The sequence below is a fragment of the Melitaea cinxia genome, chromosome 11, assembly GCF_905220565.1.
Source record: "Melitaea cinxia chromosome 11, ilMelCinx1.1, whole genome shotgun sequence".
NCBI lineage: Eukaryota > Metazoa > Arthropoda > Insecta > Lepidoptera > Nymphalidae > Melitaea > Melitaea cinxia.
The window spans coordinates 6,453,323-6,525,411 of record NC_059404.1 but is presented as its reverse complement, the minus strand read 5'-3'; the positions used below and the strand labels follow the sequence as shown (position 1 = coordinate 6,525,411).

General features: G+C 32.3%; 1 protein-coding gene across 1 annotated transcript; it reads left to right on the top strand.

Moving 5' to 3' along the window:
- The first annotated feature begins 16,238 nt into the window (after positions 1 to 16,238).
- Positions 16,239 to 58,117, top strand: LOC123657777 (homeobox protein abdominal-A homolog). Its single transcript, XM_045593291.1, has 3 exons — positions 16,239 to 16,836; positions 22,770 to 22,802; positions 57,720 to 58,117. The coding sequence occupies exons 1-3, from the start codon at positions 16,239 to 16,241 to the stop codon at positions 58,115 to 58,117; spliced, it is 1,029 nt and encodes a 342-aa protein (XP_045449247.1).
- Positions 58,118 to 72,089: the final 13,972 nt, after the last annotated feature.

The window sequence follows — 72,089 nt, the reverse complement described above, 5'->3', positions numbered from 1 at the left end:
GAAGTGATGTTTCTATAAAATCATAGATGGCGCTAGTGACCTAGTACAAAACGTTGGATAGATAAAATCTAAAAAAGCGTTGTATTCAGTATACAGCACTTTAAATAAGATGTAAAATTGTCCTTTTTTATTTATATTTGTTATGTATTTAGAAAATGCTGCTGAAATTTCCAAGGTTAAAAATTTATTAGACCTCATCGAGCTATATTTATTATATTTTGCTCGACAACTAAAGCTCCTACACAAATAATAATTGAATAAAAAGAAAAAATAGTTTATAAAATTTCTTTTCAATATTTTTGTATTTGCTCGCAAACGAAAAAAATGCCGACTTCAATTACATCGACAAGTAATTAGCTTATTTCTCAATATTCTCTCTAACTCCTCTTCCTTTAATACTGATTCTTTTACTGTTCAAGCTTCTCGACTTTGGAATTCTTTACCCTTGCATATTAGACGTGTACAATCATTTTTTCTTTTTAAAAAGGCTGTCAGGAAGCATTTTCTTAATATTCAACGTGAACAAAATTATATATATGTATGTATGCATGTATCTATTTATGTGTATATGTCTTTAAGTAAATATATTGACACTTTTACATCACAATTTGTACACTTACGTCGACACAATACCATCATCTCTGCCCCTAGGTTGCCTGGAAGAAAACGCTTTTCAGCGATGAGGCCGACCTTTGTACATTATGGTTTACTTTATCAAAATCAATTTGATATGTATTACCTATTTCTGTTTTGGTGTACAATAAAGTATATTGTTATTTTCATCATTCCATCATCATTCCAACCTATTACAGTCCACTGCTGGACATAGGCCTCCACAAGCTCGCGCCAAAAATGCGTGAACTCATGTGTGTTGCCCATAGTCACCACGCCGGGCAGGCGGGTTGGTGACCGCAGGACTGGTTTTGTCGCACCAAAGATGCTGCTGTCCGTCTTCGGCCTGTTTATTTCAAAGCCAGCGGTTAGATGGTTATCCCGCCATTGGTCGGCTTCTTATGTTCCAAGGTGGTAGTGGAACCTTGCTATCCCTTAGTCGCCTCTTACGACACCCACGGGAAGAGAAGGGGTGGCTATATTCTTTAGTGCCGTAGCCACACAGCACGTTGTTACGTTATGTTAATGCAATATAGGTAAACAAAAAAAATGTCAAGTAAATACGCCTTATCAAAGATTACTCGAAAAGTAGTGATCAGATCTTGATCAAATTTAAATAGGACCACAAGACAAGCATTCGGTTAAAACAAGAATCACCAAGATTGGGACACCCAGTGAAAAGTTATGCGGTATAATACAACGTAGGTCGACGAAAAATTTTCAAGTAAATACGCATTATTAGATAAAACTCGAAAAGTACTTGTCAGATATCAATTAAATTTAAATGAAACGCCGCGCCATCACACGAACCACCTTTCGATTAAAAAAAATTCGTCGAAACCGGTCCACAATTTTAGTAAAAGTTAAGCATTTTACTACTTCCTTATATAATTACTATTTTTTCAGTTGCTCACACAAAAAGACGAACGATCAAAGTAAAATAACAGAAAGTGTTATTAGTAATACATACGTATTCCCAATTACCAAACAGTCGTTATTCACGTCCCTCACGAATAAACGTTTACGTCAAAAATTCATACATTTATCTATTTTTACTCTCTTGTTTACCCTCAGCATTCTAGCTGTATGAAGTGAGTGGCCAAACTATTTATAGTCCTTCGATATTAGTTGTATTACAAATTTGAAATTACCTAAGAATTTGTTCACTATAAATAGTCTTATAAGGTAACAATTGTATTTCTTTGTCTAATTGTACTGTAATTTAACGTAGATTTTGCTTTTAAAAAAGTAATATTTGTTGAGATAACATATATATATGCCTTATATACATTAATATATATGTATATCTATGACTTCCCATGAAACATCAAAGATACGATGTAACATTTTTTTTTAACTGAAAAACGTCTCATTGATTACAAGAAAAAAGGGTGCTGGTTACTAAGGAGAATGATTGAAACTCATTCTAGCTCACAATTACACTAGCCCTTAGCCGATATGGACTCAAAACCCAAAACCTTTTAATTTGACCACTTTTTTCTACGTAAATATTGACTGAGTCATCTCGTGGGAGAATAACGATCAAAAATCTATAAGGTAAATATTTTGAATAGGTTTAAAAAACAATAATATTTTTTTAACTAGCGTGAAATACCTGTCACAATCGACACGATAAGTAAAAATACATATAAGTATATCACATCCTTATGTTTTAAATTAATAATCTTAATCACAGTTAACCATCGAGGAGCGACGTGATCTACACAATTAAGCCTACCTATTGAGACAAACTTCACCCTCTAAACGTTCTTATCGCGAACGCTAAAATATAATCACAAAAGACTGGTATTATTGTTTCTACTAACGATTATGTAATTAATAAGTTAAGTAAATTAGATTATTGGCTAAACTCAGATCCTATACTTACCCAATTATTAAAATATTTGAAAGATATTCTAATAACAAAATAAAGCAATAAAAAATCAAATAATGAGTGTAATATCCATTAATTTTATGTCAATTGTATTAAAAACAACTCTAATAATCTATAAACGTTATCTTTATGTCCTCGTATATTTAATTAAATTATTGAATTTTATAAAATCATTAAAAATTATACTGATTTCATATATTAAATTTTTTTCATCAATGTTCCTTCTAAGTAATATTAGATTTAACAAATATTGCCGATTTATGCCGATTTTACGTATTGTCTGTATGAAAGGTATTGTATGAAATTTTTTCGCTTTATTAATATCTTCTTAGGTCTTACTCATATTCTGGCTTATTAATATATAAGTACAAATATATATAAAAATCTATAAATAAAATCATAACAAAGTCATTTTAGTGTATATACTTAATTTATTTAAATTTTACTGCTGTAGTATTTAATAACAATGCAGAGAATAAATTCGGTAAAATTTCTGCTTTCCGCTATGCACGCTCAACAAAACAACCTCAAAAATTTTTTTATTAATAATTACAACAATATTAAAGATCTACTTATATACAGCTTAAATTTCTTCAACTTTTTACATTTTTCGAAGCGCAGATCGAACCACCAATAAAACTCTGCACCAGTAAACAGGATCAACGGCCAGTCATGATGCTTGCCACTAAGACGCATATATTTCAAATTATTATGTACTTATTTCTAACTACTATAAGCAATAAGAAAAAAGCGCAAATTAATCGCTTATACAAATAATAAATTTGCAAAAAGTTCATACAAAGATCAAATGAAAGATAATAAGGTAAAATGTAAATAATGGATATGAAAGAAAAGAAGTTATAAAATATTTTTTAACTATAGACAAAGGTACTTAAATTCTAATACATGTTTCATATTGATAGATTTAACCTTTAGAAGAAAAATATAAATATTACTCATATTCCTAATTCCAAATTTCACGCTTACCAAGAAGCAGGCAAAAGTTGCTCGCTAAATAAGAAATACCATCTTGATTGTCGTATTTCATACTATTACTACATTGTACAAAAATGACATAAGGTGCCGTTACGTTCACGCATCCATCGTGTACTACATTCTTTCTCGGAATATCGGAGAGAAAAATGATGAGCTCATCGATATATACAGAAAATTGAATAAGTAATGTCTGTACGTCACACAATCAATTTAAAAAATATTTTCGTTAAAAAACGACAAATAAAACATAGCAAAATGTGAACTAAGTATAATAAGAGAAATGACAATATAAATTTACACATAATCATATGATTAAAAATGTGTTATAATAAAAACTAAAATGAAAAACCACCAGAAGCAGGGTCATTTCTCTAGTGTAGCATATACCTTCTAAATGTCGCGTAAAAGTATCGAGAGCGAAAAGTCGCTAAATTTGAGGCGTTCTTGGAGGCTTTTGAGGAAAGCCCGAAGCTAGTGTTATAGGCAATGAGAGGGCCGGGAGGGAAGGCTCTATCGGCACTTTACACGCTCTACCGGAGCTAACCTCCGCCCAAATGTAATAACACGCCGCCTGCTCTCTGTTTCAATTTGGGAACAAATTGAAATTGTTTTTATTTGAATAATATTACTACATCAGACTATGTGGATTGTGAAATGATAGTTATTGTATTGCTTACCGCCACGGAATTATATTATTGTTTCTGTCCGTCGTCACGGCTGGGCGTCTGTACTATAGATTTTATTACTACTACTTTACACGTTATACTGGATAAATCTGATCAATTATTAGTTTAATACATGATTAAATACTGTTTAATAATGTTTAGTTCGCGTATTTTTAACATACAAGTTTTGTCGTTATAAAAATTTTTTTTGCTTAAAGTGTGATCCCATCATCAACTTTTTTTAATAACACGGTTTTTTTAACTTTTTACAAAAATATAAAATTTATACCTATTTAAGAATGACTAGCGAGAAACAAGGTATTTAGACATTTTGTACTCGTTGTTTCGTTGGTTGTAACAAAAACTGTTCCTTAATGAAAACATAGCGACGTGGACCTGTACTTTACTAAGTGTATAAGACTTAAATAACGCACCAGATATATATATTGTATATAAAAATAATAATACATAGTTTCCTCCTGATAGTAAAACTTTTGTTGCCCAAAATGCATAATAAAACATGTGTATCTACGTATTAGCGAAGTTTTAAGATGAATTAATAATCGCCGCAATTTGTATTCGAATTTTTTATAGGTTAAGAGGGATAAATTGTTTAGCGACAATATATTGGCAGAAACTTAGAAAATTTTAGGGGCAAAAAACTCTTAATTACCGTGATGAATGTAAAAGAATATGATAAATAACTGCGCTGTGTCATTTGACTTTTACTACACCATGGTATAACACTGTAAAAAGGGTCTAGCTACTGCTAGGCAAAGATGTATTTTTTAGTAAAAAAAAAAGCATTAAAATAATTATGGTTTATTAAACAGCTAAACATAAATATTAGATGAAAAAATAAAACGTAGCAAAGCATACCTTTTACCTACATACCATTATGACAAGACATGGTTTCCTCTCGATGTCATCTTTCAACGCTGAAAGTAAAATAAATATTTAACTAAATAGACTTAGTATGCCAGTGCAGTTTTTAGCTTAAACATATGTGATACTGAATTATCGCTATGATCAATAACTACTGAAATTTATAACAATTAAAGTGGAATAGAATATGATTCTGTATTTACGGACAACCTTTATTGATTAAGTGAGTACCCCTTAACAATCATTACTCTTGATAGAAACATTTTCTTTAAGCCTACAGAAAACAGCATTATACGTTAAAAAAAACTTGAAGAAAATGAGGAAGAAGTTTCAAGCCAGCAGTGGTATATAAAGCTTAGATTAAGATTATAACAGTGGGCAGTAATAAAGCATTTTAGTTCAGATTTATCCAGATTTTTCTCAATTTAGATGTACTTATTAATAAACTATTAATGATAACCATTGTATATTTATATTAACTAGTATCATTTATACGTAATTCCAGTGGAGGGAAGATCACTGCATCCTTTATCAAGGGGAGAGGGGTGTTGGAAAAATTGCACATAAATATTGAAGCTGCCACTTACACGTGCGCCCACTGGTTCACTATGGCTTAGAGTGGATATACCGATACATGTATAATATTTATATTAAAACTGCGATATTTTTTTGATAAAAAAAAAACTTGTGATAACCCATGTCGTTATAAGTTTTAACTTTACTTTGTAAATATCAAATATTGTTGTACAATTCTTTTATTAAACGCTTATAAGTAACTTTTTTTTTCAATTTATTGGCCAATACATAACAAATACATTAAACTTTGCAATTTAAGTACCACGAAAATCTCTTGGGTTTATCTGGGTATAGAGAGTCACTCAGTTAATTCAGTTTGTTTTTGTAAAAAATATTTTTTTAAACTAAGATGAGAATCATTTTGGATTTTAAAAGATCAAGTCAACGTAGTAAATAAGTGTCACACCTATAATTCGTTCAATTAATACTGTAGCTACTTTTATTTAGAGATTAATAGAGGTTAGAAATTAGAGTAAAAAGCTGAAAATAGATTTTCTTCATCATAGTTTTCATCTCTCATTGACTGCTTTAGTTCGATCTGTAGTAGCTACATTATTCGGTACGTTGGTCTAGTTAAGCCAAACAAACACAAATTGCATTAAGCTATCAATACCTAGACCCTACCATATAATATTTAAATACTTCCGTTTTATTGCACAATTATTTGTTTTAGTGACGTCATGTTACCTAAAATAAATAAATGAATTTCTACGTACCTATTTTCCTTGATCAATATATATCACTTTAACTGACCCTCTGGACGGTGATGCGTGTATTTGTAAGATCTTTAGTTAGCTATAAATTTGATAGAGTCATCTAGCCTTGACACATATAATAATATTTTAAGTGAAACATAATATTATTACTTAATACAAACATTTTTCATAATATATTATTTCTATAATAACTCAATTTTTATTTAAAAAAAAAGTAAGAATATTTACTAGAAAGCATGTCCATGTAATGCAACGGTCTGGCGCGATGCGAGCCCTCCTTCTTTTTCTTGTAGCAAATTTCGCAACAATCTCACTTATTATGCCACACAAATATCCGTGCCCCCGGCCGCCTCTAGACGTGAAATTAAAATTTCCTACTTACCCCCGCTTGTATACGACGGTAATAGCTTAATAAATATTGTTTCCTACCTAAATAGGAATTTATAATCTAAAATATACCTACTTGTACGTGTCATCGATGTAAATAAAACTCATAATATTATCGATGACATAATTATTCCTGTAATTTTGTTTAAATATTTACCAATAATAATATTTTTTCTTCACAATTACACATTTGAAATCTATTTTTTACCACAAATACCTAAAGGCACCTATAAAAAACCTTAAGAGTTTCATAGATTATGCACGCTTATTTCTTGAGTCAACGTTATTTTAAAAGCAGTATAGCAATTAGAAATAAGAAATGGGTATCTACATCAATCAGTCTAACGATGAAGCTCAATCAAGTAGATATAACTAAGATTTGATCAGATTGTCTACTTAGAAAACATTACTATTAAATACAATTATTATTAAAAAAATACAATTACTATTAAATATTTTACTTTACTATCTGTAAATATCGTAGGTGTCTTCTGCTATTAAAATGTCACATACTCTCTTATTAGCAGATAGATTCTTTTATTTCATCAGCAGCCGCTCGGTGTAGTGTTGCTAGTAGTCGCTTAAAACACCGACGGTTTGCAGGTTCGATTCCTGCCTGGAGTTGATATTTGATTTTACAAATATTTCTTTCGGGTTATGATGTCTGTCCTTCTTCTGGGTCTCCCACCGTGCCCCGGAGAGCACGTTAAGTCGTCGGCCCCAGTTTTTATCATAAATAGATAGCGATCGATACTCATAGTAGAGATCTCATCTGCCAACTCGCAGTGAAGCTCCATGGTGGATTAAGCTCAAATCTTCTCCTACATCGAGAAAGAGGCCTATGCCCAGCAGATGTTGGGATGTTGAATTCGTATCTACGATTTTATTTTTGTGTTACCCACACATTTTTTGAATTCGTATGTTTGTTGCCAAATACAAACATGCCAAATGTTTGTGTATATAAAAGGTTTAAGTACACCAAATAACACATTAGAAATTTAACCATTGTTTTAGAATTTTTATAATCATCTGCCTGAGTAGTACCTACTTACAACCTAACTGAAAATTAAATATTAATTGTAAGTAATTAAAATTCGTCTATTTTTTTGTTGCAGGTGACAATATCAGTTCACACAGTAATGGAAAATGTAAGTAGTTTTGTTTAACAAAAAAAAAAGTTTTGTTACGTCAGTAAAATCAAATAAGACACTTCAAACTCTTTCGTAGCCGAGGCATTCAAAACGCCGATATATCAAATCGGATACATCTCTTCGAACGCAAATTTAAAACAATTTAAGACTATAACACGAGCAAATTCAAAATTGAAGAAATCTTAAGGACTCTAATTTTTCACTTTGACGAGCAATCGTAAGTGACAAAACGCGTTTACATCGATTTTGAAAGCGTCTGTTCTATAAACTGATCGTTAAATCTCGCTGGCGATCGTTGTAAATATTGTGAGGAATTGAGAACTTTTACGATTGACATGCGCCCCTCCCACCTGGGACTTTGAACATGTGGCCATACATCGATCCTCTATAAAAGCAACGATCGTTGTCGGCGATTCTTTCCTTGAAGCGAAATTTTACACGAAATAAAGTCTTAAACAATCTTAAGTCAATTATTCGTTGCCAGCACTTTTACTTCTTAACTATATAATCGAGTGCGATTCACATTTTATAGGTTTCTGAAAGTTGTTACATAAAACACTCATAAATAAATACAGAGAACAAAGTAAGTGAATGCGTAAATTGGTGTTTTGAGATTTGCGAAACTTTCGAGTAGGTACTTATTTTATACAATATTTGAACACAAAAGATAATTTATAAATAAATGTTTATGTTAACGAGTAATTATTAGTGACGATAGTGTTAGTAAAATAGCTATGAGCTCTTCAATCATAGCACGTAACATGTGCCATTACTGTGGCTATAAAAATCATGATTCAAAGTTCCCGATAGCATGTGTATGCGAATCTTAATAACCTTTAAGTATTACTAACGTTATGTATTCTTGTAATTTTACATGATTACAAACACTAAATTTATTTTATTACAATGTTTACAGCAATGAAATAATTTTATTGTGGAACTAGCTGTGGCCGCGACTTCGTCCGCGTGAAATTTAACAAAAAAGTTAATGTTCAGTTCGCAGAGTTACACAATAAATATATTTCAAAAATAAAAGCCTAAGTTACTCCTTACCACATCAGCTATCTGCCAGTGAAAGTCCCGTCAAAATCGGTCTAGCCGTTTCAGTTTCAGAGATTAGCTGGAACAAACAGACAGACAACAATTATAAAAAAAATGTTATTTTGGTATATGTACCGTCTATCATCATTACAACCTATACAGTCCACTGCTGGACATAGGCCTCCACAAGTTTACGCCAAAAATAACGTGAACTCATGTGTTTTGCCCATAGTCACCACGCTGGGCAGGCGGGTTGGTGACCACAGTACTCTGGCTTTGTCGCACCGAAGACGCTGCTGCCTGTCTTCGGCCTGTGTATTTCAAAGCCAGCAGTTAGGTGGTTATCCCGCCATCGGTCGGCTTCTTAAGTTCCAGGGTGGTTGTGGAACCTTGTTATCCCTTAGTCGCCTCTTACGACACCCACGGGAAGAGAGGGGGTGGCTAAATTCTTTAGTGCCGTAGCCACACAGTACCGTGTATACATACATACGAATTTAGTTACAAGCGGTTATTTTAATATTACAAACAGACACTCCAATTTTATTTTTTGTGGAAAACCCTTGCTTTTTAACAGACTTCGAAAAAAAGAGGAGGATCTCAATTAGACTGTATTTTTTTTTGTACCTGACTAGAAAAAAGGTCAGACTCAACCAGATCATGTATCTGGACCGGATCAGGGTAGAATGAGGCATGCCAGATCCGGCAAGCTCTATCAGGACCAGGTCTGGTCCAGACAAGGATAGCCTGATGTAAAATATAATCAAGTATGTAAGGCATACTGGATCAGGACCCCGGTCTGGTCCAGACAAGGATAGCCTGATGTAAAATATAATCAAGTATGGTAAGACATACTGGATCAGGACCCGGTCCGGTCCAGATCAGGATAGCCTGAAAGTAATTAGGCGAACTGAGCCTGAATCGCGCTATTAATGTTTTTAAGCGCACTTAGTATATATACAGTTATCAGGACAGCTACATACACACACACACACACACACACAGGTCTAGCATGGAGTCCATTTCTACACAGTGGAGCAGTCGTAAGTAATAGGAAATAGTTAATTAGTAGTTGTTTATTAGAAGTTAATAAATAAAATTTAATTATAATAATGATTATTTATAACATAAAAATAAATAATATTTAAAGTAAAAACATAAATAAATAATACATTGGAAAAAATAAACGGAAATAAATATCATAATAATTACGTTAAGTAACATATTTATAATAGCGATTCGCTTTTTTTTTGATTCGTGTTTTTTAAAAGGATCGGAGCGAACCGGTTGATCAGGATGAGATGAGATTTCCTGATCTGGACCCGATCAGGAAATCTTATCTCATCCTGATCAGGTCCAGACCAATCTTCTGCGTTACATGCCTTATCTAGTCCTGATCAGGCATGCCTGGTCCGGTCCTTCTAAGGAAGACGAAAAAATTTCTACTCGGGTATGTACCTCTGAACTTTTGACTGGGTGGACCGATTCCGGTGTTTTTTTTTTAAATCGAAAGCTTGGGTTTGACATGTGGCCTCATTTAAATTGTATCAAGATCTGATGAGTACTTTTTAAGTTATCTCTGATGATTCGTATTTACTTGACGATTTTTCGCTTACCTACGTGAATACTACTACAGTCGATGTAATTGAAGTCGTTTTTTTTTTCATTTATGAGCAAACACAATTTTGTACTAAAGTATATACAATACTTAACACATGAATATACTTTAGAAAGGTAAATTGAGAATAGTACCAATGCATAGACGAGCTATTTATTACCCGCGACTCCCTTCGCATGGAAATTTCTGTGTTATCCCATTACTATGATATTCAATCCCATAGGAATCGAGCATTTTGTAAGTGCGGAATACGTAACGTTAATATTAAAAAATAAGGGTTTGTAATTAAGAGCATAATTAGGTTACTAATTAGGTAGTAACGTAGTTCTCATTTACTTAAATTATAAAAAAAAAATACAAACTGTAACGGAGGGTATTCAAAATATCCACACTTTATTAATTCAAATTAAAATTACAATAATTCTTCTTACAAACTTCCATGCTCTAGTTCTCTCTCCTTTAGTGAATAAATTTAGAAAAAAATCTTGCTTGAAATGACCCAGTATAAGATCAATATCCATTCGAAATTTGAAACTTTTGTCATAAGTTGCTTGGGCTGAACATTGATAAGTCATTCGGGATATTGCGCTTCCAAAATTAATGATTTATTTTTAAATAACTCTTATATTCCCATTGTTAATAATAATATTATTAACTTGTACTTTTTGTGTGTGTTATAACTTAAGATAAATAGTAAAATAATACATACAACCTCATTAAGATTAATATGAATGTTAAGATTTAAATATATAAATATATATGTAGGTACATAATTTTGATCGCTCACAAACGAAAAAACCGACTTTAATTAGGTACATCGACAAATCCAAACTATTCGCACTTAAGTGAAAGAGTTTATATTGGAATCCCTTTTTTGTTGTAAAAAGACTGTGTAATATGTACCTACATTTGTTGAAAAAAATATTATGTGAAAAAGAGTGGTGTAAAACTTTACCATACAGCGTAGGTCGACGAAAAAATAGTCAAATAATCCGCATAACGCAATATTAGATATAACTCGAAAAGTAGGTAGGTACATGTCAGATCTTAATTAAATTTGAATGGAACCACATGACAAGCACCACCATTTGATTAAAAAAACGTGTGTGCTTAAGACCACACGACTGGAGTAAAACTTCTTTAGCTCAATCTAATTTATATCTCCCTCTGGATTTCCGTTCGCCTCGTCCGATCACATTCAAAATCAAAATCAAAATCGAAATCAGCTTTATTCAAATAGGCCCCATGAGCACTTTCGAATTGTCATTTTACAAATTGAAACTTTAAAAATAAATTATAATTTTTGTAAAAGTAAAGCCACATTCACCAGCTTACTCCCTAAGTGTGCGTAACGAAGTTTTTACTTTAAAAACAATCATCGAAAACGGTCCACCCATTGAAAGTTCTGAGGTAACACACATTTAAAAAAACGGGTGTGCTTTAGACAACACGGCTGAAATAAAGCTTCTTAGCAAAGGGCCTGCACAATAGGCCTGCACTGTGTCTTAGATATTTGGGGATGTGTGAGGATCAGGGTATGAAGTCAGTCATCCCCCATTGAAAAGGGAGAGTCCTCCGACCAGACGGATGTTATGTCTGCTGCTCCAACTGTTTTGTAGGGTTCTTGTATGTTAAGTCTTCGGGTAACTTTGATATCGCGGTGTAGGATACTTCAGTTTTCTCTAGTTTTGTAGTTCGTATGTTGAGCGATAGATGTCGCCACAGATATATAAAACGTAATTGACTATGAGAGAAAGAACATGTGCATAGCCTCTCTCTCTTGCTCCGTACGCCTAACCCGATCACACTTTTTGTAACGCTCTCGTCATGCATTCACCAGCATACTCCCCTAGCCAAGCGCGCGTAAAGAAGTTTTAATTCAATAATTGTGTTTGCAGACAAACGAAAAAAAAACCGACTTCAATTACATCGACAAGTAATACAACGTAGATCCACGACAAAATAGTCAAGTAACTACGCGTTATCAAAGATTACTCAAAAAGTAGTTATCAGGTCTCGATAAAATTTAAATGTGACCACATGATGAACATCAGCTTTTCATTAAGTTAAAAATTATCAAAATCGCTACACCCAGTAAAAAGTTATTGCGAATTTTTGAGACTTCCCTCGATTTCTCTGGGACCCCATCATCAGATCCTGGTTTCCTTATCATGGTACTAAACTAGGGATATCCCTTTTCTAACAAAAAAAGAATTATTCAAATCGGTGTATCCAGTAGAAAGTTATGCGGTATAATACAACGTAGGTCGACGATAAAAGCGTCAAGTAAAAACGCATTATTAGATATAACTCAAAAAGTAGTTGTTAGATCTCGAATAAATTTAAATGGGACCAATTGGCCCACACCACCTTTCGATTAAAACAAAATTTGTCGAAATCGGTCCACCCGGTCAAAAGTTCTGATGTAACATACATAAAAAAAAAATACAGTCGAATTGAGAACCTCCTCCTTTTTTGGAAGTCGGTTAAAAATACTGATGAATTGTGATCGTCCTTCTTTTTTGAAATCGGTTAAAATATAGTTAAGTAAATCAGATTTAATTCATTGAAAATTAACTTAATAGCAATTATTTTTCTTTAATGTCATGTAAAAATATTAAACATTGTTTTGGTAAAGCTGATTACTTATCTGTCTAATTTGTAGTTTGTCTATTACGACTACTCAACAGATAACACTTACTAGCTCGCTCATTAGTCATATTTTTAAATTTAGTTAAGTTGATTAAAATTACATGTTGATTATAAAGTATTTGTAACATTATTTATCTAAATAAACATAATAAAGCTCTCAAAATTCTTCATTTGGTGAATAAATGTGTATTATATAAAGTAATAAAACAAATTATTACTAAATAGTAAAAACTATATTCTCTATTTTATAGAGATCTAACCATTTGGCGAAAAGTGACGAACATAACCGATACCATCCGAACATCCACGAAAGCAGTGATCGGATGGCCAACTAGTTGGCCTACTAGTTGACCGACTGGTTGGTCGACTGGTTGGACTCTATAAAACTAAATATTCAGGCACTTTACTATTCGACCAATTTCATCTTTGCGTATTTCATTCTTAGTTTATCTGTAGTAAATATATCTTCTCGGGTATTATCTTTAAATAAGTAGAAATTTTAATTCATCATCATCATCATTGCAGCCTATCACAGTGCACTGCTGGACATAGGCCTCCACAACTCGTGTGTTCACGCTGGGCAGGCGGGTTGGTGACCGCAGGGCTGGCCTTGTCGCACCGAAGACGCTTTATTATTATTTAATTAGTTATAATTACTTATTATTGTTTGTGAATCTATTTTCGAAAATGAAAATCTATGAAGTACCTACATTTTAAAATATATTATTGCAAAAATTGTCATGATAGTGTAATTTAAAATAGACTTAATGAAGTACCTAAGTTATAAAAATATATAAATAGCTACAGGAAAACATTATTTTTTTATATAAGTATGTATATTTTTTTATATATATTATATTTTATACATATTTTTTATACTTTTTACGTCATAAAAGTGACTCATTCTTATAAAGAGCACCTTTTATATAATAACTTGCCCTCGTATAAAAAATAATAAAATGTAAAATTAAATGCTCCTATCTTTTTTTATGAAACGATTTTAAGGAAGCGGATATAAGCACAACTAAATTAAAATCATATATTTATTTATTTTGTTGGCTTTGGTTACAAGATGAGAAGTAAATCGTTTTAAACTAAGCAAATAAAAACCAATTAAATTGATAAGTTTATTTTAATTTATTTAGTAGTTTTCAAAGCTTTTATAACTTTAATATTATAGATTAAAATAAATTCTAATAAGAAAAATAAATTTAAAAGGTTAATATTCAGAACATTAAAAACTCATCGAAACCTCAACATTTCACTATTAGGTACTAACTAAAGATTGTTAAAATTACCATTTTTCCATTACCGTTCATTTTCTATGCCTTCATCTATTTTTCTCAATACCTTATAATAAATGTCATTACCTTCACAGCCAGTTTTAATTAATCTTTCCTCTCCGCTCAGATATTCTATTGATTTTTCATAAACGTATAGAATTCTTTACTTAGTCAAGTGCCTACAAATTAGAAAATTATTCTAATTTTAACCTATATTTTGACCTAATATGGTCTGGTAATTAAACTCGAAGAGGCTAATACAATTTTTTTTTTTGTAGCCGTATCAGCATGAAATTCATTTACAATTTTATTGAATCAACAATTACCATTCACGAGATAATAATTATATCTTAAACGGAATAGGTAAATAAAAATATCGATAAGTGTACGATTATCGTTTGTCAATTAATAAAACGTAAGTGTATTGCGTTTTTTGTATAAAAAATCAATCGTCGAGCAATAAAAAAATATGATCAAACCGTAAAACAAATGACCTAAACTGTCCATATCGAGCTCTATATACATTTACGGCATAAACATCACAATAACAACATAAAACCTATACTTATGCAATGTTCTACTGCCACACCGTCGTACCGCCGACCTGATAAAGCTGAAAAGGCAAGTTAAGCCTATAAAAACCATGCACTAAACACCGACTGACGATCAAAAGTGTAATAAATAAATAAACATCTCACGCAATAAACGGTTTTATTTAAATAGTCGTAAAGATTGTTATTGCTCACGTGCTCGATGTCGTTACGACTTGTGAGTATGAATGAAATGTGAGAGCGAGATGGAGCGACGGTAGGAAAGAGATGGATGTTAGCACGTGGTCGGCGTAACACCGCTCGGTGCAATTCTAGTTGGATTTTATTTATTAATAAAATTTTATTGTTATGTATGAAATTCTTATTGGTTTTTGATCATAAGTATTGACTAAGATCTAAAATTGTATGAATAAATGCTCATACACAAATTCATACGATAATAAGAAACAAAAATTATGTACATGTGAATTGTGGTAACAATTACTTAATTTTTTTATATAGTAAGATACTAATTATAATCATTACTAAAAACACTTATTTATATAAATACATTAAGGTAAGTTTCAATTATTTAAATTAATATATTTATAGCTTTATGGTGTGTATTTTATAAAATATTTATTTATTCGTTTTACTACTTTTAAAATTATCACTAACCAGTGATATAATACCAAAAAATAAATTTTATAAGTGAATATGAAAAGACAAAGCATAGAATAATCAAAACGCTTGGCGCTATACTGTTTAAAACCGTTCATTTTGACAGATAGAAGTGCCGGAATGGTTTGTGATTGGCGGTGAATGTTCTGCACCGAAATACTATTGGTTTAGAAGAGGAGTACGCGGAGGTGCGCGGGGCCCGGCGCCATTACGAACAATGGCCGGCTGAATGGTCGTTAGCGAAAAGCTTTTATCTCTTTCTAATATAAGACACGCAGGTAGGAATTAATGAGACGGCGATGTTTCCGGCGCGTCGCCCCTCGCGCTCGGTGCGTCCCGCTCGCACGCACGTGCCCCGGTTCGCCGTCTCACGTTCGGCGCGCGGCAGCGGTAACGCTCGCCACGACGGGAATTCAGAGTCGTAGAGCCTCATACGCGGGTCATAAACGATCCGCGGCCATAGTAGAGGTGCACGCGCGAGAATCGATCCGAATCGCCGGCGATAAACGCATCTCCCGCGAGGCGATCGTCGCGCGCCGCGTCGCCGCCGAGCGATGAGTTCCAAGTTCATCATCGATAGCATGCTCCCGAAGTACCACCAGCAGTTCCATCACCAGAACTTGTTCGCGGGTGCGGGAGCGTCGCCCATCGAGGCGTCGTTGTCATCGTCGCTGTCGTCGTCGCTGTCGACGTCGCTGTCGTCGTCGCTGTCCGGCGGGCTAGGCGCGGCAGCGCTGGGGGCTGGCTCGCCCGGGGCCGGGAGCCCGCAGCGCTCCTCTTCATCGTCGTCGGCGTCGCCGGGAGCGCCGGCGAGGATGTATCCATACGTGTCGCACCACCAGCAGTTCGGTGGCTCGGTGCCATTTCCTACTGGCGGGGGTCTGTCAGCGGATGACAAGAGTTGCCGATATCCGACTGCAGTGGGAGCGGATCCGATGGTGAACTACGCGCTGGGTCAGCACAACAGCGGGGCGGCGGTGTCGGCCGCGTCGGCTAGTATGGCAGCGGCGGCTCAGTTCTACCACCAGGCCGCGGCCTCAGCGGCCTCGGCGGCCTCCGCGGCCTCGGTGGACGCCATGGGCGCCGCTTGCGCTCAGCCCTCCGCCCAGCCCCTGCCCGACATACCGCGCTACCCATGGATGTCGATCACCGGTAAATGTTTCACTCCTTCACTGCATGACTTGACTTTTCAATAGATCTTGAGCTTAGTTCTGCAACGCATTGAAACGATACGTTTTAATTAATTTCATAATGATCTTGCTAAAATCAGCTTATTCAAAATACAGTACAGTTCATGTTTTGCTTTGTTTTCGTTTCGTTCCATCTTTTACTCTCTTTTTTGTAACTAAACGTAACTCTATTTGTTTACTTTCAAAGCTTATTCAATTTTTTTTCTTTAAATATTGTCATACAGTTATAGTTAGTCAACGCACATTCAAATATAGTTATTCAGAAGAATAAATAGGTACATTTAATTACACATTTTAATTGTTATCTAACCCATTCGTGACCATTCTTTATCACAAACTACAATAAAAAGTTAAATATATTTTCTATTTTTATTGCTATGCAATATAATAAAAACGGCAATTAAATGCAATTAAATTTTTAATGTCTAATGATTATTTTAATTAATATGCAACGAAGAAGTTTAAATAAACAGAGTTGCCATTATATTTATAATGAAGTCTCAAGAAGCAACAAAAAATCAATTCTAAATAACAATAATAAACTTATATAGGTAAATATTAACTTCATAACTAAATCAATTTAATTAAAATTCAATAAAGCATTTTATTTCAGCACAAAAATAATTTTCAAATTATAATTTTACACATTAGGTAGGTATTTTTAGCATTCGGGTAATGAACAAAAAATTCCGACGGAACGCAACTCATACCGAACTACATACCGAACGTATATAGGTACAATTAGGTATGCCGTAGAAAACCCATTCGACATTACGTATCTACTGTTTTTGAACACGATTAAATACATAAAAATATATCTAGTTATTTATATTTACTCTAATAATATTACGCTTCCGATTTAGTTTACCTGGCTAACCTAACCTAACAATCCTAACTCAAACATAATATCCTATGATAAAACTATCATAATACAATTATTATTTTCACTTCTTCCGTTCAATATATACATACATATAATAATATATACTTATATGATAAAATAATTTAGTAAACATTAATATTAATATCATTTTTTTAAAGACATTACCTGTACCTAATGTTAAAATAAGAAACGCCTTCAAATTTGGAACTCATATCTAGTATTGATAAGTACCTAATAGTAATTATGTTTATATAGGTAGGTATATACTATTTCACATATAAACTCAACTGAAGTACAAAAGCACATAATTACCTGCATGTTTACTCGTATCATTATAATAAAAGCTTAATGTGAATGTATTTCAGGTTAATTATTATACGATAATAAAAATTATTATATTTATACATTTATTTTTATGTAAATTGCTATATAATGAAAAATATATCATAGGTATCAATCCTATGTACCTACCTAATGAAATTCTAATAAAAATGAATTCTAATAAGAATTGTATAATAATATACATAGCTACATTATACATCTGTAGCCTATTTTATATAAGTATATAGATATAAAGGTGTATAACCCGATGTTATATATAAATAATATGTAGGTATATGTATATAAATATCTTTAACTTTTCGTACAAAAAAATACCTATTAGGAAACGACGCTAGAGTCTAGACTAAAAACAAAACAGAACTAACCTAGGTCATTAAATAGATTCTAGACCGTACGCCGTCAGAGAATATTTCGCTAAAGCATGTGAGGTCCACTTTGTACTCGAAAACGTCAAACCATTAAGTCTTAACAACAGCTACGTTTTGAATACAATAGTGCAATTATATTTATTCGCGTTTTTATGTCTCTACGTACTATTTCGACTCTACGTTTTATAACTTAACATCGTACCTAATGTCATTCGCGCTAATAACGTAAGATATGAGTATGAATATATTTAATTAAAATAATTATGAATGAATCTTTAACGTTTTAAATTACTTGTAAAAAAATTGCTTATTATTTTAGTATAAATTTAAAAAAATAATAATTTAATTGTTAACAAAATTTGAATTAAATTAATTTGAGCGATTTATGCGTTAATTTAATTAAGTTAAAAAAAAGTATAGGTAACATGTTGAGTTAATGTATGTTTATGTATATTGTTTTTTTTTTTTTTTTTTTTTTTTATAAAACACAAATCTAAATAATTTATTTTTAAACACAAAAGATAAAATAATTGATATAATTGTTACGTTGATTTAACTCGTATCAAAAATTAAATATAGGTAAGTACCTATTTTTATTTTAAACAGTAGTTTTGTTACACAAGAATGTCTATTTTAAAGAAATTTAAAATTATAATGAATCTTTTTAAATCTCTCATAATTAAATACGAAAAATAAAACATCAAATGAAAATTTATTTATTACTAAGAATTCTTGTAGGAAATAGACTAATGTACTGTTCGGTCGAATAACTTTGAAGTCGACTACGAGAAATGTGTGAATCATAAAGATTTTTACATGCGAAGCGTAGCGTCCTTCCTCGCAGATGACGCCCATCAATAACGTAGAAATGTAAAAGAGGTCATAATCAAAGCCGATATGCCAGAATAACTGCTTGTAGCTCACTAAAATGATACAAGATGGCCTATAATCGGCTTGTTTAAATGTGATCATTTACTTAATTTATCGGCAATGCTAGATTACAAGTATTGCCGAGCGACAGAGGCGTGTGGTGCTCTTCTTTCATACAATATATCTGTTGATATATTTTTCTCGCAACACGTGCTTCAAAAATTAAACTGGCTAACTTGTCACGAGTTGACGTTTATTCCCAATAATGCTATAGTCATCATCTATTCGACAATCACAATAATTACATTTTCTGACATTCTTGCGTCATAACATTGTGAGAAAATCATTTAACTTCTCAATTATTATTATCGCCACGTAGATATTGTTTAACTTTATAGATGGTGCTATTTAAAAATACTTACAGTTATGATTATTTATAAATATAATTATTATTAAAGTTCCGAAATTAGCTAGTTAAATTTAAAGTAAGTACAATATATATATAAAATATGTTTTGAATTTATGATAATTAAATTAATAATAACTAATTTGTAATTACTATTATCATAAATAATTCCCTGGCTTGAGGATTAAAAATAAAACTCTTCTTCTTTTTCTTTTTTAAATTTAATTAATTAAAAAACATAAAATGAAAAAAAAAACGAGTTAGTTACACATCCCGCTTGTATCTCGGCGTGATATATCGTTAGAGATGAGCCAGTCACATGTGTGCGCGCGGGTAGAGCGCATGCGCAACAAATATAGCCGACTTCACTGACCAATCAGAGGGCGCCGTTCAGTAGCTCACATGATAGCTAGCTCTTAATGCTATTGATTGCTATTTGTAGCACATTGTTAATTACCAGTTCCTTTGTTATTTCTGAAGACATCACTAAGATTCACAAAAAGTTACCTATGTAAAGTAAAAAATTAAATGCGTTTAAAATGAAGATAAATAATTAAATTTGCAAAAGTAAGAAATTTTTGAATATAAATGTTTTGAAACATCTTCTTTGTTATATTTGTAGTTTTGAAATATACATACATTCTTTAATAATAATACATTAAATATACCATAATACGATAATAAAAATTACCCTTAGTATTGTTCGGTTATTACATCTTAAATGTAATGTCAAAATTTACCATTAACCTTAAAATATTTTTATGCAAACTTTGAGTTGCTTAAGCATAGTTCTACTTATTGTTATAATACCTGCTTAAAGTTATTAAAATTTTAATAGTAATTAAGTATTAATGAATAGTGCAATACTAAAATATTTAAATAAATAATTGTAGGTATTAAATTACATTCTAAGAATTTAAGTGTTTTAAAATTTCTGACAAACTACAGATTTCGTTGTAAAAAAGTCTGAGCTAAATTATTTCATTTAATATGGTACATTCCGCATGCACTAGATAATGATTTCATTTAAGCATTTCTATTATATTTCAAGAAACCAAAGTAAAAACTAGAATTCCTCTATACGCAGACGTATAAGGTACACTTTTTGTATGTACTATAATTAAATATGTGATTAAAATTTTAAGCTAAATATGCATACGAAACAGTTACGAGTGAAATGATAACAAAGAATAAAATAACGACGTATAAAATTTCAATTAAATACGCCATTTTAGGGACAACTGATAAAGTACTCGCCTGATCAAATTTACGAGGTAACACATATGAAAAAGTACAGTGGAATCAAGAACTTCCTAGTTTTTGAATTGGCTAATTAAACGTATGATAATTGACTATTAAATTTAGTAAAAATATTTATTACACCGACCGAACTTTCTCGACTCTACAGTCTCTACAATTCAAAGAAATCGTGTCACTTCGAAAATGTTATATATTTTATTTGATACATTGCGATTTCGATACATCGGAGTAATCAAATTGTTCGAGTACTTTAAGCCATTAAAGATTATCCGATGAATGTATTTAATGTTTCCGATTGACGCGACAAGCTAAATTTAAGACCACTAAAGAACCGGAGTGCGGTTTTAAATCGTCGATAAGAATACACCTAAATTAGATTCTGGGTTGTTTGTACATAAATTATCATCGATATCAGTCTCTTAGTATTGTGCACTCGACGTTTATTATATGCACTAATTAACTATATATTTTACCTACATAGCTATCTATATAACTACACAAAAATGATAAATTTGTATACCTATTATATATATATATCCTGTAATATCGAATATTCTTTAATATATTTATTATTATTTTTAAAAGGTATAGGTAGCTACTACTACAAAGAAAACCTATCTACTTATAAGATTTTAGCAAACTTATGAAAAAAGAATGAGAATATTTTAAACACAAATCAAGTAATTACTACTAAACGCATAGTAATATTAATTTATATTATTTCATAAAAAACAAATATGAATTAAAATATTAGACAACCCTGAGTACATTACATACATAGGTACTCGTAAAAGAACAGTCTTAACTAAGCTTCTAAAACAGAATAATGTATAATTGATCTAAAACAATAAAAAAATATTCCTTATCATCTAATACAAACAAGTTAATTATAAAACCATAAAATTGCAATAGAAAAGCAAAACAAAGACATTTACCGATAAAACTGTTACACGGTAAGCTGTGATGATAAAAAAAAATAGGAATAATCTTCTTGTGTTCATATTGTTTATGTGAAATCATCCATATAGATATTGCATGTGTACTGCTTTTTTTTTTATTTATTGTGTTTCATCAGTGGAGTTTAACAGCCACAAAAAATATTTTGTTAATATCTGAAGTATTCTCCACTGAATAAACACCCATTATTAATACTCACACACAAACACACACACACACACACACACACACACATATATATAAAATAAAATAAAAATTATAAAATGAATAAAGTAAAAATTAAATATAAACTTTCCGTCTTTATATCCAAGTTTTTATTCGTAACGATAAAAACAGTTACCTCAAGCTATCCCTTTATCTCAAAGGAGTTGCAAAGTATTACTGAATTCAATAAAAACTTACATTCCATAATAATTGAACATGAAACCTTAGAAGTTCTTTGAATACTAGAATTTCGAAGAATACTCAAAATAATAACACTTTTATTTTATTTTTTGTAACAAATTAGGTAAACTTCTTTTATATTGATACAACTGGCATTTTAAAGATTTTTGTTGCGCTTTTAGTGTAATTATTTTAATTATTTTGGTATTGTTCGTATAATTCAGCACGATATTTTTTACAAATTTTTATTGCAGTTTATTTATTTTATCAGCAATTTATGATGTCGTAAAAACACTAAAAAATAATTCTTATAATTATTTTTTGTAATTAGTTTGTACTTTAATATTATTTTTAATAATTATTCGCATGTGTTATATGGGAATAAGAACATTCATTACGATTGATAATAGATTTTCCATTTCCAGATTGGATGAGCCCCTTCGACCGCGTGGTCTGCGGTGAGTTCAATGGTATTTATCGTTTCAATTTTTATTTTCTTTTTAGTTTTAAGTAATTATATTAATTAGATATTTAAGAGCGGCTGTACACGTGTGGACAATGTTTAGTTTTATTAGTGTAATTGTTTCAATTTACTGTCTACATTGTCACGCTCGTGTATGCGAGCTCTTTAGAACATGCCTTCCGTAACGTTTTGTTGCAATTATTCATTTGACATGGCTTCATTGAATTATTGCCATTGATTCTACTACGTTTTTATACATCAGCGCGGATATATTCGTTGTAAGCAATCAACTGATATTTGTTCTGAGAAATTAAAATAAAATCAATGATAACTCAATTGTGTCCGGTTAGATTGATTCAAAATAAGCTTATAAATCATGAGTCATTTTTATAGCCAAAATATTTTATTGGATTCACCATGTTTCTAAATTATCTTTAACACTGGGATCATCTCAATACCATTTCTTTGTGTTTGTTGTTTATTTCAAAGTGAATAGCTATTTTACGACCGTGACTAATAAACAGTGTTGACTTTGCAAAAAAGTGACGGAAAGGGTTAAAAGATTCGCAATGAATAGAAACTTTCTCCGGAGACAATAGATCAATGGCATAGCGGTATCGCACTGACCGAAGAAATTAAGGTACAAACTTTTGAGTAAAAAACTATGGACTTTTTTAGTGGTTCAGTACTTTTGAAACTGAGAAGTGACTAACATTTTTTTAACAACCTTTATACTATTATATATATATATAATCTTATATTTTTTTACAGTTTTTTTTTGTTGTTGTAAATATCAATTAAAGTAAATAAAAACTACAATTCAATCGGCGAAATCAAATTTTTAATCTTAGACCATTTAAGATTTAATTGTTAAGTAAATCATCTTTAGATGTTTCTCTGAATTTTTTTTTTAGCATAATGAATGTAATTTGAAAACTTATTCGTCTAAGCAGCGGAAGCGTTAAGCTTAAACCTTTAGGTATGATTTATTTACTTATTGACAAATTAATTTAACTGAAATTCATATAACGGTTAGAAAGCTTTGAACCCTAAATTGAGTAAATATGCCGTCCATAATTCTGTCCATCTTATAAAAAACGACCAACAAAAGATTCACGGCAATAGGGTTGTGCAATTTCTCTTTTTGTTAAAAATAGCAATCCTTTGTGCCCACGAGATGTTTACAAATAAGGTATACGTCAAAGGGTTTTAAATCACGGTGTCGAAAGCTTTTAAAACAAGCTTAGAACAGGGGCCATTGTTTTGTTGGCACGCTCACAAATTGCTTTATTACTCGACGCTCCGCGCCGTTCTGCGAAAGTCGATATCCCCAAAATCGCAGTCAAAACAAACGTACACTATCATACGACTGTATGATTAATCTCAAACACTAGGTAAACTACATATAAATACCTATCTTAATAAAACAGTCATATCTGACGTTGATGTAGCATCGCATAATACCGTTAAATGCACTTAAAATGTTTTATAATCGTATTATTACGGCAGGTGGCCAAAAAACGTATTAATTTTTTGGTGTTTATAAAAGTAGTTTTATAGCGCTATAACAATTAATAGCTAATCACTGTCAATCGTAATTCTACTGCTGTAAAACGATTGGCGCTAGTACTGTGAAAAAAAGTCGGTCCGCGAACAATAATGTTTGAGAATTGACCATAAACCGACGACCTTGCGGCTATAAAAATTTAACGAGAGGCAAGCCCGTAGAGTAGTATAGTATAAACATACGGCCAGATTTGTGAACGTGACTGTCATAGAAACAGCTGGTTCGACATCTGTGTAGCGCCTCAACGACAGTGACCAACTTTTCGACGTTTCGATCGTAAAAATTATAGAGTTAAAACAAGCAACAAAGCTTTATTCATTAGACGAACGCATAAAAAATTGTTTTATGTCATGTTTAAAATTATCTCTTACCTGCATTTATAACAATGTTATGATTCCAATATTCATAAAATGTTTATAACATATTTTTTGTTGAACTATAAAATCGTCGGACTGTGACGGATATTACCGAAAATTAATTTATAAATATCTACAAATATGATAAGAGGCATAAATGATTATTATCGATGTGGCTTTTCGCGAATACGTAAAAAGCCTGTCTTGTCTTAATTTTTATTTTTTTATTTTTTGTGTGAATGAGACTAGTCAGATAAACAGCGTCAGGCCGTGAAATTGTATGATATCTTATTTTCTAGAGCTCACGAACAAGCGAGAGCGCAACAAATTCTTAAAATTAAATGTCAATGTCAGATACGCGCCGTAGTATTCGCGTGCGCGTGGATACATACAGTATGCGCCAAGATTAACTACATATCAGAATAAAAATATTACGTAGAGTTTTAATTTTCCGGACATACTGGAAAAGTCAAGATATTAATTTTATAGAATGATTTTTTACTCAATGATTTTTTCATACAACCCTCCACTCCAAATCCACTTTTAGACGTCGCTGTTTTTTATTTTAATTGTTTGATTTTCTTCAAATAAAGTTTACACTATGGTAGAATTTAGAATTATAGTTAAATGAATTGATGAATGAAACATTTGCTTAAAACCAAATATATCTCGCTTGTTAATAATTTAAAAAATCGTAAATAGTGTAAGAATTTTTTCTTTCACGACTATTCTAAACGCGGTAGGTATGCATTGTACCTACATCGGATAACTTTCCAACACGCGCAGGCGGCACTATTCTATTCATACATTTGCCTACATTTGTCGTTCAAGGCTATTGTTGTTGCCATTACATGTATTACGCAATACTCTATTTTTAGTTTCGTTGAAAAATGCATACGGGTTGATGAACTCTGAGAATTTATATGTTACGCAGTGCATGAATTTCGCGCCGATGATACATATATGTATGAGTGTACATGCGACGTATTTTATATTTTAAATGTGCTAGTATAAAACTTTGTCAACATAAACGATTCCGCCTTTATTTAATGACTAGTTGCGTGTAGAATCTTTTACGATTTGAAGACATTTGACAGACGATATTCAGTTTTATGTTGAATGAATCCAGACGTTTTGAGTTGGGTTTCGAAATGATAGATAACATGCGAAGCGTTCAAGTACCGCAGTGTAAGACTACAAGTCGGTCGATAGATTTACGCATTGTGTACTTTTATACGCCTGTTACGTGAAGTTAAGTCTTAAATTGATTTATAGATAAATATTTGCCGTATCTGTTTGAATCAATACGTTAATGTACTCAACAAACTTGTTATTCAGCTTCACATCTACGAGCGATGTTCAACTTTCGATCGAGTTTCGGCACACTTGATTCCTAATCGTAAGTCTTACCTCCGATAATTCTAATACCAATAGAATATCTCAAGCTCAGCTCAAGTGCTCATAAATAGAAAGTAATGTTATATAGTATCAGCTCGCCATTTCCGCCGTGCAATTTACTCAGGCGATTGCTGTTTCGCAAGGGTCAAAAGGTCTCTATCAAATATGAGTTTTGGTCAGTAAATTTGAAATAGGTATTACCGGACCCGAACCTTTGCTGAATAATATGTACAATTTTATTAAATCCTTAACAGTTTTTTTTTCCCTTAGATATGTACGAGTCTATTTATCAATGTTTTACGTGTTTAATCTCATTTGTTTTCAATGTACCACAATTTAATTTACGCAATATGTTTTTTTCTAAATTATAAAATAATTTTATCACATGTCAACCTTAAAGGTTGATAAAACCTGCTGTTGTGTGAGAAATTTATGAGATTTCCGAAAACATGATACTGAATGATAAAGTGTCTGCATCAAATTACCTTGGACAAAAAAGATTTAAATCAAATAAGACGTATAATATGTAATTAACACATATTTTTTTATATAGCATCTAGCATTTAAATTTATTTATTTTATAAAACCATCTACACCAACAATATATATAATGATACAAAAAGTTAAAAATATTTATGCTTAGGTGTTAACTAACACATAATCCCACTTTCCGCCAACCCCCAGTAGAGCAGCGTAGTGGATTAAGCTCCTTCCGTTCTCCTACATGTCGAAAGAGACATGTGCCCAGCAGTGGGCTATTGGTATAGGGCGGACATAGCGGAATTGTTTTTTTTTTAATTCAAATTTTGATGAAATTAAATAAAATAAAATAATTACAATATAAAACCATATGTCATACTACACTCGAATTATTAAGAATATTATAGATAGGTAGAGTGACACAGCTACATACATGACGCCAGTATGATTTATTAGATAGAGTGAGGTAGCTTCTATGTACCTAAATCAATGATCATTCATTTCATTGCAGTTCCGATACATTAAGATTGAAACATACGTGCGTTCAACTAACTGATACACTGTACTCTGATAGATACATATGTTAGCTGATTTAATAAATTGATATAATACCTGACATAAAGGAAGTTACCTAGATACATAATTATATTAATGATGTGTAATTATTAATTATTTATTTCCAAAAGTAGAGTTATAATTAAATTGCAATCAAAAGCGAATTCATTTTAATAGTATATTTTATTTGGTAAAGGAAAATAGTTTGACAGTAGTAGTAGTTGGTTGAGATTGACAGAAGAACAGCTCAAAGATTTATCATCTTGTAGTCGCCACTCCACAGTAGAACAGCGTATATGCGGATATGTTCCCTACTATGAGTAGCGAACGCTATCAGGTATTTATGATAATAACCGGGACCAACGTTAACGTGCTCTCCGAGGCACGGTGGACACCCACAAGGACAGACATCCAAACCGTAAAGAAATATTTGCACAAATACAAATATCGGGAATCGAACCCGCAAACCGTCGGTATTTTTGTCTATTGCTCGCACCACTACAGTAGAGCGTTATGAAAGCAAGGTTAGTTGTTACAAAGTTACCTAATTTTTTGGCGATATTGTTCAATACAATCAGTTACATTTGCCTTATAATACATGTCCCTATAAAATGCGTCGTTCACATACATAAAAATCAATTCAAGATGATTTCCCGCGTATATTTTGGCACGTATGTAATCTTACCCTCTGATTTATGCGAGGAAGTCAGCGCGTGTGTGACTAGCAATCAAATTAATAACGCTTCTAATGTATCTGATGTAGTGGTATTGATCCGTGAGTCATGACTTGAGTCCGATTCTTGTATTTAGAAAACGATTCGTTTTGTTCACAATTTCAAGTTTCGAACATATCGTTTTCAAAATTGCAGCTTAATTATTAGTAAAATATTGTTTTTTTTTTCTTCTGAATATATAAATCCTACGTTAATAATAATCATCTGCTTGTTAAATAATAAAGAAATTTAATCTACAAATTACGTCAACTTTTTTTATTAATTTACATCAGTATAAGTAGTAAAAGTTATTAGATGACAAAAAATATACACAAATAAATAGTCAATTAAAGAGATTGTAATTTTTGCAATAATTTAAAAGAGAAACAATTCAAAGTCTGCGCCGAGCCTATGTTTATTTACAATGTTGGTAATGTATTTTTATTTTATTCCTAGCGATTAATTTGTAAGACTTAGCTTTGTTAATTAAACATTTAAATTAATTGTTCCAATTATATACCACTTGACAGAATGTTGGTTAACATTCGATATATTAAACACGTTGATATTGTTTTTGAACCTTCATTAATTTCTAATTTATATATTATTTTTAAAACTCGTTACTATAGCGACTACACCCAATTTAGTCTCAGTCAATTTAAAATTCCTGTCTTTTATTATTACAGATCAGTCCACAGGATTTTCGATTGTTTCATAATTTAAAAGGGCCTTAACTGAAAGATGAAATTCTAAAACAGAGCTGGAATATTTCAGGACAGATCAATTTCGGATCGGATTCCTATATCTCCAATTATTGAAAATTTAATTTTGTACCTCTTTATTACATTTATCTCGTTACTAAAAATTAATTAACATCGCCAATATTTACTAATAAAATTTTTTTTGGGAGAAATAAAGCAAGGTGTCTATTTATCTACAATTTACGCCCGAAAATATATATCATTATCTATCAATATAGAAATTTTTAAGCAAGTCGAACGAATAGTATCTTCTTATAAAATTGTGCAAATAACGACACGTCAATTTGTATGAACGATATTGACGTGTCGTTTCAACTACTGCATTCTGATTTTTTTTTAAAGTTTAGATATAGTTGTTAGGTAACAATAAGGTATGATGACATATCAATAGGCATATATTTTAAAATAACTATAACAATTGTAATTGCTTAATATATTTATATTACAATTAAAATGATATAATAATAACTAACGTGTAACTGTATTAAGCCCTTTGAACCCTGACTAACTAGAAAGTTTTCGCAGTCTGCTTTTAATTTTATAATTTGACCCGCATATTTTTTTTAGCAAACATCCTTGTTTGACTCACAAAATTTTATGTCTAAACCAAATTTCATGTCAGTTGGTCCAATAGCGTTCACAATGATACGGGCTACTTTTATCATATAATTATGTTTGCTAGCAAACGAAAAAAACCGACTTCAATTACATCGACAAGTAATACAACGTAAGTACTTAGACGGAAAAAGTTAATAAACGCACTAGTCGTCACTACGATTTTCGAGGGTTCCCCTCGATGTCTCTGATATTCCATCATCAGATCCTGGTTTCCTTATCATAATACCACACGAGATATCTCCATCGAAAAAAAAAAGAATGATCAAAATCGGTTCATAAACGACGAAGTTATCCCCGAACATATAGGTACATAAAAAATATATACGGTCTTTTTTGAAGTCGGTTAAAAATAGATAATAATTTCAATACACGATGTCGTTAGACTATTAGATAATTAATTATTATTGCTTAGTAACGTCGCTAAGTAGCTTGCTTTATGCAGTTGATGCAACTTGGTAAACATGCTGTAACTTGTAATTGAAAACATATGAAGTTTCGCAATTATAATTCATATCCTGCTAACATAAATGTACTATTTTATAATCATAGCTCAGACGTGATGGAGTTTACATACATATATTAAATATACATATAATTTTATCTACATCGTTGCAGCGGATGTAATGTACAATAGTCGAATGTAAAATTAAATTATTTCAAATTCACGACTTTTAAATTAGCTACTCAAATTGTAAATACATAAATAAACTTTACTGAGTATATAAAGGTTCTGTGTGTAAAAAAATATTTATAGTATAAACTTAAATTTTGATCTATTTCTGAGTTTCTAACTAGACCAAATTTCTCTAAACACTATCTTGGAGAAAGAGACTACAAGATCGCCTTTTCTCAAATTCGCGAGAACGGTCGCTCAAATGGCTGCCAGAGCAAATGGTTCGGTCGCTGCACTGTCTGCCGTCCATACAACACAGCCCACATTACAGAATGCAGCAGTTGCACAATCCAGCATTCCAAAAAATCCAATTGCGAGGTCACTGCAGGCTGTCCCTAAACTGCTGCGGAGACTTCTTGGGAGGGCAAAAACACCGACAACGTCTCAACACACCACCCTATACGCCACGTTTGAAGAGCTAATTAGAGAAAGAGGAGAACGTGGCGACCCAAGTATAAGGACGCGGGGTGTAGCCCTTTTCATGAGTGACACCGCAGAAAAAATAGGTATCAGTTTCTGTCGCTCGGAGAGTTCGGATCGAGTGACGGTGTCGCCGGGACTCGCCCTGCTCTTAAAAGGGAGTACCGCAAAAACGAGCATTAAGCGTGACAAGATTGATGCTCTGGACTTGCGGATGGTGAGTGGCTCGGACTATCGATGCGTACAGCTGCAAGAAAAGGTTATCGTACTGTTCGAATGGGGCGAGGAGACCCCATTCGCGCGGGCATGCACAATACTCTCAAAACTCTGCGGAGAAGGCCAAGACAGTGGCCCGCGAAAAATTAGTGTGGATGCCATGAGGACCGGCTTCTTTAAAGGGGACATAACAAATTACTATGGATGCCTAATAGCATCAGAAAGGCACGAAATCATAGTATATGAAGACAGGGGGGAAGATCTGAATTTCCTGAAAGCAGAAATTAAGCCATCGTCCCCAGTTGAGGGGCCGGTTCTCAGTGAGCCACCACTGAGTGAATCCGAAAGCCTACAACTGAAAATAGCAGCACAGAGATCACACACCACTTCCATGACCAATAACAGTGAGCGGACTTCCGATACCCGCTTGGTGGCACTGCAGAATTCCATCCACAGATTGGTCTCTCCAATAAAGACGACGTTTAATTCGTCTCGCCGCGCGCCTCGACCTTCAACATCGACGGACTGACAGGCTATGGCTCTAAGGGAGTTTCTGAGGGCTGACCATCTAGGAAAACCGGTTAAGCCGAAAACTCACCGAACTAGGGCCGATAAGGGACAAGTAACCCCGCCCAGGCTAAGACCGGCATCGAGCCCGCTAGACCATGCTGTAAACGCAATGGTTGAATTCCTAGCCATAGTAAAAGCCAATCGAGAAGTCAACTTGGCCACATGCAAAAAGATCTTGGAGGCCCATCAGCGAGGCAGCGAAGGTCTGCTAATGGTGCTGCTCGATGAGGCAGGGGCAGCCATATATAATAACGACACGTCCCAGGTTATCAAAGGACACATGTCAGGAAAATATATGGCAGCCTATAGCGGCACGGGTGGTTTTGTGGGCACGGCCGAGGCTGCGGGGCGGGAAAACACGTCACCAAAATTTTTAACACCTCCGAGGGACCCGGTTTTGGTGGTTGCCAAGTGCACGAGAGTAATGCTGGATGACAGGATGCTTGAGATGGCAAAATCCATTTCAGTTGATCTTGATGTCGACGCGGGCCTCGTGGGCTGGCAATTGCCAAAGCTGGAGTGGATAAACGGGGTACCTGGGTGCGGAAAAACGACACACATAGTTAGGAACTTCGATGAGAATGTGGAAATAGTAGTTACCACGACGGTCGAAGCTGCCAAAGATCTTAAAGAGAAACTAGCCCGCCGCTTTGGTGACAAAATCAGGTCTAGGGTACGTACTATGGCCTCCATTTTAACAAATGGATTCAAAAGGGGCACGAAATGTAACCGTTTAACGGTGGACGAAGCCCTTATGAACCATTTTGGAGCTATAGTAATGGCGGCTCGACTTTCGGGGGCAAGCGAAGTTGTTCTCATCGGAGATGTCAACCAGTTGCCTTATATAGACAGAGAAAATCTGTTCGAAATAAGGTACTGTAGACCTTACCTGACAATCAACATCTCACGTGAGTTGTCCTGCACATACCGGAGTCCCATGGACGTTGTATATGCCATCTGCGAGGTATATATAAACATGTACTCGGCAAATCCCACCATCCACTCCCTCAGAATGAATGGATACACTGGCGCGCCAATACCAAAACTTCAAAAGGCCACCCTATACTTGGTCTATACGCAGGAAGAGAAAAAATTCCTGATGGACCAGGGATACGGTGCTGGAGAGGGATCGCGCGTCATGACCATTCATGAAGCACAAGGGCAAACCTACAGCGAGGTCATCATCGTCCAGACAAAGACCGAGAGGCTACAAATCCACGATAGTGTGCCTCATGCGGTAGTAGCGTTAACAAGACACACTAACACCTGTGTCTACTACACTGACGACGGTGATGACGCAATCGGCAGGTTCGTTAGCCGAGCGCTGGGTGCCTCGACAAAAACAATCTTGGAGCACAACCTGAAAAGAACCATCCACAAGCGGGATATGTCGTTGGCAAGGGCTCTGCTCAAGATGCTGGGATCAGGCGTGGCTCATGATATAGTAATAAGAAAGTAGATATATAAATATATAAATTCTTATATCCTTTTGGTTTATCAAATAGTTACAAATAGCAGTTATTTTGCATGTTGATATATTTATTTTAATTTTAGTTAAGCTAAGTTTGATTATTAATATTATCTCAACTTTACACTTTATTAAATTATGAAATTTAAGTAAATAACAGAAATAGATAACTTATACATAGATAAACAAATAATAACTATATAAAAAAATAATATATATATAAGAAAAAAAAAAAAAAAAAAAAAAAAAAAAAACCTTACTAACAGTAACATAGGTTAAGTGTACATTGTAAGTAGAACATAAGTGTACATATATGGTAACTAGGAAATAAGTGTACATATATGATAACTAGGCAAATAAGTGTAAATATAGACATAGATAAGAAAGATAATAATGTTAGAAATTAGAAAGCAATTATGTGTATACTTCTGCATAAACAGCATTTAGTAAGGAAAAAAAAAAAAAAAAAAAAAAAAAAAAAAAAAAAAAAAAAACCGTCGGCGTCGGACCACGTCCTAGTTTTACTAGGCAGTCACAGGACTGTCGATCTGTAGTATAAAAAGTAGAAAAATCGCCTGTAGTATTATAATGCATGCATGATAAACAAAGGCACGGGCATTTTGAGCCCGTGGATCAAAATTTATAAATAAAAAAAAAAAAAAAAAAAAAAAAAAAAAAAAAATATTTATAGTATAAACTTAAATTTTGATCTATTTCTGAGTTTCATTGCTTATATGAATGTAAATATATGAAATGTTTTAAATTAAGTTTATTTTTTCATTCACTAGAAAAGATTGTTTTTACTTTGACAACGCTAATTACAAAAAGTTTTATATTTACAAGTTTATAAGATCAAATGAAATAAAAATATGAAATATAGTTCATCTTTTTTATTCATTTGAAAAAAAATTTTCGAACTTTGATAACCATAACACAGTACAGGGTTTTAAATTAACAATTTTAAATTTATGAAAAAAAAATAGTAAGTCATAATGGCGTAATTTCAACCAGACCATGTTTAGTAATTATGTTCCAAATATTACTTGTACAAGGTTATTGTTTACAAAGATAAAGGACACGTCGAAATTTGATACTTTGAAATAAATTTACGACTAGTTATTACCAAAACATATTGTGTATATAAATTTATATCTTCAAAACAAATATTAAATTATCTATCAATATTAATCTATCAATTTTAAGGTGTGATTATATAACTTAATTTATGTTTGGAATAAAAAAAAAATAGCTACGAATTAGTACAGACACATTCAAAGAGAATGATTGTTAAAAAGGCCTTAAGTAAAATATCAAATCTTCAACAGCGTTTTCTGGTATATTTTCTACATATTTCAACGTTTAATTAACGTAAATATCACTTATCTCGATCAATTTTATTTTAAAAAAGAATTTACAAAATGTTTATAATAAAGATTGTACAATATCGTCTGCATGAATGACTGCGTGTATGTATGTGTTGTGTAAGGTAGCTTTTTAGTACCTACATATGTCAGTATTCCTCACGATGCATTCGTCTCATTCTATGAATAAAGCAATATTTTAATCGACTCGACATTTCATTTGCATATTGTTTAGTAAATCACGTCATTTATTTTCTTATATACATATTTTCTAACAATCGGTAGGTAATTGGAAAATGTATTAATATGTCTGACTTCGTCTCACCCCGTGTACAGAATTTACATGTTCCTTTGTTTGTGATTTAAGTCACTTGTTTCTCGGTAACGACGACCGCTACTAGTTGTAAGATTTATATAGAGAGATTATCTTAATTTTTCCATGTACTCGTGTGATTCGAATGATAAGTTTGCTTATTTATAGTTTAATATGTTTTGTTGATTATAATTTTGTTGGCGTTTATCGATGTTAAGATTGACGATTTTCTAAGCCTGTAAAAATTTCATGAAATGTGATACTGCTGTGTCCTCTTGTATTTATAATAAAGTAGACGCATACTTTACGGTTGTCGAGTGAAAATAACGGTATTAAAAATATCAAATTAAACTCTAGCTTAAAATAAAATAAAAATATTTATTCAAAATGATAATAAACTGCAAAATGGTTTTTATTTTCATTAAAACATATTAACAATTATTTACATATTAATACGTGAAGCAAAATTTTTGTACCCTTTTTTACGAAAACTGCGGGAACGGAGAAGTATGAAATTCGCACACTTATAGTTTATAATATAGAAAAGTATGTGTAGATGTGTGATGAAGTATGTATGCTAATATTTTTTTTTTCATATTATCAAAAAAATTCTTAAATAATTAAAAAAAAAAACATCACACACACTACCATGTATTTGACACACACGCATATATACTCTTTTGTTTAATGTTCAATCTTATAAGTTAAATTAATCGACCATGAATTTCGACCATTGGCGCACTTTCGACGACGCGTGGGCGCACAGTCACAGCACTGGCTGTGGCGCTGGCGGTTGGGGGTTCGGTCCCCATACATGACAAACATTTGTATTGGTCACACAAATACTTGCCGTGGTCTGGGTGTTTGTGCAGTCCTTGTGGGTTTCCCCACCGTACCTTGGAGAAAACGTTAAGCCGTGGGTCCCAGTTGTTACCATATACACCTCGCGATAATCGCCATAACGCGATCGTTAGGTACTTTTAATAGGGATTATATCCACCAACACGCATTGAAGTAAGCTCTGATCCTTCTCCTACATGGGGAAAGAGACTTGTCCCCAGCAGTGGAATATTACAGGCTGAAGCGTTCGACCACTGGCCGACCACTAGTTTTAATAAAAAGAGAAAACAGTTTAATAAAAAGTAATATATAGCATATTTAAGTATTATAGTTATATGTTTCAATATCAGACTTATCTTACTAACGCGATTTTTTCGTACGCTGTAAAGTCTTTGTTCAATAATACCAAAAAAGCATGATCAACTTAGTTCTCTCCATGCCAAATACGTTATGCTAATTTTGATACTACTATGTCGTCTGCGACTACGCCAATTCAAATTTATTTTATTCGTCTGCTATAAGGCGAAAAGGCTCTGCTGATGCTAATGTCACGTTCGAGACTGGTTATTATATGAAATTTAACGGTACATTAGTTAAAACATACCAACTATGGAGATATAAACAACGGACTTTATGTGTTTATACAATGTAATATAACAGAGGCTGTTAGCTTAGGATCCTATCGAGTAAGCTTGGGGTGATGTGTCGTTTGTTTCTAGTTGCGTAAATATCGCAAAAGGCCGAAAGTCTACATATTATGGACTTCACACGCCTGGCTGGTGCGATAACGATTTCATAATACACTGGTGTCGATTGCTCTCAAAGGAATTAAATGTATTGCTTGCAATTTATATCTCTATTAACGTTGAGTATTGTTTACACACGTCTGCGCTCAGCACCCGAGGCCGCCGAGCGCAGACGCTTGTGAAAACATACGATTCGAGATTAAAGGTGGACCTGGTAATGTACGCCACTTAAATCTGATCCACCTGGCGCGGCTCAGTTCTCATGTCTTACATCTCAAACGATGAAAGCGTTTTCCCTTTCGAAGGTCAGCGGTAACTGGTCGTATGAGTTTGTTTACGGCACGCTCAGTTCTCAGCGTTTCCTACCAGTTTGCATAAGTGGAGGGTAGTCTCAATAAAAACAAATTGGCTGCCCGCTGGTCGAAGTTGAGCACTTACACACGTACAAGGAAGCGAAGCGACACGCCCGAAGATGATTTACAACCACTTCTCGTTGCTCGCATTGTTGCCTATAAAGATATTGTTAAACGCACTTTGATATTTATACTCGTTACTCGCTCTACATTTTACACAGTCGACTTGTTGCATTTAGATGTACTGTACATTTGTAAACGAATATGGTCTATTGAAAGGGAATCTTAATTCACCATACACTAATTTTTAATTGTATACATATAGTCGGTAATGATATATTCTGACCGTTGTTTATAAGTTAGATATGAGAGCCGCATCATACGTAATGCTATAAATAAGATGAGGTAAAAATGTAAATAAATTTTGAGATAAAGAAACGGAATAATGTTACAGGTTCGTAGGGCGCATTAATCTTACAGATACAATCGTGAGCCGGCGAGTAAATCTGTGATAGGATTGTGAGATACGACAGTACGGTAGGGACATTTTCACCTTCGTGAGACATATTTGCGGAAAGGAAATACCTAAAGAATATTTCTTTGTTCCTTCTATTTACTTTTAATATAAATAAAGTTACTCACTCGGATATCTTAAGTTCAATTGATAAGTTATACTCCTGTGTAATGACCCAAACTTTCACTTTTTTATATCTTTAAATAGTTATTTAAAAAATAAATTATATTTATTTTCTTTCATCAATCGAATAAAATGTCAAAAAGTCGTCGGTCCAGTCAATTTAAATAATGTTAAAGTAGTTAATTGATGTAAATATATAATTAAAATGTTTCTTTATTATAGAGTAGCTTAATTGTGTTTGACGCGTTCTCCTTTTGTGAAAACCGACTGAACTTATAGCGACGTGTCTCGAATAAAGATATGAACAAGCCATTCTATATATAAAGCTTTTAATGACTTTATCTACATAATATGTATTATATAACAACATTGTATTTACAAGAATAACAACAATTTAAATGCATATACGTGTATATATGAGTGTAAAAACAACTAGCAATAAGCACTTTTTAAACCGACTTTAAAAAAGGAGGAGATTTCTCAATTCGACCGTCGATTTCGATAATTCTTTTTTTTTTTTGTTTGAAAAGAGATATCACAAGGGTGGTACGAGGATTAGGAAACCAGGATCTGATGACGGCATCCCAGAGAAATCGAGGGAAACTGTCGAAAAAAGTAGTGACGACTAGTGTGTTTGTAAATTTTTTCGTCTAGCTACGTTGTATTACTTGTCGATGTAATTGAAGTCGTTTTTTTTCGTTTGCTAGCAAATACAATTATTAATAACTAATATTTTGAGTAAAGCCACAAATTTTGAAAGTTTGCGCAAAAATAGTATAATCATTACCTAATTGAAATTAATATATTCGGTTATAAGCAAGTTTGTTGGACTTGTCGATATATTTACATAAATAATTTCTTGAAACCTTATAAAGTGGAATACCTTCGACTAATTAAAAGCCCAAGATACAGGTAAAGCTAGCACTTTTATTTGCAACATATTAGCATACTTCTTAGTATAGACCGACCGGACAGGGGAGATAAATGTCATAATAATATTTACATAGTGTACGCACTTGATTATTCGTATGTGCAAGCTTTCAACAACGTAAACATTTTATGTCAGCTACTTTTGCCGTTCGTCGATAAAAATATTTTAGAATTAAATTACTGACGAAATATAAATAAATAATAACAAAGGAAGTGTCGAATCTGAGATTGTAATGCTATAATAAAATTCATGCAATTGATATAATATTATAAAGACAGGTTTCTGCCCTTAGCATTCGAGCGGTGTAGCGTAATGTATGTTCGGAGGATACGAGGGGATCCTCAGGACTTGGGGTCGGCACCGGGGGACGAGGACAGGGTGCGCCTGACATTGAAGTAGTGCCAATAACAGTGGTATAAATAGAAGGGGCCGGCGCTGCGAAGGGCGTTACATCGGTACGAGATCAGAATATTTTGTTAGTTCGCCCGATATCGCGTCCTAAACAACGGATTACAATGCGGGAAGGCTCGCCGATACCGATCCGAGCGCTTGATCAATTGCAAAGTCGATACAATTTATATCCTACTCGCGCGAATTGATACTCACTTTAACTGAGTACCTGTACAATATTGTGCTTTAATTGGATCGTAAATGGAAACGAGCTCGTACACAACACAGCCGCGTTGGACACCTTTCTGTTAATTAATTATAACGTATCCGTTTTATAGCGAATATTTTTATATCGAAATAAAATATGAAACAATGAATCGAATAAAGAAACGCAGACGTAAATATTTTTACTCGCCCAATTTGCGGTCGTGAAAATGTCATCTGAAAGAGATAAAAGATAAGATGTGGGTTAGTTCACCGTAAGTAAATTATGATTCACCTGATATCCGCTTCTGACTACAGGAGCTACTTATATAGTTTATATATTTATGCAACGACTCAAGATCAAAAGATTGATTTTTACAAGCTAATTGATATTCCAATAATATCTAAGAAAATTGGTTCTACCTAGCATAAATATTTATATTGACCGACTGGTACAGAGGTGATATTAACACCGAAAGATGTAATAAAAGCGATAACTTCCCCCAAAGAACCGAACACCCTCGAAGTAAAAAATGACCAGGATAAATTGGAATGGTAGTGGCAGCCTATAAAACATTCAGTTTATGGGGTGTCATATTTACATTCGGGTTATATCGGTGTGGGAATACTGATAGGTATTTATCTATTACATCGATAAAAGGACAACAACATCTTTCTATTGTTTCAATGAATAGTTAACGACAATTACTCGGCTTTGATTTTATTAAAAAAGTAAATGGAAAAAGTATACGACGAATGTAATACTAAAAACTTTCTAAACAAATATTCTTGTTTACATTATTTTAAATATATTTTTGCATATGCAGCTTTACTTTTTTTCGTAGTATCCACTAACAAATATTACATATTTCAAACATTAACACTAATTGATTAAAATCGTGAATATCCCTCACGTACGAATAATAAACTGTATAAAAGATTAAAAGAGCACTTAGACTGAATTACTAAAAGTAAACACCAACGTAAATGTAGCCGTTTACATCGATTACGTAAATATAAGTTGGTCCGTACTTCTCAATTTGTAAAACGAAACTTTCAATCATCTATCCTTCTCTTTCTCTCAATATAGCATCTACTATTTCACGACTGAGAAAAAAGAAAATTTATATCAATGATTCAGGGAATGGAATTCGTAGATCTAATAAGTTAGTTGATTCAATTACAGAACCAGTTCCATTAAAAATGTTACCTACTTGTGAGGCACCAATAAATATTAAGCCTTTGGTGGTCAAGATTGCCTAATTTACATTAAAAAAAGCGAAACGTCTCCATTTATTTGACCTTTCCATATATATATAAATGTTTACTATGTTAGTAATCTCTTAATTTGTGTATTAACTCCGTACGTACTGAATTTGAGATTAAGATCTGCCAAAAACTGTCAAATATATGGTCGTTCAAAATATTTATATTATAAAACAGTGATCATCCTTTAATTGCTGCTTCAGATTAGTCTGCGTTGCGTTACGGGAATACCGATGCTACGAAATAAAATGTTTAGGGTAATTTTAGCCGAAAACGAGCGTAGCTAGGCTCTTCCAAATACCCGATATACCTATTCCACCCCACGTCCCTTGGGATGCACTATGGGTACACGGCTATCATAAATTTCTGGCCGCAAATTTGCAATCGTATCTTTTAGCCGTGTTGTAGGGGGTTCAACATTAACATAACTGTACGCTAGCAATTTACCTTGTTACCTTATGGATATAGCTATTCTATGAATACTTCTGATTTAAGCTTCTACTGACGAAACACTACCAATAATCTTAATTAACTCAATTTTAATTATTCGCTCGTGTTGATTACCTAAAATAGCTTCTTCAAGCAAAGTTTGCAATTATCAATTTTTACAACAAAAAAAAAATATATAATCAACAAATAAATATTTTTATCCGTCATTTGATAACCAAGCATGAAATATTGTAAAAGAGCATCTCTGCTCGCAGCTGGATTAATTTTTAATTATAATTGCGCCGTTGCAAATGGCGTCCGTTCAACGAAGACGAGACTTGAATGCGTGAGATGCGCGGTTTAATAGGAGGACTTATAACAAGGGTGAGGGGGCATGAAACGCATTCCATAATTACGTGCACCACGTTGTGCAAGTACATATACATCCTTTATTAAAAAATTTCGAAAATATTACAGCAGACAAGTGATGATTAAACGTTTAAGTTAAACGAAAATTCGTTTATATCGCCTACAAAGTCAAGCGTATAAAGTAGCCTCTAATAATTTACGTGGAGTTCTATGACACATAATTTAGCCGTTACGTAGTTTACAAGCACATTAGGGCACATGCCTTCGTCGTTTCACACTTAAGGGCGCATAACACCCTTGGAATAGAGCTCTTGTAATTAAAACCCTCTAAACGGACAATTATGTAGAATGAGCATAGCAGCGTCTCTTGAGGAGGATTCAACTGTTCACACTACAAGTGCAAGACTAAATTTAGTACTAACTAAACTTAGTAGTATTAGAGCCAGACAACTTACAACAAATTTAAACAAAGTACTCATCGCTCGTTCTCGATACGGGAGTCGGAGATATTATCGAACACTCGATCAGCTTTAGTTTTATGGAAAGCGATATTTTTAATTACAGCGAAGCAATCAAGCACTAACCGCATCCACGTCGGACCGTCTGAGCCCGCATTAACTTCCAATCAAGGGAATTTATGCGGACCGACACATAATCCATAAATAACGTCGTTGAATTAATAAGCGCACAATAGAACAACTAACGAGCGCAGTTGGGGGCCAGTGCTGCCAGTGGTGTATTAAATTTGCATGTTAGTAACCCTATTACACTCCCCCCCCCCCTTGTCCATAGCATACCGTTTCAGCCGCCATTTTTGGTCAGTGTAAGGGTAAATGCATTTATATGCAGTGGTCTGTAACGCGTAGTATTAAAGATAACAATTTTTATTACGTAAATGACTCATTTTTGTTTGGGATAAATTGTATACTTACCTCATGTTCGATAATGTGAAAACGTTTTTAGGAGCGAACATCGCGAAAAAGAAATTTGAAAAAGAAAGATAAATTGAGTAATTTATTTTATCTTTTACCTATTTGAAAGTACTTTCATATTTCATTATCTAGCTTAAAATACTTCTCTAAATAAGAAACGGTGTGGAAAAAAAATTCAGCGATAAGAGCAAAATTTTTTAACCAAACACTCGAACATAAATACCTACTATTTTACATTAGGGAGTCTGTTGGACGTAACACTCGGGAGCGCTGAGAGTAAGGGGTATATTATAAAATATAACGGCATCCTCCCTTTGTTTTTAAAAACGTATCAGGTACCTTCGGAATAGGGCGCGAGCATTGTGGTATTCAAATTTGCCGTCTGTAGGGGAGGCCAATTTGTTTTATATTACGTTACGATATTACATTCAGAGTTAAAATATTGTTGATACACAATGAGAGAGGGTTGGCATAAAGTGTGTACCACTGTTTGATACTTAATTACATTATCTTATTATACGGACGCTCACTTTCATGTTATTTACTCTAGATGCCTAGAAATATAAACGAGTTGTCATTATTCAAGATATATAATTAATAAACTCTAGAGGAACTATTTAAACGCATTAAATTAACACAAATGATATTCTTTTATGTCTACGAAATGAAAATATGGAGTAGTAAATATTCGTTTTTTTTAATGACGTTGATATTCCGTGAATCTAATCTACAGACAAACTACGAGAAGAATAAAGTTATAGAGAAATAAGTTATCCTGCACATGATTATAAAATGCACCATGTAAATGTACTTTAGTCTCATATAATCAATCTATGTAATTCACTCGAGCAGGTGTGCCTTACAATTATTTCGTATGTGGAGTAACCCGTAAAAACTATCAGCCCAAACGAGTTTGTAGTAAAATCTTATTCACAATAAACGAATCGAGACGAAACGAGAACGTTAATAAAGATATAATAATAAATATCTCGGGAAAACCTTTCGGGATTCGAATCAAGCTAAGGGTAGGAAAATTGCGACAGTCCCTGAGGAGGTGCGGGGCGAGCGACAGCTGTAGCCTAATGTCCTCTCTATTTATCTGAGATCGGGGAAACGCGGGTACGTAGACATACCTAGATATGTCATAACATAACGTATAGTACGAGTTATCCCGACACATCGCGTCGCAAATCCCGTCTCGCACAGATGTGTCATTTTTATTAGAGATTTATATCTTATTAACATCAAAATAAATGTAAAATAGTTACGAAATTATTTCGGATACCGTCAAATTTGTTGGTGCGGAGGGTATTAGTTTTATTAATATTTAGCCATAAATATATCCGACTTACCGTTTGATTTATAAACACTAAAACCATTTGACAAGCGCAAAACGAATTAGTTCCTATTCGATTGCTTATAAACTGACATTGCCTAAGCGATGACAATCTCAGTTTTATGAAGGAGAGATCGTAAATGTCTATTAATATGAATGGGCTCCAATTACTTTTATGATTCGCGTTTTGTTGAGAGTCGTTCTAAAAAAAATTTACGATCTTTCGCGCCCCCCTTCTGCCTAACTCTGTATAACTATATGGGGAAATACGGTAGATCGAGCTTGGACAATCAACGTCTGAGGCAGATGGTTCACGGATTGGACTCACCTGTTTACATTTCAGTTCTAAGAGTTTAGTTTATTTTATATATTTTAATAGAATTCTGTCGACGAGCACATGTTTCTTTCAATACTTTACGTGTAAAGGACGCACGTGCCGACGTCAATGTCAGCCTAATCAATTATCGCGTTCATAAGCACCATGGGCCCCTTGTTAAGTATGTTATTTAGCATTTTAACATGTGGATTTATTTTCAAACTCTATTTATCAACATCAATTCCTTAAGTTTGATAAATAATCGACTAAAACAATCACAAGGATATTTAAATAAATTCGACCGGTCGATGTGTTTATTTCTTTTAAGTCAAATGAATTATCGAGACTGTTTAAATATCCTCCGAAGTCACAAATGATTTTAGTTAAGTTTATTTCATCATAGGTTTATCGCATTTATTTAAGCGTTTCGGGTGTCAGATACCGTAAATCGTTTTTTATGACCAGACCCCAGTAAATATCATTACAATACCCTTCACATACAAATACAATAAATATCTCAGGTGTAAAGTGCAAGGAGTCTCCGAAAACGACTTATGAGTCATACAGTTTGAATTATACTCAATAACGTAGGCAGTTATGGCCTCTCGAACCGGTAAAACAAACAAAATCGACAATCGGAACATCTGAAACGTACAATAATACCAATTCGGTATATCAAAACGCGTTGATTTGAATGATTATTGCCTAATAACGGAACGCCGACTTCCTGTAGACTGTGCCAGCGGGCCGGTGCGTCTATCAAATCATATGACCCGTTGAATGCGTCTTACTCCACTTTTATCGGTTGTATCGGTGATAAAATGGTAATGAATGAGCGACCAAACATCCGAGCTCGATATTCATATGACGGTATAAAACGTAACCCGAAGTCGACACTTCGCTGGAAACGTAATCGTAATTGCTGTGTGCGCTTTCAAAACATCGCGAGTAACTCGACTCGACTCAGCGGTGGTTAAGATAGCGCGATGTTTTCAAAAGCTCTCTCATACATGACTGGCATATGCCAACAAACACACGTTGCCGGTCTTCTTTGATTTTCAAATCAATGTTTTATTGTAATTGTTAAACTGTTCAAGGGAGTAATCTCGTTGAGCACATTTGTGGAGTAAACTTCAGTTTTATTTAATTCTCTGTTTGTATTTATTTAATTGAATAAAAATTAAATTCGACTACAGAATCGAATTATTTTAAATCGTTTTAAATTGTGTTGTATTATTTTTAAAACATGAAATTAAAATCCAGTTATAATACAACTCGTTACACAAAAAAAAAAACGACAGATTTCAATCTATAATTTAAAATTATTGCGCATTAAATGATTACTTTAACACATTAACGAGCCACGGTAAAATGTCATTTAGATTAGCTCGCGTCGTGTTTTTAGGTTAATTGTTATTATTAGGATAGGTCATGATACCATTTACAATAGAAGTGTTTTACGTCATATGGTTGTAATTATAATTATTTTTAATATTTTTATAAAACTTTATTTAGAAAATTATCTTATAAAAATGTCTTAAAAACGCAATTAATACGATAATAAGAAGTAGGGAGACGTTTATGTTTGTTTTTAAGTCAAAGTTTAAAAATAAAAACTTAACCTTCTGCCTCTTCAGTGAACCTTACACACATACAATAGACGCTGTGAAATATCCATCACTGTCGTCTGAACAATATTTAGTTATTCAGAAATGGTATGTGACACATAATACTGAACGTAACAGTCTTTTTTTGTGATGCACGGAGCGCGTTATCGGTGAGTGATGGAGTCATTTTCAAAAATAAAACGTCCCTCTCTCCTTGTCAAGAGAACTTACGACCGCTTCACATTAATATATTATCAAAATAATTCTCTTTCTAAGCCGAACGTATGTTCGTAGGTACCCGAGCGGTCGGCTTATCTCTAAACAAGAATACTCACAAATAATACATAATAGGAAATGAATTACGTACTTAGCGAGGCGATTTAAATTTTTAAACATCCTGTTATAGTATTAACACGTGGTGGGCTTATGTAAATATTGACGACGAAAAATTAAAGCAACATAAGCCAATAGTTTCCGGACGTCCGAGATACACAGAGATTCGTAGAACAAATTCGGTTTGTTATTTCAACATCGCGCATCTAGTTTCATAGATGTTCAAACGGTATTGTTATTAAACAAAACTCGAAATTTAATACGTTAGTAATATTTACGTCAAATGAAAACGTTGCAATATATACAAAGAAGGTAAAAAAAGTTAAATTAATTGTTATAGCATCAAGCTTTGTCTTCATTAAAACATCAGAAAAAAATGTTAATTATTCCGCTCGAGATTCCCCGCCAGTCGCTGCACTTGTTTTATTTTTGTAAATAATGTTTGTTTCAGGATTAAACTTGAAAAAGAATTTTAGCTAGTATACAATATAGGCACGCAAATATCGTCTCTATTTATTTATAAAAAAGGTAGTGTTCTCGTGCTGAGGCTGTATTTTAATATTATTCGGTCTATGCATGACATTAAAAAATTTAGTTTTAAGAACATTCCGGGGGTATTACTAAACCCTAACATAATTTGTTGCAGACACAAACTATTCTTTGTTCATACACACATATATGTATATATAATATATATTTGCTAAATTATTATTAAATTAGTAAAATTCGTTTACCTGCTCTTTTATTTATTGACCGCCATCGTTCCATCGTTTACAAAAGTTTTATCAATTGACGCACACAGCTAGACAAAACGTAACAAAAAACATTTAATATTCATTATAAATCAGTTTTATGACAAAACCGAGACGGTATTAATCTTGTGGTTTCTTGGATGACTTTAGAAAAATGTCCATAACTTAAAAAGTGGGTCCTCGTCTCATTCACATTAATATTTGTGTATGTGCGTTTACATTGGCCATTCTGAGCGCGTTATGGTGCCATTCGAGATGCAAGACCGGTTCGGTCCGCTACTGAGAGCTTTTACGGTCCACGACAATGATCTACAACGCCTTTTGAAAGATATCTGCATACGTGCCTGCGAAATATATGCATTTTCCTTCTTAATTCGTGTGAACTGCGGTGTTCATTGTTCCTATAAGTCATTTGTTTTTATTAATTATTTCTGTTATATGTATAAACTCTTCTTTGCTCAGTGTTTATAACTGAGGTTATATACTTTATTGTTTGATTGTGACTACAAAACGTAACATAGAGTATCTGTATTTTATTTTTGAATAATCTAAAGTGAACACTTAAATAGAACCAATATATTATGTAAAATTGCAGAACATAATTGTCTAAAGAAAACGAAAAAAACAAAAAAAAACAAACAAAGTACTTTGTAGTACTTTTCTAATTTAATGATAAAAAAATCTGCAAATAAAAAATGTAAAAAAGAAAAATAAAAACTGTACTTTATAATTTTGATTTTTTGTTACAAAACATTTTTACGTACTTCTACTTTTTGTCATATAAATATTATCAATCGTACTACTGTAGGTTTATTTGTTTAATTATTTAACTCCGCTAGTTCATTTTCTTACATTCATTTACTTCTTTAACGTGATATTAAATTAAATACATTATTTTTGACATACACTAATTTCTAATGAACTTTATTGCAGTTTGTCACTGAGTTTCAATTTAAATATTACTACTTTTTACATGTAAAGCTATAACCACTTAATTACCGACTATAAAGACATATAAAACGCAGAAATTTTCATTAATTGGCAAACACAATGACAGCCATGCATAATTTACTATACGTAGAAATGCACCTTGCATACTCGCAAGCCGCATATAAAACAGATATAAAATATGTAAATTATTGTTAATTAAAAACTAACAGCGTCTATTTAATAACAAAACGCCAAATACATAAAATCCATATGGAAATTATTCTCTTAGTAAATATATTTTTCATAAAATGTAAATAAAATAGATATGTACCTACTTACAATAAATAAATACAGAGATTGTGACATACCAATACAACGTATATGATACATATAGACAATAGATTAATTTTTTAATGCGACCAAAAAGTACAAAAAATTTTCTTAAGTAATTTAAGTTCAGAACACAAATTTTAGATGAATATAATAAACTGATGATGAACTGATTTGCCGCAAACTTGTGGAGGCCTATGTCCAGCAGTGGACTACGATAGGCTGAATTAAATAATCTCGAATAGCTTAATTCGTTGCAATCAGACCAGCTCGATGACACGTTGGCATTATAGGTAGACTAAATTGTCATGGAGTGGAACAAAGTTTTCCTCATATTGCTCACAAACATGACTGACGTATTAATCATGAGCTACAAATTATTTACGAGTATATAGAAAAACCAACGACGCTTTGGCCCAACGATCACAGCACTGGTTTGTGTTTGTTGCGCTGGCGGGTTCGATCCCCGCAGATGACAAACATTTGTATTGACCATACAGATGTCTTCCGTGGTCTGGGTGTTTCTACACTCATTGTGGGTCTCCCCACCGTGCCTCGGAAAGTACGTTAAGCGGTTGGTCCCAGTTGTTATCAAGTACACCTGATAGCGGTCGTTACTCATAGGAGGAAATCTATCCGCCAACCTGTATTGGAGCAGCGTGGTGGATTTGGCACTGATCGTTCTCCTACATGGGGAAAGAGGCCCCTGGCCAGCAGTGAAATATTACAGGCTGAAGCATATATAGACAGAAGTCCATAAACAGTTTTCAACTAAGACAAAATATCATATAAAATGCAAGAATATACCATTTATTATAATTACTGTACATATAATCGCGTATCAGTTTAACCTGTCTTATCAGAATACAGTTCATTATAGGTAGTTACGAATAAGTATACTATAATGGAAACATTCAAACTAATTAAATCGAATATTATGTGTCATTTGCGATATCATACGACCCTTTTATCTCGGATATAGTCATCAATTTCAATAATAGTCTTCATAACGCTCTCTGTATATAATGATTATATTGTTAGCTGTAATAAAAAGTGTTTTATAGCATATATATTTGCAATCTGATTATGAGTTTCAGTGACCACTGTCTTTAAGACAGACGTGTGCTATATCGGTATAATTGAGTCGTTGATGATAAATGTAATAAATTTTCTTATCATTAAACGGTTTTAACATAATATTATACAATATTTATCATTTAGAAACAAAGTATTCTTTTGTTTTAATTAAAGAATCGACTCTTTGATTTCGTTATCTAATTATAAATGATAATTAAAACATGTAATAACGTGATTTTTTATAAGCGTTTTGTTTAAATTTTTCATCCCATTTATTAACAGATGTGCTTATATAGGTATAGTAGAAATTTATTCTAAATAATAATTAAATAGTTTTATAAGTTTTTCAGCAACACTTTCGAGGGTTCATTCTTTCTTATACCTACATATTTCATACAAGCTATATAATTTAAAGATTGATACATAATATTGTATACAGACACTATGACTGTAACTTTGACAATCAAATCGCAAAATTATTTTTTATTTTTTACGTTGTCCACATTTAGTACGTAACATTACATTTACAAAATTTGTTTACTTAACAAACTGTTTAAATGAACTTTGCAAAAAAAAGACAGCTTTTAAATGAAGTTTATGTCAAAAACTTTGCTAAAAGTTCGGCGCGCAATTTTTGTATTTTTTTCAGTGGTAAACTGATTTGATAACTCGACAGTTTTGCTACTATCAAGATATGTAAAAATATAATACACCTTTTAATATTTTCTACATGACATTGGCGAAATCATTACCCATAAAGGGGTTTTAACTTTGACACACAACAATATTGCCATTTTTTGATTTTTATAGACATTAAATAACTTGAGAGTATGAAAACCAACCTGAGAGCACATATTAAGTTAACTATTGTGTCTTATATTTAATATTGTCAAAATTAGGTAAAAAAATATAGTAATGATCTGTCAAAGTTACCCCGATTGACTGTACTTCAACAAATACTTATCTTTTAAAATGTTTCATGAACAAATTAAGAATATGTAATAAAATAGAAAATATAAAAACCATGCCAGCATAATAATCAAGTAAGCTTAATATCTAAGAACGACGAAGCAAAAATATGCTTAGCTAACAAATAACAATATTTACTGTAACATTTTATTCTTTATTACGAATATAACTATAAATACAAAAGTCTTTTTACATTTAAAAATAAATTCCCTCAATTTCTGTTATACGTATATTGTTTGATTTAAACAGTAACTTAGAAAACATCTCCATTTAGAAGCTAATACGAAGCCATATTTCTTAGTTTATCTAGAAAGATATTAGTTTGTTTAGTAAAATAGAAAAATCTTAAGAGATAACCTTACTTGATTATCTCTCTTCTATCGATCTTGCCATCATAAATCTGTTTGTAACTATGAGATAAGTAAATCAGAGAGATTGTTCTCAAAGAGTAATTTAAAAGAAATTAATCGGAATGAAGATTTTATTTTGAAATTTGACCTAAATTCGTTGACATTTTCAGGTTCTCGCATTCACTTTAACTGCCAAAATATTTCATTCATCGGTATTCAAAACGCGGGGACATATATATGATGAAATAATGTGATGTGTTTTATACATATGAAATACGTTTGGCAGTAAAATGTAATTAATTTATCAAGACGTTGCTTAAATGCAATGTTTAGTTAGAATATATTTGTTTGACTAAAGCAAATTTAAATAAATATATCATATAATATTATGTCTCGCTAATTATAATTATAAACAACTAAATACGTCTGTTTTCAGGCTGTAGTAGTAGTGTTGCCCAAATTCAGTCTTGGTCTTGCAGTCTTGGTCTTGTTCTTGCGTTTTTGCAAGACCAAGACCAAGAACAAGACCGCGTATTTTTAGCAAGACCAAGACCAAGACTGACCGTGCAAGACTTGAGCAAGAACAAGACATAGCCTGCAAGACTCTTGCGTCTTGCAGCTAGGACTTAGCGCTATTTCACTGAGTAGTTAGGTGTAACATTCATTATATAGACAACGAATGGAAGTATCAATCTGTAGTTCTTGATTTTATACCATCACGCGGTCGACATACTGGGGAAGATATTGCAACGATTTTCCATGAATGTTTATTGGAATATGGCATAATTGATAAAATACAAGGTATCACGGTCGACAACGCAACTGCAAATACCAAATTTATGTATGAACTGGGCAAACAGCTGCCGCCACACTTTGATTCAGACAATCAACATTTCCGGTGCTTTGCTCACATTTTAAACCTTGGTGTACAAGATTTATTAAAGACCTTAGCATTACACTGTGAGTCTGACACTAACGCGCAAGATCAGCATTACGAAGACTATGCAGACGAAACTGAGGATGAGGAAGATGAAGAATCTGCACCAAATATTGCTGACTCGCGTACATCTGTAACAAAGTTACGCAGTATTTCCAGTAAAATAAAAAGAAGTGAGATAGTGAAGAAGAAGTTTCAGTCTGCTTGTGAAGCAGCTGGCGTGCCATCAAATCTAAATGCCATTCTTGACTGTCCAACGAGATGGAATTCCACAAATGATATGATTGGATTTGGTTTAAAAGTGAGAGCGGGCATTGACATATTGTGCAGTTCTGTCACCGAATTAAATGATTTTCAAATCACAGCTAATGAATGGCAGGTACTCGAAAAATTACATAAATTTGTAATAAACTTTAAACTTTTAAGTACAAAACTTGGTGGAGACAAATATGTTACATTACCGCTAGTCATTGTATCATTCAATCTCTTGCTAGATAAAATTGAATCCATGGTAAAACAGTTAGATGAGAAACCTAATCGATCTGAAGTGGATGAAAGGCTCATTCTAGCTTTCCAAGCAGCTCGAGACAAAATGCTTAAACATTACAAGAAGAGCAACTGGATTTATTGTACTTCTTTAATTTTAGACCCAAGGCATAAGGCTCAGACTTTTGACCTGACAATGTGGGGGAAGCAACTTAAAACAGAAAGTCTGCGCAAGTTCAATGAACTTTATGAAGAATATAAAAGTCTACACTCACTGAACAAATCTCTGGAATTACCAGAAAAAGAAAATAAAGTATGTGGTGAAGATGAAGACGTAATAGACTTTGATAAACTCTATGAATGTCCCTCGACGTCATCTGGATCTTGTCTTCAAGGCTTAGTGATAGACGAGTTGGAGGAGTACCTGAGAAAACCAAGAACTGCCAGCTCGGAAGACATTTTAGATTGGTGGAGGACGCATGAGACAGAGTATCCGATTTTATCGAAAATGACCCGTGATTTTCTCTCAATACCTGCAACTTCAGTACCTGCTGAGAGGTTATTTTCTAAAGCATCATTAGTAATTAGAAAACATAGAAATAGGTTAAGTGATGAGTCAGCCAGATGGTTACTTTGTATTAATTCTTGGTCAAAAAAATTGATATAAAGTATCATAACCTAATGATAAAGCTGTTGATTTGTGTTGTGTTTTATTTTTTATTCAAATAAATGATAAATCGTAAAACTCTTTTATTAAATTTCTTATAAGTTGAGGGTTCAATCTCTTTCTAGACAGATAAGTATTGTTCTTTAAAATACAGTCAAGTTATTGTAATTAATTTGTTTTTTTACATGTTTTAGCAAATGTAAGCTTATAAATCATAAATGTTTATTAAGAAACAGTTACTTCCATGGAAAACGACATATAGGTCAGTTGATTTTTCGAATTTCTTATCAAATCTTCAGTTATTTATTAATCTGCTTGATCTTTACTATGGCTATGTTAATTCAAGCTCACAATGTTCCATTTCTAATACGTTTTTCTAAGATTTAAAGTAAACTTTAATAAATAGTAATAGACTAATAGGTAATTGCAAGACTTGCAAGACTCTTGCTGCAAGACCAAGACCAAGACCAAGACTGGGAGCGCAAGACCAAGACCAAGACCAAGACCAGGTGTATTGGCGCAAGACCAAGACCAAGACTGGCTAAGTCTCGTCTTGTTCTTGCATTTGGGCAACACTATGTAGTAGTAATTAAATGTTACTTTTTCATCAATTTACGTATCTTAATGTTAACTTACATTATTTATTTATTCTAAACATTCATTTAAAATGTACCTCATAAAATTACTTTTAATTAATTATTAAAAGTATTAATATTATTATGTATATTTATAAATATAAAACTAAAAGTAAATAGTTATATAATATATAGATATAATATGTATGTACTTGTATGATGTCATTGATTTATAGATACTATTTATTTTATAGCCACGATACATTTAAATACTAAAAGCAACTATTTGAAAGGAAAATGGTGCAAGATTTCATACTGAACGAACGAGTAATAATGCAAGTCTCATACATAGGCATTTAAATGCTCAAGGCATTGACCCGACGTGCACTAAATCAGGTTGTCTGCAGTTAGTTCGTTTGTGCGTTTGTATAGAGCTCACCACATTTAGCGTAGAGTTCTGGGTATGCAAAAGTAATAAGATAAAAATCGCACGCTGTAATTTAAAGAAACATAATTTTTAAAATATTTTATTTTTTATCCCCAAACTGAAAGGATAATACTTTTTATATTTATAAATATAATTTCTATTTGGTACTCTTTTGATTTTCTCACGGTTATAACAGTTATGACTAAAATACTCTTAAAATGCAATGATAAGATAAATAATTTTGTAGATTTAAATTAAAATTATATTGAACGTCGTTTATTGTGAGGAGATTTTTACGATTTTAAAGGAAATGCCATTTGAAAGTTGTCGAATGTCGTGAAAGTGTCAATAATTTTATTTAATCAAACTACAGTACAAGATAGATAATCTATACGCTAATACAATGAACAGAAATTGTTAATAAAAAAAATTAATCCAATTCCAATTACAGCTGCATACAACACAAACTATAATATAATACTAACGTACACAACTATGTATTCACTGATATTTTTATGAACACTACAGAGAAAGGTAATATTACAACTATATTGTTATTAAATACAAGATGATAAAAGACAGTTTCTTGACAGCCCTGTATTAAAGGCAATGTCCTTTGAACAGTGAAGCACAGAACAACATTGTGATGATTTAACTGGCTCACACAACAAGCAAAAATAGGTATTTCCGTCTTGTACATGCTCGAAATATTTATTGTTGTCAAGAATATTACAAGATCAGGAAATGTGACGCTTTCCACACCGCTCGATGAAAAAAATACAACTATTTTCTTGAATACTTTACTAGACACCCCTCACGGTTTCAACTGCATTGACATCCATTTTTAGTAAAGCTCAGTATTACATTTCGCATATTTGTATCTCCCTGTTTTATACTTGTGAAAGAATAATTAATATTCAGTTAAGAAATTAGGACTTTGTCGATTAAAAAGAGACTGCTCATATGTCTTTTGGGAATATTTCAAAATATCGTAAGCTCTTTATAATTAACGTTTTCTGATTCAGATTACCCTTGCGATTCCGGTACAAAAATGAAATATTTTAACGATCTTTTATGATGTGGTATAAACATTAACGTCAATAAACGGAAAAAATAGTTTTTCGAATACCAAACTATTAAGTAAAATGTGTTTAACGAAGTTAATATAAAAATTACCGACCGAAACGATTCGAAGCTCGTGGGTAATATACGATTTCTTTTTCGACCTCTCATGTGAAATAAATTAATTATTTTTTATACCATAAAGTAATTTGAGTTCATTTTAATGAATTAATTGTCCATTATATCTTGATACACACATTAAAAGTACTTACAATTACGAGATAATTTGAATTTTAGGCTAATTGTTCATTTTATGAGCAAAAATTGTTCTTGTATTTTGTTTTTTATTCATTTATATGGCAATTTAAAAGATTTATTTGGTCTTTTTTTATTTTAAAAATTAAATTGGATTGATTTTAAAAAATAGTATTAAAAAAATCATATTTTTCAAATTTCGAATGCAAACTATTTCAAGATGGCGCTGGGAGTAATAAAAACGACTGTCGAGTTACGATGCAATAAAATGTCGCTAACACGAAGCTACAAAGCCCTTAATAATGAAGAGTCCTAAATGTCGTTTAAATGAATACTAACTTATCAATAAATGTTCTATAAAATTATTGTCTAAACGCCATCTAATTAAAACGTATAAATTAACTAGATACTAGTAATGTGAAGATGACATAAATTACATAATGACAAATGTATTATAATATAAGTTTAAGCTTTAAACACAGAATCTGTAATGCTTATTTACTCTTATTTTTTTATCCATATTTACTATAAATATTAATAAACGCCTAAAAATGCCTTTTACACTTTTCATTTAATTGAGTATTTAGAAAATATTACAATAAAAATATACGTAATTATAAAATATAATTTAATTAAAACAGTTGGTAGTCATTACTGCCGCAGACGCGACCTTAGTCATATCTATATAGCCGATGTCCATGCGGGAATTACACATTTTATAAAATATTCATAAATATGTTTAACACCTTTACAACGTATACTGTACTTTCAAATGATCACACTTGATAGGTAGTTGTGACGTTATTATATCGGTCTGGTTATTTATGTTGATATCGTTTTTAATTATGTGTGAACTGACAAACAATTAACCTTCTACAAATATTTACTCAGTGCGTAATTCGGTCATTTGAATACAATCAACGGCATTAATACATTATTGGTTAAATTAATTGAATTTGCCACACCTATCCGTTGACACACCTAAACCGAATGCAATAATTTAGGAAGATGTATTTTATCGCACGCTGTCCTCATATGGCTAAAACCCACATAATTTTTAGCATCACTTTATATATTAACTTTCTATGAATTAGAATTAAAACCTAACGCCCCTGTCATATACTAAATTATAATTAATATTTATTAATAATTATATTTCACTAGTATTAACAAAAATCTTCTCAACGGATTGAATATATTTTAAGCCGCCGTTAATAGTAATAATTCATTCTCAGCAGTCACGTCGACTATCTAGAAGCTCGTCCAGGAGGTGACCTGATCTTGCTCTATAAATAACCTTCTTAGCTGACCAGCGACATAATTCATAAACGGACCCTTAATATTCCACTCAGACGAGAAATTTATCAAATGCTATGTAGAACGGGTTCTGTATAAAAGGTGAGCAAGTTTATACAAAGTAAAATAAAATAATAAATAAGCGAGGACTGAGATTTATTTCGGAGAAAAAAGCGAGGTAAGAGCCAGGTCTTGTCGGCGTATGTTTATAGTCGTCCGGTGTCGGCGCACGATATATACGTCTCTAATTAATGCCGCCGCTCCTCCCCGAGATATATTGTGTTTGGCGTCCTCCTTTTTAACTTATTTCTTTTAAATTCCGAGATTAGAAATAAGTAATTGGATTGGTGCATTTTATCTGTTAAGTATCTTGTTGGAAAAAAATAAAACAATACCCGTTCTACAATAATTCGACTGAGAAAACTTGGAAAACAAATGCTAATCAACGTAGTCGGCATCCTGTATAGGTGATATATATCGAAGTATGGGAATCTCTCGACGTAATACGTAAAAAAGAACAGGTACAGCGTACATGGCCGACTCTACACCCCGCGACTACAATGCAAAGAGAATAATGGGACCCAGCTGACGGGAGGTGCCTTCGACCGTTGTCATGGCGACCGAACGAAGGGTGGCCAACCTGCCTGCGCTAACATATTACAAGCACCAACAAAACGCGGATTATCTCACCCCCTCTACACACAGATTTAGACTCTGCGACGTAAACAAGAAGGATCTGTTTCAAAGAACAAACTATATCCTTTATGACCTTTCACTTTGATAGGATAATCGAGATGTGTGTATTGTTAGTTTGGGTTCCATCTTTGCTTTTTAAAATTAGAATAACTATAGCTATCTCATTTCTGTTTAAATCTCTTGACACACTACAACAGATGACCACAACTGTATTATTATAACCTTTTTCTTAGTTTTTTATTTATGATTATTCAAACATTTTTTTTTTTTGTGATTCCTTAATAAGCATCGACCATAAATGTTTTTGCGGCAGTAAAAATACAATTACAGTAATTTATTGTTCATATAAAGTACGATATCTGGTGTGTAACATTTTTGGTCACATGATTTACATCCCCATTTATCTTCAAATAAAATGTTTATAGCGCCCAAATAATTTAAAAATAAATTGCATTACTTCGTAACTTAGTAAGCGAACATTAATTACTTATCAAGTGTTGTTTTTAAAAGACTTCCTTTGTTCTTTAATTAAAACGTACAAAGTTAACATCGCCTTTTTAAATAAATTTGAATATAATCTGTTTAAACGTACCTAATTCTTTCACTTTTTTATTTTCATTAAATCTTCCTTTTGTATACAGAAATTTAATTCTTAGGTACGTAAATATATTTTCAAATATTTAACTTGTATCATATTTAAGATTTAGACTATTAAATCCTCTTAATACTAATTAACAACCTTATTAAATTAATCAGTAATGACTATAAAGAATAAGCAGTATACGACTTTATAAAAATAGCTAGTATGATAATTCCGATAGTTCTATACAGTTTTAGTAATTCTAGAACCGAACAGTTTCTATTTCCTACGGCATAAGAACTACTAAATAACTTAAAATGTAAATTCCAATGACTGGTCCGCTATCAATTATACGCGTAGGGTAGACTATTTATCTTGCCTTATTTATTGCCTGACTCGAAACCTGTCTGGGCTCGGCTCGGTACGACCGCCATGTAACCGAGGAGTAGACCCGAAGATACATACACGGATACATATAACTAAAAAGCATCGTATCAGTTAGACATATACTTCTGATTTAAGCTTTATTTGATTTCTTTATATAAAATTATCTTTTGCTAAATTAGGTAATTAAAAGTTTGAAATGTAATAAAAATATAAGAACGCTTCCTAATTGTAGTCTAGTCTAGACGACATTATTTTTCTCCTTTGTTATCAAACTGTTTTGTAAGAATTTATGTAATTATACAGCATCAGTGATAAATAAATGATTTTTTCATATCGATAAAAAATTAAGAGATTTTTTTTCGCAGCGACTTTAAAGGGTTAAAACTTTCACAATTTCTAAGAAAAACTTTTTAACGTACCAATACAAAACGCCACCTTACAAAGAATTAGAAAGTTGTGCAACCCTTGCCGTCCGGACTTTTTGTAACGAATTCCTTTTGAGATTGCTATTGTGAATACTTGGTCCATTTACTGCTTTTAACCCTTTCCATCACTTCTCATCTGTGAGAAAAAAAAATCTATGCCGCTATCGTATATTTAACTATTTGTATTGACACGTTGTCCTAAACGTCACATCGTTAAACGATTTTTTTAAACTCGGTTGTAAATCTATTAACATCGGTATTTGATCTACTTTGAGGTCGGTCCCAGTAGCGAATAACTCTAAAATTATCTTTACTACGGCAATAAAATATTAATGAGCTATTAAAATCTAAGATGCTATAAAAGTAAAATTTAATGGCTGCTCAAAGCCTTTATTACGTTGCGAATCGAACCCCGAACTGTGGGCCAGTGATACATGTTTCCAATAAATTGACTTAATGTTAAATTTATTTACCGATTGTCGTTAAATTTTAATCGATCTTCCGTTATAGATTTCGAATATGATATTAATTTTTTATGTTATTTTCTCTTCAGGACCAAATGGCTGTCCACGGCGGAGGGGTCGACAAACGTACACGAGATTCCAAACGCTAGAACTAGAAAAGGAATTCCATTTCAATCACTATCTAACGCGCAGGCGTAGGATAGAAATTGCACATGCCCTTTGTCTCACAGAGAGGCAAATAAAGATATGGTTCCAAAATCGACGTATGAAATTAAAGAAGGAACTGCGTGCTGTTAAGGAAATCAATGAGCAAGCACGCAGGGAAAGAGAGGAACAAGATAGAATGAAGCAGCAACAGCAAGAGAAGCAGGCTAAGCTGGAGAGCCAACACCACGGCCACCACGTGACCCACCACCATGATCCCATGAAAATGCCCATCGACAAAGGTTCCAGCGACATTCTCAAAGTGAATAAAGTGCCGACGTAAGGCGCCTGCCTACCGCTTAGTAAATCCTGACTGATACTGTATCATATAGTGTGAATACATGAATGGAAGTGTTACGTCCATATGGACCTGCGGGCAGCGTTAGTCCTGTCGTATCCACTAGTTTTATGTTTTGCGGCTGATTTAGTAGAAGTGTCGCCTCGTTGTGGAGGCGTTTGTGACTTTTATTGTATTAATGTTCCTTTAGTGCGAAGGACTTGCCTCGGTGTCGTTCGCTGGTGGACAGGCTGGTGAAGTGCTTTAAGCATTTATTTTGTTGCCATAACCACACCATGTATTGCAATAATATTTTACTAAATTTTACAATAGCGTTAGGATCGCTCTAAGATTTACAAGTCCGAGTGAACTTCGGTATTGTTAGTTAAGATTTTAAATCTGTGAATCTCATAGTATTTATTGCTACCATTTACTTTACTCCATTATGTTATATTTTTTTATAATTAGATATTATATTATGTACATTTTGATGTATATTTTATTATTTGTCCGCTATCAGCGGACTGGTTATGTTTTAATGGTCACAGTTTTTTTATGATCGTAAAATTTTGTTGTATTTTTATCAGTTAATTTCGAAAGATTTGCTTTTATTTTTGTCTCTATTGTGAATCAATTGAGTAGTTATATTAAAAATTGTTATTTGATTTGAATTTTTTTTTTGTTGCTTAATTACATTTGCAATGGTATAAATATGCAGTTAACTATTTCCATATGAGCGTTAGACGTATGATTGTAACAAGATACGTATTGAAGTACAATTGAAAGTAGGTTTTCATCGTGACGAATGTTGTTTTTTATATTCAATGTTTTCATGAAAATATATAATTCGGTATTTTGATAGTTCTACTTAAATCTTGTCCAGATGGTTGAAACTCTTATAATGTAAAAAAAAACTACATTGTGTCCATACATCCCAAATTGTCAGATGTTCAAAATTATATACGTAACATTGATACATATAATAAACAATAATGTGACTAAAATAAATTTTACATGTAATTTTAAAGTTGACTAGTTTAAGTGTATTATACATAGACAATGTAGGTTCGACTTTAAGTATTGCTAAGGTAAACGCCGATAAGGCTACCGCTAGGTAGATTGAAATTGCGTTACTTTGCCTATTAACGTTTTAAAACAGCTTTTTATTCAACAGATGAACCAGTGCCCATGTACGAGTAAACCAAGCGTTTTGTGTCATTTAATATACGATTCATATAAAACTTATCGCAAATTAGTATCACATTAGATCTTAATCATTACTTTCAGTAATAAGTTTACGATTTAACGAACGGGTTTTTTTTTTATTTTCTTTGCTCCCAAGTCCACATTGTGCCAAAATATAATAAAAATTAATTAGCTTCGTATCATAAAACAAATTATGAAACAAATACGATTACACCGTTGAATTAGTTCATTCGCTTGAAACAAAAACACTTTCCTTTATACGTAAATCAGAACAAATATTAAATTAAGGCTAAAAGAAATTAGTGTTGATAGTCACCATTATACGTAAATTAATGTCAGGGTAGAATTAAAGAAAATTTAAATAAATATGTGTATTAAATTGAAATATTCGCTTAAGTTTTGTAATCATCACTCAATAGCTATCTGTCCACTGTATGTTCGTGTTATATCAATCAGTAGGTGTAATTACTATCGGGATATCATTAGCACGAGCCGTATTAGTAGTAAGAATATCACATTTTTTCATGCTTCGTGTAAAGAGAAGTCTATTTTATTATTTCAAAAACAAATTATTTCCGGTACGAACAAAAGCAATATTTAGTCATTGAAACGATTTTCATTATTCGTTAATCGATCTCCTTTTCTTTACGAAAAGATAAATTTTGTCAATTCGATATTGTTACTTAATTTAAATTAATATATAATTGAGGAAGAATAAACGTAAGTGAAGAGAATTAAGTGACATCGTCCGTGACGTAAAAACGTTTAGAGCGTTTTTCAAATAAATTATTTACATAAAGTTTTTATTTAACGTCACATTTTGTATGAAGATATCTGAGCGCCAGATATGTGCAATAGTAATAATCTAAATAGTAACGATCACATTTCATGAGCTATAGTCGTCGTGTAAGATTACTGTAAGGTTGTCACTAGCGAGTAAAATAGATTCTTTATCCGATCTTACTTTTAAATATCAATCGAGAATGATAATCGAACAAAATGTACTTAAGTAAATTTCGTATATGTAGGCTTTATAAGTTATAATGCATAGGTAATAAATAACTTAGACACTGGTAATAAATATAAGCGTAATGAACCAGGTGAAGTATTTGATTAAAAGCGCTTAACTACCTATTTAGTATCGTTCGTAATTATGATTGGAAGAAACTGTAATATTCCGGAGAGACGGGCGTACACACTGACACTTGCATCGGGAACGGTAACTAATGCGCAACGTGTGTATACGAACTTTAAATTGTTATTTCTGCGTTTGATAGAATATTTAATTCCGTTGTGAATCAATTATCGTTTTGTTACTAGTTTGGGTCTGTGCAAAACATTTTTAAATGTACGATATCGTCATTATTATTATTCACTGTTACGCGACTAGTAATTAAGTTTCGTTTCTAACAATACGTAAACTTTTAACGTATTAGTAATAATATTTGTGTGTATGTTCGTCGGATGATTTATGTCAGGCTCTCCTTATTGTTTCTGCCTCGTAAAGAACTGTAGATAATTCACGAGAAACAATGAGCAATTTGCTAAATAGATTATATGCGACCTCCATCCGTAATGCTGTCTTGCCATACTGCTAGTGTTTCTTAGACTATAGGTATTATCGTAATACCTGCCTGAATATAGATTTCAATACGTAGTATACCCTACCGTCTTACTCTTAAGTATAGATTCATATTTCTATAAACGTAAATCAAAGGAGGTTTTCCAGTTCTATGAGTAACTTTATATTATAATAGTTTTTATAACATTGTTAAGTTGAAGTATCCATTACGCCATTTTTATTTTTTTTAAAAATATATATTTTAACAAGACTTTCGTTCTGTTAGGTTATTTCTGAATGATTGTTAATTTTATCTTAATATAATTGTAGTTATATATGTATGTACCTATGTCTATATTTTCGAAAATAGTAATTATCGTCATAAAAATTAAGTAATTGTAAATAGTCGTGAAAGTTTTATGTGGCGCATTATATAAATATATATTATTTTTTGTTTATATTTTGTTTTATGTTACGTATTTATGTAATGAACGTACGTGTTCAACTGATTTCACTTGACTATGATGAAGAAAAATTCTAATCAGACAAATTCACAACAATTCTTTTAGATTGTGACTTTTATTGAAGTCAAAAAAAGTATATTCTAACATAAAATCATGTTTATTTAAAAATTTGGAATTTATTTTTATTTAATATATTAATTTAAGTAATTTCTAGTCAAGTGAAATCGAACGTACGAGTCAAAGTGACTGTGTCGTGTTAAAATAAGATAATAGATGGGTGATTGTATATGAAGCCCGCATTCAATATTGTAATATTAATTTCAAAATTCAAGAGAATAAAGAGTTAATGAAACAATGGATATTTTAATATTATCAACCCCATCCCCTCTTCAGACATTGAGGAATATAAATATTTTAAAATAAGTTCAAAAAAGTGTATTATCATAAAAGTGTACACTTTTTTGTTTAAGTAAAAAACAGCATTATATAAAAAAAAATTCTGTTTGGAAACTAAATTTGGTTTAGTAAATAGTACTAAGTGGTGTTCGTAGATTCACTCGTTTCAAATTCAATTCAACTTACTTTACAGATTTATAAAAGGGTTATAATTTACGTTAACAAACTCACACCCCCCACCACCCACTCTCAACCAACATACTATTACGAAACGATTCATTAATTGATTCCACCTGTAACATCTCTCTGCCACATACCCTTTTTCTCCATGTAGGAAAAAGTTCAGAGCTTAATCCGCAGAGCTCTACTGCGAGTTGACGGTTACGAAACCATAAGATTAAATAATTTTTAAATCCCCATTATAGTTCAAATTCTTACTATGGTATTTGATATAACTAGTAACTAAACTAATTTATCAAAAATAATCAAATATATGACAAAGACTTGATAAGTTTTCTTTTTTCTGTAAACTATTTAGTAATTAACTAATTTTAAAGTTCACACGTGCATTAGGCACCTACTGCCATAGCACTGAATACTCTATAAATATTGTTAAGTAAAAAAAAATATAGGTACAATAAACATGTATACATACCCTACTGCACGTATTTCATAGTCTAGTCACTCTATGCTTTTTACATCATAATAATATTATTTGTATATATCTACCTAATATATGTATATCTATTAACTGGACGCCCGCGTTGTTCATATAAATCATATACTTGTGTATCATATCATTGTTTAGTTATAAATAGTAACGTGTAATCTCAAAGTCCTATCCATTAAAAAAAATTATGATTTTTTAATACGACTTATCCTTTACTTGTGCTACCTATATTTATAAATTATATAAAATTAAAAATATAAACTTTAAATAAGGATCTTAGTGTAATATAAACACGCCCAAAAGCTCTATATTATCTTTAAAGGCATAATTTCAAGCAATCTTATGTAATAACAAGCATAGCATAATAAAGGATGAATACATGAAAATAAGGACATACTTAATGTATCCAAAGTATCTTTAATAGTGTAAATCTAAAAGGCGCTTAAATTTTTTTCAGCATGTGAAACGATATTTAAAACAATATTAATTCTCACCGTAACTAACGTTCACACTGTCGGCAACTCATTCTTATAGCAATTTCTGTCCCATATTTCACTTTAAAAAAGAAAACGCCATTGCCCCTAATAGTTTAATGCCACTAAATACCAATAACGTTTGTCGGATCCCCGCCAAAAACAAACCATGAGTTATATCCATATGTAATGTATTCTGCCATTCCGCCATTTTCCATTCTCCACAGACACTGGCGCTGTCAAATAAATTTTAAACCTACAGAATTCACAATAGGTGGGATCTTTTCCCGTTGAACATAGAATTGCTCAGCAATTCACTCCCCTCTGTGAGTAAAGACTATGTTAAACGCCAGCGAGCTGCAAGCGATTTTGTTCCCAAATTGATAAATAATTTTTTGTACCGACCTTTCGTCTCTTGCTTAGCCCTATACTTTTTGTCGATAGTTTTTTTAAGTACCCCTATCTCTTGACATTACCTTTATGGCATCTGATATCTCTTATGAGATCGTAGCAAATTCTAATGGCAATTAAAAACGACTATAGTGGTTTCTTCAAGTAAAAAATGCTACTTGCTTACGTGTTCTTGGAATCAAATTGTCTAGTCTTTTTGTAATGATTTATATAAAATTTAATATGCATTATGCATTTAGCCTGTCATCCCACTGCTGGGCATAGGCCTCTTTCTCCATGTAAAAGAAGGATTAGAGCTTAACCTACCACGCTGTTCCACTGCGGGTTGGCGGATATGTTCCGATCATTGATTAACGATTGCTATTAGGTATTTATGATAAAAACCAGGACTGATGGCTTAATGTGCTCTCCGAAACACAGTGGGGAGACCCACAAGGAGAAACATCCAAATCAAAAATAAATATTTCTACAAATACAAATATCCATCCCGAGCGGGAATTGAACCAGCAATTTGGCGAATCTTAGGCGACTTCACTAGAACGGTTCTTCCTTTTTAATACCTCTTACGTTATTTTATTTTTTAATTTATTAATATTTGGCGATAATTAAGAGTTGTGCAATATTGTTAATAAACACATAATTATAATTATAGTAAATGAATATAAGCACACATAATCTTAATTAAAATATGAAATAAAAACATTAATTAAGTTTCCTCATTTATATTCTTGATTCAACGATACGTAATAGCATAATATATTGTACCAAAAAACAGTTAATCTACCGTTGATACTTTTCTATATTAATTTCTATCAACTGGTTAATATAACAAATATTAAATAGTTAGAAGAAGCAAGGCAATATTTTTTTAGGTATTTATTTTAATATGAAAAATGCTAAATTTCAAAATATTTATATTTTTTTTATTTATGTGTATAAATAAAATAATGGCGTTTTTAACACAATATAAAAGCATATAAAGAGCAAACAAAATTTTAAAGTACCTACAATGTTTTTAACATACTTTATAAAATTAAAATCCAATTAGGTATATTAAAAAGCTATCGACATGATCGTGGATTACAAATCAATGAGTTTAATATAAAAATATTCATTATATAAATAAAACCCCGCTAAGTTTCTTAATTTATGAACAGAATGATAGCTTTAATCCTATTTGCGCTCACGATTAAGCTGCAGTGCGTCGAAATGGCATAGACTGAGCCAATTTCATGCTCTGACGCTCCCTCTCTGCACCAAAATCTCTTAATACGTATTGAAATAAAATAACAAACTGCTATCGCTATTACCGATGCTACAACAATCGATTTTAAAACTATTTAAATTAAATTGTAACTCTACTTCAATTATTCAAATACAATTTCATTACAATGAATTTTAAAATTGTTATAATAATAACATAACATAAGGTAATGAATTTATAATTATCACAACAATGTAAATAAAGCAAATGTATTAAATCGTATTTCTAAATAATAGCATTCATAAGTCCATTTTAGCACTCATAATATAAATTGTAAAATTCAAAAGTTATTGCAGTTTACAATTTTAATGAATGGTAAACGTAGCTAGATCGGTTTTCATTTGAAAGGAATTCTATATAGACATTTATGTACGTAATAGAAGCCGAGCTGGATTGAGCATGGCGACTGCTATCCGCTTGCAAACTATACCGGATACGATAGGAAACTCCATTATTTTATTTTATTTCGGTTTTGTTTCTATTCGATCGGAGAAATTGTTTCGATTCACTATGTTCACTTTTAAATGTGTAATACGATACGACAAAAAAATACGATTTTTAAAATTAAAAAAGTACAATAAAATTGAACAAAGTATTCTAATAACCGATAATTTATTTTCAGTTTAAATTGCTTTTTAGTTACATTATCCCACTAACGAAATTCGAAACAAATATTTTAACAAAAATATTTCGAACTCTACAATATATAACAATGAAAAAGTTGACGTAATAAATAACAAAGAAAAAATCCTAAAAATATTTCTACTTACTTTTAGGATTAGCAGAAATTGGGCTTATTACGGCTAAGCTGAGACGAATAATCATACCTCATATTTTATGTTGCTCCGTGCCAGAGATGACGTCTAAGGCATAAGGCGCTAAGTCAACCAGGATTGTGTAGATTAATAATATCCATCTTAACAATCCCTATAGTTTTACCCAAGAAAATTAAAACTGAAAAAGCACGAGAAATAAAAAATAAGTTTCGTACCCCTGAATACACTCCAAGCACTAACTCGTAAGTTCTGGAAAAAAATTAGCTAAAACTTTAAATATAACCTAACAATGAGTCTAGTCAGTTGATCATAATAAAATGATAAAAAATGCACGGTTTTATCAAAAAACTAGCGTTGTATCTAACATGATATAACTAAAATTGATAATAACAATTTATAACACCATTTGCCTTGTAAAATCAATTCTAAGTTTAATTTTTTACAGGTGTTGTGTTGTTTTAATTACATGTCAGACTTCAATAAACACACTAAATGTGGTTCAATGACCCCTGTGTGAACTTGATATAATTTTGACATGCCAAAGTTTCGTAAATAAATTAGGTACAGCGTTCATGTGTCAGACTATAGTAAAACAATCCTTTGCAGTCTTTCTTTTAAGTCTTATTCGTGTCGAACGATAATATACTAATAAATATTTTAAAAAATATTTTTAATCTGTTTGTGTATTATTAGGCATTTTGTGTCCGAGATATGATTATTTTTCTTATTACACTGGGGCAATTTGTCATATTTTAAAAAGTTTGAATAATGAAATTTCCCCAACTTTAAAAATTAAAGTTAATACTTAATAAATTATACATACTCGTATTTAAATTTACTTAATGAAAAAATTCAAGTAACAGAACTTTGAAGTCTGTCTTCTGCGACTTTTAAAATCGCAAACGAAACTAAATTGCTAAATGAGTACAGGGTACAAAATTAAGACTACTCGTTTTAAAGCTATATACACAAATAATGCAGGTTGCAGTGAATTTTACATGATCTTTTCAATGTTTTACGATAGTATAGTACTCACACTTAGGTTCACTTTCATCGTGCTAACTAAGAACGTTCCTTGTAATTTTCTATCGTAAAAGTCATAAGTATAAGACGAGCTTAGATTAAGCTGAATGGTTTGAAATTTTACAACTGTGTGAAAATATAATGATCACTTTTTTATATTTTGTTTCTTTTTAATAATAAAAAAATTACAAAAATAAGAAACTTACATTTTTAAACTTTAAAGACAATTGAATGAATTCATTAAAAATACACGAATTTCAAAAGTTATTCGAGAAAAAAAAAAAAAAGAAGCGCAAAGCCGCTCCTGACAGCCCCTGTCTTTAGGAAATATCGATTATGTTAAGACACCACAAGTGCAGACAATCCTTAAAAGGAATTTAATGTATAGAAGTATTCATACACAAAATATAATATCATATAAAGTACCTACCATTCTTACAAATTGGTACACATTCACCTCTACTAAATGTTAGATATATTTATCGATTGATTACACAACTGTGAACAGAGAATTCTATTTAACACTTTTCTTTCACACTTAAATATTTATAATAGCAATAAACAGTCTCTAACTTTTGTTTGTTTTCCGTCGAATAATTGAATATAATTAGTTAAAATTTTACATAGATACTCCCTAGGGAACCTTAAACTGAACGGAATCCATATACCTTCGCTGTTTGTATACTGTTTCATGAATATTTATTTTGTAGGTTCAACCTGGTGATTGTACAGAAAAACATTGTTAACACAAACGTATTACCTTAGTTTACTTCATACTCTATTCTACAAAAAAACAAGCAAACATGTTTTGTTTTTATTATATGGGTATTGTTCGATCCTTCATGATTTATATACATATGGTCTATATTTATGGAGTGTAGTGTACCTTTTAAATAGTGAATGGCATTTGTTTTAAAACGATTTGACAAATTAATAATAAGTAGTGAACAAAAATTGGGTATAATAACTCACTTTGTTTGTAATATAAGTATATTAAGAAAATTAATTATTGTGGGTCTCCCCACCGTGTTGTGGGTCTCCCCACCGTGTTGTAGGTCTCCCCACCGTGCCTCGGAGAGCACGTTAAGCCGTCGGTCCCGGTTGTTATCATGTACACCTGATAGCGATCGTTACTCATAGTAGGGAATATATCGGCCAACCCGCATTGGAGCAGCGTGGTGGATTAAGCTCTGATCCTTCTCCTACATGGGGAAAGAGGCCTATGCTAGTGGCTAGTGGGATATTACAGGCTGAAGCGTACGAAAATTAATATTTGGAAACAATTTAATTATCCGTATAATAATTATATGTTGATTGAAACAAACTATGTTGTAGGTGCCTCCTTGTTTTATTAATAAAGAGAGAGTTGTTTGTTTGCATGTTAAAGCACTTTATCTCGAAACCTACTATTTCAAGAAACAGAAATATCTTTGCATTAGAAAATTCGTTTATCGGGAAATGTTACAGGCTATAAAACGTTACGTTATGATGTATGTAAGTACTTAAAATAAATACATTTTTCCAATATAGCTTATTTTATTATAATACCATACTTTTGTACCATTCAGAGGACCGAGGTTGCAGTATCGATTGGCGCCATTGTAGGTACCTACCTACGTTAGTCTATTTCAGTTCCAAGGACGGTGCAAAAGTGAACGGAATACTTTTGCAATATCTATATTAATATAACAGAACTAAAGAACGGTTATGTTTGTTTGTTTGTTTAAATTCGCTAGCCTTAGAATACGATCCGATTTGAAAACGTATTTTTTGCAATAAATAGAATATTTATTACGAAGGGTTAGACTATATGGAACATTAGACGGTGATTCATAAAAGTGACTATAAAAGTCAACTAATGTACGTAACGGTGTTAACGCAGGCGAAACCGCGAAGGTCGTGTAGTGAAGTAAAATGACTAGCACATAACTATTGTTGTACGTCATTATTACATCTAGGTATCTTTAGATGTGCACGTCATACTACCTACATAGATCTATGTTTTAGTAGGTTCTTCACGATTGCAATTATTGTAGATGAGAAAAGAAAAGATAAATATCTTATTATTTTATATTTAAATAAAAAAATGCGAATTTCAGAATATTATACATATTTAAAATGCACAGTATAAAAATTAATTATTTATGATTGTGATATAAATTATGTCCGTCGCGTAGAATATATAATTATACTAATATTATAAAAATCTTTCTCTTCTAATTGTTGATATTAATTTGTTTCTCATCTATAAGACACTATGCAAATCATGCGTTTGATATGAACCGGTACCATGACTACTTCAGATGTAAAATGATCATAAATAATCATAAAAAACATCTTTCTAGTAAATTTTACTCGTAACTTAGTCTAGACGTGATTATGTATCATATAAAACATAAGGAAATGTTGTAAGTTTTATAATATTTTTATGTAAATCGCCACATCTACATAGGAAATGGCGTTCAAAAGCAAAGTTCCTCCTAACTGGTAGTCTTTCAACGTTTTGCGACTGCGCGAAAACTTGCTAATGGCCACATTGATTTTGCAGATAGAACCCAGCTCGGTGAGCAAACTTACCTACTACTATGAATGTAACGAAGACCCACCTTATTTATATAAATGATATCCACTTACTCTAAGCCTTGCTTTGTTGTACAACTTTGCATTATAAAAAGCGCAATGTAATGCAAAGCTGTAATTTCATCGTAAGATCTTTTAATAGTTGTAAGAGTTAGACAGAGGGTATGTATTAATATTATTAAGTATGTTTCCTAGTCAGTGACGTAGAGTAGTTTTTTGCTGCCATGGGGCCATTGGGGCCCACTGAAAATCTGCCCCCCTACCAATTCATCTATTTTTTTTACTAAATCAAAAATAACTTTATTCAAATAGGCTTCAAAAGCTCTTTCGAATCATAATTATTTTTCAAAGTAAAGCTATAACCGATTCGAATTGTAACTTCTGCAGAGAAGAAACTCAGGCAAGAAATTCCGCAGTTACTAGTTTGAAAATTATATATAAACTGTGTTGAATGAATTTAACACGCTCATTTCAAACCAAATTTTTACTATCTCCATTAACCGACTTCTAAAAGTGGGAGGTTTCTTAATTCTACTGTATTTTTTATATGTGTTATATTGCGAAAAGCTAGCCAGCTCACGAAAAGGGCGCATAAAAAATCTTTTTTGGGCCCTTTTCGTGAGCTGGCGTGGACCATGCTCTCCCCCCAGCACCCCCCACGCCACGCCACTGCCCAGAGTATCTGCTTTCCATAACTACTAAAGGCTAAAAGATCATGTGAGAAAATGCGTTTTAACCGATTTACACAAAATGAGGAGGTTCTCAATTCAAATGTATTTTTTAATCACCTTAGACATCTAATATTTATTAGAAAACAATGTTTTATTTTTGAGATTCCATCAAATATCAAACTATTAAACCAGTAGATATATTACGCATAAGAAATATTACAAAGTAGGCTTAAAAATACAGAGTATATTATTAATTTGATACTTTTTAAATGTACTTTGTCTTGACTCTCGTTTTCTAAGCTACCAATTCACTTACTGCAAGTTATAATAACATCACGTAAAATGACAAAACCTATTACCTACAGTAAAATTTAGCCTGTAGCTTTATTTAAGCTTGGGTTTATTTAAACTTAGGTTTATTTAAACTAGCATGTTTTCTCACATTAGTAAAAACTGCCGGACACGACTAATACACTTCAACATAAAAGTTAATCCTACCTTTTCAGAAGAAAATTAATTAGTAATTTCATTTTAGTAACCAAATTATCTTCCACTTAAACATTTTAAATAATCAAAAACAGGAATTTCAACGTCATTGACTCTACCTAAAACAATAATATATAATATTCATATAGGTATACCTATATATAAAAACCGGCAAACAAAGTAAATGTTTGTTTTAATCTACGAATCGCTAGTTACAAACGAAAAGCACCTAACGCCAGCATAAATTCTTCCAATTTAATCTGATGGTGTTACGTAACAGATCGTAGAGCGGGAGCCGCTGCAATATCGGCAGTTATTCGTTTGCTTAACTATCCAACGCAAGTTACGGCGGGCCTATTGTTCTGCTCACCCTAAGTCGACTTTCAACTTGCTGGCAAGTAAACTCGCACGAAACATTAAGTTTGTTTATCGACGAACAAAAACTCAAAACTAAATCATTGTGTACAATTTGCGGCTAGTTTGAGAATTATTGTTACGGATATATCTATTAGTAGTTATTATTATTACGAATAGATACAAAAAAGCTTAGTTTGAGCTGACAGGCGAGTACACTCTCCGGCAGTTTAATGAAAATAATGAACCACTGCGCTTAAATGTAATGCTTCCATTTAAATGTAATTGAGATCTGACTAGTACTTTCCGAGTTATATCTAATAATGCGTAATTACTTGACTATTTTTATGTCGATCTACGATGAATTAAACCGCATAAATTTTCACTGGGTTTATCGATTTTGATGATTCTTACTTTAATTGATAGCTTATGATTGTCATGTAGTCTCATTTAAATTTGATCTAGACCTAATGACTAATTTTTGAGTAATCTGTGATAGCACATGTTTACTTGACTATTCTTATTTGTCTACTTACGTTGTATTACTTGTCGATGTAATTGAAGTCGGTTTTTTTTTTCGTTTGCGAGCAAACACAATAATTGACACTAAAATTTGAAACTGTTGTCCTAAATGCATAAAATTAATGAAAAATCGTAAGTATTATCTGCTGCAATATGAGTTAATGTTATTCTTAGACCAAGAAATAAAAATAAATTATAAATTTAGGGCAACTCGACTGTAGGTGGAAATAACTTTACAGAAGATCCCAGCCATGTATTACTGCTATCAAGTGTACAGGCGTCCTTCCTTCCTTCCTTCATACTTGCATAGGCTACGATATCCGCTAACTCTTAGGTGGACTCTAAACCGTGTTTGTCAATATAGGTAATGTATGCCACTGTTGGTTATATTATTATAGGCGAATAATGTACTAAAGCGATATAAGCTATTTTATATGATATAGGTACATAAAATCCGAAACGACATGTCTGTGTATATGTTTTTACATTTTAATTTCAGCTTCAATTACGAATATTTCAACAATGAAATATAAAAAAAATCCTCTGACGTGACTTACATTACAAGCGAGTAAGGAAAAATCAACTAAACAGAGCAAAAAATCTTCATCTGTAACGCCGATATAGCAAAATATGTTGAGCTCCGAAGGACAGTATTTTTCCTCTTTGTTTACCCCTTTTTTAAATACCGAGGGGAGATGAGGTGGTTCCCTTAAAGGTGGTCGGTGCTGTCTGTGTGTGAGTGGAGCTCTAAAGTAATACAGGTGCGGCTAGATGTGTGCCCTTTTGGTGCACCACAGAATATATTTATATGAAGGTATAGAGCTTGCGGACAGTTACTAGGAAAATAATTAAGTAAACTCATCCCACTGCGACAATGACGTTTAATGTTACCTACGTTACAGTAGTTCGACTTATAGTCAACTATATTTAGAAATTATTTATTTGTGAGTTATTATTTGAGTATGAGTGTAGTAATGGAATAATGGAGAGCTTATTCTACCAACTCGCAGTGAAGCACCGTGGTGGATTAAACCCCAATCCTTCTCCTACATGGAGAAAGAGGCCAGCAGAGGAATCTTAAGGATGGATCGTATCTTATCATACCGTCATAATCACCTGCG

Excerpts from the sequence above, each read along its gene's own strand:
- LOC123657777 (XM_045593291.1), top strand. The coding sequence starts at position 16,239 with ATGAGTTCCAAGTTCATCATCGATAGCATGCTCCCGAAGTACCACCAG. Across the intron at positions 16,837-22,769 it reads CCCATGGATGTCGATCACCG|ATTGGATGAGCCCCTTCGAC; the intron begins GTAAATGTTTCA and ends TTCCATTTCCAG. Across the intron at positions 22,803-57,719 it reads CTTCGACCGCGTGGTCTGCG|GACCAAATGGCTGTCCACGG; the intron begins GTGAGTTCAATG and ends TTTTCTCTTCAG.